The sequence below is a fragment of the Astatotilapia calliptera genome, chromosome 20, assembly GCF_964374335.1.
Source record: "Astatotilapia calliptera chromosome 20, fAstCal68.1, whole genome shotgun sequence".
Lineage (NCBI taxonomy): Eukaryota > Metazoa > Chordata > Actinopteri > Cichliformes > Cichlidae > Astatotilapia > Astatotilapia calliptera.
Window position 1 is genome coordinate 22,398,590 of NC_137441.1, and position 72,089 is coordinate 22,470,678.

The 72,089-nt window shown below is 41.0% G+C and overlaps 1 protein-coding gene and 1 long non-coding RNA gene across 3 annotated transcripts; one reads left to right on the top strand and one right to left on the bottom strand.

The window, feature by feature from the left end:
* Positions 1 to 21,299: 21,299 nt before the first annotated feature.
* Positions 21,300 to 38,816, bottom strand: LOC113013973 (uncharacterized). Of its 2 annotated transcripts, none has more exons than XR_003270900.2 (3): positions 38,633 to 38,816; positions 22,179 to 22,350; positions 21,300 to 21,687 (listed from the first exon to the last, which is right to left on the bottom strand). It is a non-coding gene; the product is annotated as an uncharacterized LOC113013973 (long non-coding RNA). The 2 variants fall into 2 exon arrangements; XR_013904168.1 differs by lacking the exon at positions 38,633 to 38,816 and adding an exon at positions 34,552 to 34,852.
* A 20,271-nt stretch (positions 38,817 to 59,087) lies between these two features.
* On the top strand, positions 59,088 to 63,099 carry pim1 (Pim-1 proto-oncogene, serine/threonine kinase). The gene is made up of 6 exons (XM_026154576.2): positions 59,088 to 59,527; positions 59,778 to 59,884; positions 60,006 to 60,056; positions 60,192 to 60,558; positions 61,099 to 61,275; positions 61,386 to 63,099. Exons 1-6 carry the CDS (start codon positions 59,446 to 59,448, stop codon positions 61,598 to 61,600), a joined length of 999 nt encoding a protein of 332 aa, XP_026010361.1. The 5' UTR covers positions 59,088 to 59,445; the 3' UTR covers positions 61,601 to 63,099.
* The last annotated feature ends 8,990 nt before the right edge of the window (positions 63,100 to 72,089 follow it).

The following is a 72,089-nucleotide window of genomic DNA, read 5'->3' on the forward strand; positions in this document are numbered from 1 at the left end:
CGCCGGCAACATCCAGCATCACCCTTTGATTTCTAGCTTGAAACTAATGATCCTATCTGGCATTCTTCAGCGCCGCACTATTCACATATTCACATTCTTCTGGATTACCGCTGCTGCACTTCGCTTCCTTTCTACACCGCTGCATAACAGCCTCTGGCCTTGCTTCCCTTCCACCTGGTCTCCTGCACAGGCAATATATCTATGCTCCTTCTCCCTATACATCAGGTTCACTAGTCATAGTCCAAAGATTTAAAATCCCCACTCTCATCGCCAAAGTCGCTGTCTTCAAACATGCATACGCCTAGTTCTTCTTCCTGCATTGCTGTCCATAGTTATGGTCATATACTATTATAATGATCATGTTATAGTGTGTTTGTGTGTGTGATTTAACATCTACTTTATACTATGACTGAACAATGGCAGTATATATTTTAACTTGCTCATCATAGCCCATTTCTTGTGCAGTTTTGTTTTAAACTCTTGCCCTTTGGCAGAATGCTGGTCGGTTGCACAGATATAAAAATCAAAATGTTTAAAAATGTATAAAAAACAAACAATACTGTAAAGTACAAACAGGGTTCTTCTGGGAGAAACTGTGTGTATTATTTGAGCTATTCAGTGGGCTATAAAAACTTCCCTTGCTTAACTCAATTAAAATACACAAATGTGCAGCAGTTTTATGAAAGGTGTCTACTTTTGTCATTATTTGCATATGCAGCATGATATGAGGAAGAATTGTTCATGAAAATAAATATATGCTGAGATATTAATGGTCATAACATCTTTATTTCAACATACTTTATGAACATTTCTCTACATATCGTGCTGCATATGCAAATAATGATAAAAGTAGACACCTTTCATCAAACTGCAGCACATTTGCATATTTTTTTTCCCTTTTACACAATAAGAACGGACAAAAGCTTTTCCGATAACTCTTGCTGTAAGCACGTGTTTTAATCTTCAGGCGTCTTCTGTCGCATCCTCCACTGACTTCAGCTGAAACCCAGGACCCCAGTAATAGCTGGTCAGTTGTACATCAAGCAAAAGCTGTGAAGTGGAAAACTTTCCTGTGCATGTGCACCAAGTCAGTTAGGCAGTAGCAGTAGTTGTTATACAGAAACAATTTCAATTTACCTTGTAACATCTACATGTAATGTTTTAGCAAAATTTCCATAAATTTCTGTAGCTGTGACCCACACCCCCTTTATTATATCTGAGAGTAAAGGTAGTAATCTTAATGATAGATATCTCAAAATCAGACAGATCAACACTATTTAGATTTTATCTACTACTAAAAATTCCCCAACGCAGCACTCAGAGTGAAACAAAGGACAGGGAGGCGAATCGGGCTTTAGATTTGCACCAGTCTCGAGAAGTCAGCTATCTGGTTCGATCGTCTCCCGCTGCGACCGTCTAACCCTCCGGTCAGCAGAGCAAAAAGCAATTTGTCACTCTCACTGATCTGATGGAAGATGGATGATGGTGGCAAGAGAGCAGTAATGCGAGTGTGTCTGTAAGTAAGAGTGTGTGACTTCGAGTCTCTCACACTGTCTCTCTCGGTCATCTTCACGCACATTGTCTCCAATTTATGCGTGTCAAACGTCTGTCTCTCTGCACGTGTGTACGTACAGCAGGTGTGCTACCAGCAGTATCATAAAACCAATCAATCTTATATCATATCTAGTTGGCTAAAACAAAATACATGCTCTTTCCATATATATTCATGAAAGGCCATTTTTTTCGCTGCAGACACAGTCATTTGCTTTGTTAGCTTCATGATTTATCGTCCCACCGCAGCTGAAGGTTGGGGATGGGAGAGAGTGCGGTACAAACCGCTGAGTAGGTGTATCCTCTCGAAGCAGCGATGAGCCTCTCGGCGCTTCGCAAACACAAACGCACGCCATCAGAGCAGCTTCCCCCCATCAATTCAGTGTTATTATAATCTCCCTCATTCTTACAGCTAATTCAGCCTTAATATAATGTCTTCTGACTGATCACACGTACCGAAAGTGGTTGTGTTTGCCTGTGTGTTTATTGCAGTGTTGGAAGTCCCAGCGATCACTGTCACAGGTGTTAAGGTGTGGATCAGGTGGCGAGTTTTAAGTTAATGCTTATGCTCAGTCAATGCAAATCGACCTGATCCAGATACAGTGCCCATGTTTTATCCCCCTGCACAAGATGTCATGTGGCGCTTAAAGGTCTCAATTACACTGACTCTTATCACACACGTGGCCACAAATCACATGCCTAAGCAGGAAACGCACATGCAGTGATTTCATGCAAGCTGGAATCCACAAACCCTGCATCATTCAATGGAAAAATATAATGTAGGCTTCTTTCATCTTGTTAAAATTACACTTATTAACACAATAATAATAATTTTTATTATATTGCGTACCATAATAAAATGCCAGAAATAAAAGTGTTTCATCAAAGCTCAAAAATTCAAGTGTCTCATTGTAAAAACATGGCATGAAGGGTCTTAAAAAAACATTTCTAAAAAGTAAAAAAGAAAAAATGAGATTTGTGCATTGATGTCAAAGTAACCCAGACTTGGAGATTAACTGATGGGAAAAACAGTGGGAGGTTGAGAACATGGTGAAACCCAAGAGTCTTCAGTTATTTTATTCGAATAACTAACATCACACCCTGTTCCCAACAAATGTCACAGTTAATCTCATGGCGAATCTGTGAAAGTGTATCATTCAGTAAAAAACTTTTTACATTTTAAGACAGTGGCAGAGAACTTTGAGTAGGGGATTTTGAAAAGAACAGCCCAGGTGTTCTTTGGTTTTATTATTTGAAAATAATTTTTACCGCAGTATTCTCTCAAGAGAAATTCTTAGAGGGATTCTCAGAAATATTTTCTAATGTAAAAGAAAAGAAAAGTTACAGTTATTCTTTCAGAGAACAAAATGCCTTCAGGAACCAGGAAACTCTGATTCTCAAACGAAGGCTTTGAAGCAGAACTGGAAGCAAACCTTGCCCCCTTATATAAAACCAAATGCAGCCTCCAAATGTTGGATGATCAGTGGTCTCGCTTCATATAGTAATTGGATTAATGTATGTAAAGTATGCAAGGTTTGACCTTCTTTCTGAAAAAAAGAAGCTCTCTTTTTGTCTCATTTGTAACAATCCAAAGAAAATCCAGTGAATTTCCTGTAGCCTACTACAGCTGGTCTGTGTTGATCTCTTGTGAAAACTCTATCCGGGACTCAGACACAGGCAGCTTTGGACACTAGTTGAGTTCCTGTTATACTTCATTGAAGTTCGCTTGAAGTCTGCTGCCTGGGGCACACATGTAGTTAATGTGTTGCAATGTTCATTGCAAATGGTCCATGCAATAGCAACAACCTGACTGTAAGCTGACGTTTGGAAGGACTAAATTTTCTGTCATTCTGAACCAAGCAGAATGAAGTAGATCCTTGCGGATTCATGGACATAAAAACTACAACACCCATCTAACATGACGAGTCCCCTGCTTTAAAAGTTTACCTTAGCCAGCCACTAGATAGGCAACTAAAATACACTTCAACAACATCATCTGGTTAGTGTGGTCTCCATTATGAAGCATGTGTTTTTACCATTATCATGTTGATGTTTTCAACATAGACAACTGTTTGCCATTGGAGACATTTATTGTTGGTTTGACTGAATCATTATCCTATGACTGGATGACTCATCAAGTAGAATGTTCAGAAGATCGATGTTTCCACGTGCCGTCTCTAACTCATCATTGCTGGTCTGTCATTTTCTGCCACCTGCCCATTAGCAGTTTAATCAGCCTCTGGCTTTGTCATAAACACAGGCTCCTCTGGTTTGCTGTGAATTCCATCTGTTAGCAGCGTTTTGTGATAAAAAAAAATTTTTACACTGAAAAAATTGTTATTTTATTTAGAAAACCTGATACTACCCCCCAGTCCATGTCTGTTGGGTTCTTTCCGCATCACGGGACAAAAGAGAAGCACTGGTGACATCTCCATCTTCAGTGTCCTGTTTAGAGAACAGCTAGCCATGAATTGCCTTCATCTTCTGTTCATTATCATCGATAACGCTTCCCTGCCCATTTGACTCACACGCACCCACTTTCACTGATCATCTCTGCCACCCCATTGCACATAGCCCTTCCCCCATAAAAGACATACATGCACTCACATATTCACACAATCACACTGTTTACTCCCCCCGATCCACCCCGCCACATTTTTTCAACCAGATACTTTTTCCAACTGCTTCTTTTCCCCCGCCCGCCTTCCATCATTCATCACCACACTCTCATTTTCGCTTCCTTTTTAACTCATGTACTCACCTCTTCTTCATAGCAGCTCACCCCTGCACCCCACATACCATCCCCACCCCCCTCATCAACACCCAGCACCAGCACTTTTATCAAAGTCAATCTGACTACACCAGCAAGATTTGCACTGCTCGGGTTTCCTTGGAAGCAATCCCACAGAAATCAAAAGCTGTCCTCTCTGAAATCCATCCAAAAGCACTGCTGTGATTGCTGGTTGTCAGCTTATGCAGATTTCATATCCAATCAAATCAAAGCACAGGTCATATTCTCTCAAGATGTCCTGTAGTGCCCACACAGCATCTGAAGGTCATCGTTCATTATTGCATAGCTGAGGTTATAGCTGACACTCTCCAAGTCTCTAATGTATAAGTGACTATGGCTCTGCTGCATTAAAAAGATTGCATTTTAGGGGAATGGAAACTGTTGAAAAATTGCATTCTGTGAGGTTTCTGCAGAATGAAGTATGGTGTCCTGAAAAATGGGCCACTGTCAGCAAACAGACTAGATAGTTGTGTTGTCATAAGACATGATGGATGAGCGCCCTGAAACATTTTATCTTGACAAAATTGCTGTACTACCACCAGTATTATAACATATCTAAAAGCATGAATCAAGACTAGAGTTAAGTCCTTGCCTGAAGTGCACAATGATCGATATCACGCAGTATTTACTGGAAGCATTAACATCGCCTTACAGGGTGGAATATTAAATGAATTCATCAGAGCTCCAGCGCGCCTTCCATTTGATCATATATATATACTATAACTCCCCACTGAAGGCCGATCATTTCAATATACTGAAATGGGTACACTTATCCATGCATATTTCTCTGCACCCAAGACAGCAAAACAACACATACACAAACACACGTCTAGCATAAGCGTGACAACTGCTAGTTAACGAGGAGTTAGCAGGTGGTAATCCCCCTGTGGAGCTGATGCACAGAAAAAAGTACATCACTCAGGCTTTACACACATACACCCTCATGCACCAGCGCTTGCTTATTGAGACTCCTGGATGCCCACTGGGGGACAGAGCATGCAAGCCCCCGTTAAAGTCAAGCTGTCACTACCCCCACTGCCCTCCCCCCGATCACTGCCCATTTTTGCCAGCTCTTCAGTTTATCAGTGCGCTCTTCCGCTCTTTCCTTCCACCTCTTGCCCACGCACTCTCCAATATACTCCGAAAAAACAGTCTCTCACTCATGCATGCAAACAGATTTCGGAAAACGCGTGCCCACACACTTGGCATAGCTTCCGTGCAGGCCTTGTAGGCTCCAGCATGCACAGTCTTTGAGCTATATTAGCCTCCCCGTATGTTTTCCCTGTAGTACATAGAAGCATCTTTAATCTATACAGAATAAGAACACAAGGTACCAGCATGGAGCGGACAAGGGTTTCTCTTGGGCCTCGTCTTTGGTCTTCTATTTGCTTCTGTTGGATTTTCAGATTTTCTGTGAACATTCTCTTTGGTTTATTTTTCCCCATCTACAGCTTTGTGTTTCAAGGTTGTATTTATGCACAGCAGCTTCAGCATTTTCCCCTTGGTAATTTGTACAGGACATTTAGCACAGGAACAATTAGTGCTGAAGTTAAGCAGAGTAGATGAATGCCTCAAATGATAGCACAGGGCTAAAACGACATATCTGCTGGCTCAATCTGAACTCTATTTTAGCTCTATGATCACATTACACCAGCATTTACTTACTCCAAAATTGAGCTTTTCTGAATACAAAATCTGAAGAATTTTGTATTTGGGTAACAAAATATTGTTGTTGAAACATTCATAGTGACGTTTTTCCATAACAAAGTCTACAATAAAGATGGCATTCTGAAATTAAGCTAGCATAACCTGTATTAATAGTACACTAAAAGTGCTGTAAATCTAACAACAACTGTGCAGTAGTGACTGCGGGGTTACAAATATAGGGGACTTTCTTTCACTGTCACTCTGCTGAGCAACTTCAACAAACTTCTTTTAAGCCTCAGTCACACATGCCTAGAGAGCAGTTATCAACCATCTGGAAAGTGGTCCTAAAGAAAACATGTGCATTCCCAGACCGGTTGCAAGTGGTTTCTGTTGGTTGCTGGGAATTACTAGCATGAAATTGGCATAAGATAAGATGACCGTTATTAGTCCCACAGGTGGGAAATTTGTTTTGTTACAGCAAAAGTGCAAAGTTATGTAGCAGAAATTAGAAAACACTGGAATGCAATAAAATACAATAGAATAAAATAAAATACTATATACAATAGAATAAAATAGAATAGAATAATATATACAATAGAATAAAATATAAATACAAATACTATATACAACTGAGTAGGAAAATACAAAAATACAACTTTGTCAGAAGAAGAATTGCACAAGAATTGCACATATAGCAGTCTTATTGCACATGTGTGGGTTTGTGTGTTTGATCAGCTGCAAAAGTCTTTGTTGTAGAGTCTGACAGCAGTGGGGAGGAAAGACCTGTGAAATCTCTCCGTCCCACACCGTGGGTGCCGCAGTCTCCCACTGAAGGAGCTGCTCAGTGCTGTCACAGTCTGCTGCATGGGGTGGGAGATGTTGTCCAACAGGGATGACAGCTTAGCCGCCGTTCTCCTGTCACTCACCACCTCCACTGGGTCCAGAGGGCATCCCAGAACAGAGCTGGCCCTTCGGATCAGTCTGTTCAGTCTCTTCCTGTCCCCAGCAGAGATGCTGCCGCCCCAGCAGACCACACCATAGAAGATGGCCGAGGCCACCACAGAGTCATAGAAGGTCTTCAGGAGTGGGCCCTCCACTCCAAACGACCTGAGTCTCCACAGCAGGTACAGCCTGCTCTGCCCTTTCCTGTAGAGGGCGTCTGAGTTATGAGTCCAGTCCAGTTTGTTGTTCAGATGAACACCGAGGTACCTGTAGCTGTCCACAGCCTCGATGTCCATACCTTGGATGTTCAGTGGTTGCAGTGGAGGATGCTTGTGCCTGCGGAAGTCTACCACCAGCTCCTTGGTTTTACTGGCGTTGATCTGGAGGTAGTTTAGCTGGCACCATTCCCCAAAGTCTTGAGTCAGTCCTCTGTACTCCTTGTCGTCCCCATCAGTGATGAGGCCGACTATTGCAGAGTCACCAGAGAACTTCTGCAGGAAGCACTGGGTGGAGTTGTGGGAGAAGTCTGCAGTGTAGATGGTGAAGAGGAACGGAGCCAGAACCGTTCCCTGTGGGGCCCCCGTACTGCAGACGACCCTGTCCGACACACAGCCTTGAGTCCTCACATACTGTGGTCGGTCGGTGAGGTAGTCCAAAATCCAGGTAGTGAGGTGATGGTCCACTCCAGAGTTCTCCAGCTTGTCCTTCAGAACTGAGGGAAGAATAGTGTTGAAGGCACTGGAGAAATCAAAGAACATGATTCTCACAGTGCTCCCAGCAGTCTACAGGTGCGCGAGGGAACGATGTAGGAGGTGAATGACGGCATCATCCGCTCCAATGCCAGGCTGGTAGGCAAACTGAAGTGGGTCCAGTGATGAGCTCACAAGGCGCCGAAGCTGAGCCAGGACCAACCGCTCCATGGTCTTCATCAGGTGGGATGTCAGAGCCACCGGCCTGTAGCTGTTGAGGTCCTTGGGGCGTGATGTCTTTGGCACTGGTACAACACAGGAGGTTTTCCAGAGCTGTGGGACTCTACCCAGCCTCAGGCTCAGGTTGAAGAGGTGCTCCATCACCGCACACAGTTGGTCCGCGCAGGACCTGATGACCCTTGAGCTGATGCCGTCTGGGCCCGCTGCCTTCTTGCCATTAATCCTCCTCAGTTCCCTCCTAACCTGGGTGGTTGAGAGAGACAGGCTGGAGCCTTGTGTTGATTGTGTATTGGATGCTGTTTTTGGGGGTGGGGAGGAGTGAGCAGGGTGAATAGAGGAGGTGTGAAGTGTCTGAGGTGTCAGAGGTGGGACAGCAACAGTGGGGGTGGGTAAGTATGCAGTCGATGTTGGAGACTGCCTCATTGCTGAATCAAATCTGTTGAAGAAATGATTCAGTTCATTTGCCCACCTCACATCCCTCCCAGGCAGAGAGTTCTGATGTTTGTGGCCTGAGATGGTTCTGAGGCCTCTCCAGACTTCACCAATGTTATTTTGCTGAAGCTGGTTCTCCATCTTCTGCCTGTAGCTCTCCTTCCCATTCCTTATCAGTTCCCTCAGCTCTCTCTGCACCCTTTTCAACTCCTTTTTGTCTTTGGATTTGAAGGCCCTCCTCTTCTGCTTGAGGACAGCTTTAATTTCTGGGGTAATCCAAGGTTTGTTGTTGGAGAAACACCGTACAGTCCTGGTAGGTACGGTGTTATCCACACAGAAATTAATATAGTCAGTAATGCATGTAGTAAGGCTGTTGATGTCCTCTCCGTGGTCATCACAAATCACCTCCCACACAGTCGACTCAAAACAATCCTTAAGAGCCTCCTCGCTCTCCTCCGACCATCTCTGTACTGTGCCGGTGGCTGGTGGCTCCCTGTGCACTAAGGGCTCATACACAGGGACAAGGTGCACCAGGTTGTGATCAGATCTGCCCAGAGGAGGGAGAGGTGATGAACTGTATACCTCTATGTAGCTACACCAAAAAACTCCTTGTAATTGCTGTAGACAGCAATTGCAAACCCGAAAAAGAGATCCACAAACGGAAAACAGACACCGTTCTCATTTTAAATTTTATTTGAAAATAGCGTGCCTTGGAGTTGTTTGATGACTTAGCCTATCTGTATCCCTCCCCAAGAGCAGCTCAAATAGAAGCAGTTTGGAATCCAGGAAGTGCTCTAGTATCTACTTAATTATTTATTCCTTCAAGAAAGTACTTTGTTAGAATAACAATTGCATCACTTTTGCATCACTGCGCAACACTGCTTGAGGTGCACAGTTGCATGATTACCGTTTGACAATGAAAATAATAATTTACAGTCCGACAGGCAAATCTCTATCCTAATGAGGAGGCTACACAGAAGAGCTTTCTTTTACTATTTAAATATTAACGCAAAGGTCAAAACACAAGCCCAAAGAACACTTTACAGTAGAAATAGATACTGGTATTTTTTTTTTTTAAAAGAGGAAAAAAAGGAGAGGGTGATGGTGAAAATGGATAATACACTACCAAAAGTCTGACTGTTCATCACTGTGTTGGTTGATTTCATCTATTTTTCTCTGCCTTTCATTCTGCAGCATTCAGGAGATTGCGTTTCTAACCAAGCATATTTTAGAAAGCATCTACTATCTTTTCTCAGGGAGTGTAAACAAGGATGGTTTATGGTCTATAACACAGTCAACAACTATGTCATCTATCATTTTATGCAGCCTATAAGTGGATGGAAAATGGTTCTGTAGGCTGCAGCATTTCAATTTAATATCACATATGTTGCTGTTCCAAATTATGTAGCAATGATGAGTCATGATCAGTTTTTTGTTCTATGCTTTTTTCAGCCAAATGACCATGGGGGAGTCCTTTATTTGGCTCTAAATAGGTAATGCAGGGAACAGAACCATGACTCAGTGTGCTGAGATTCAGCAGGGTTACCTGGGCTGTAAAAGCACTTGCTTGGATTAGTGTGTGTGTCATCTATGGTAAGAGGTAATGCTAATGTAAACGCTTTGAGATTTTATTCAGTAGATAAAACCTTTAGCCCTACTTGAAATATCCATGTAGGTTTTAAGATTTTGTCTTAAGCCTTTTTTTCTATTGCTTGCCGTTATTGAGAGTCATTGAGGTACAAAATTGAGTTTACTGCCCAACCATCATAAAAAATGAATGTAATTAACACAAATTCATTTTATGGAGAGAGACCAGTGCCTGTAATCTTTAAATTGGCCTCAGGTGAAAACGTTCCACTGGATTGTGGATACGTGTGTTCCCAGACATATATATATTTTATGTATGTACTCCAGGACGAATTTGTGTGGAGAGGGAGATATTAAGGAAAGATCAAGTGCCAGCATTTCATCTTTCTGTTATTCTGCAGGAGATGTTCATGTCTATAGCTCAAGGCAATTAACCCTGCAGTGTGTAAATGGATTTACATAGGTGTCGTGAGATTTCTTTCCTCCAGGCAGGCGTGAAGAAATTCTTTTTTCCCAGCCTATTTCTCATTATTATTCCAGTTGCTTCTGCCTGTTATCTGGGGCTCTGCTGGTCTCAGAGGGAGTTTCTAAAGAGCAGTGATGACTGGGGGGAAAGGATTTTCCCACTTATGGATGAGCCCTAACTATGTAAATTAGTACATATAGTGTAATTGTTGCTTAATGAGCCTCAGTTCAGCAGATAATAGCAACAATAGCTGATTAGCATAAAAATACATTTCTTTCTCTTCATCACTGTTTTAACTGATAATTAGAAGCCCTCTGCAATAGTTGGTTTTCACAATAGTTTTCACATCAAGTTGATGATGGACCTCGAAGCTCCCAGTTTATGGCCTAAACGAAACTTTGAACCAGTCAGTTGAAACCATTGATTGTTCTACTTGGACACAAGCAAAAAGGACTGCAGCAATTCAGTTTTCATATTTTTCTATATACATTTTCTAGGTTTTCTGTAGTAACAATAGCGAAAACAGTGGTTGGAGAACAAAAAAATAGGAATTGGAGAGTGGTCCATAGGGACACTCTAGGTCATAGGATCAGGATCGATTCTGTAATTGTATCAACTAATCTGCGGTCTTTCCCAGGTGAAGAGAGGAACAAAGATGAGTTGGATCGGGTGATGGGAGAAAATGGTGGACAGGCCTGGCACATCCACATGGATAGTGAAGGTGCACTGGGAATGTAAGGCAGGGGCCCCCTGTGCTCAAAGTCTTTAGTTCTGTCAGAGCCCCAACAGGACTCCAAGGGAGTTTGGGGACATTGAATTTGAATGGACCATGTTGCCTAACTCCACTGTTATGTGAAGCTGTGGCCACAAGGTGGTTGGTGTTTGTCATTTCAGTAATCCCGAACCAGATGTCGCATATCAGAGGTACATTCTCCAGCTAGCCGAATATCCACTAAATGATGTTTTCATGTGTTAAATCTGTCCTGTGATGGGAATCCAACCACTTTCACACATTCATTCAATCCATCGAGGAATCTTACATCTCATTCATGAGTGGTAACACTCATGTCATTCATGTCTCATGACATTACAAACTACAAAGGCATACAAGCAGGAAATAGTTTCTTCACGAAGGACTGCAAACTGAGACAGAAATCTAAACATAATCTGTAATAGCCTTGTCCTTGTACATCTTTGCCTTATCATACCACCCATCATATTGACTAATAACATCCAGAAACAAACTATTGCTATTAAAAGGTTTCACTTCTAAACATCTGAAATGTGCATATTGATGAAGACTTAACTCAGAGGAAGTAACTTGTTGTTACAAATGGCTCTTTTTTTGAATGAATCTCTCCAAGAAGCAGGAACTTCAAGGCCAGTGATATTTCGAAAATAAAGTGTAGGCAGTCTAGATTTCTTCTTTCATAAACACTTCTGGTAAAAGGATGAATTTATTCCTTTTTTGTATCATCAGAATACCTCGCTTTTATAAATGTAGCAAAGGTTAAGCACACTGGACATATTCTGATCCAAAGCAACTCGTGCAATTATGTTGGCAATGTGAGGAGCCTTGATTCTGGGAAAAGATACAAAAGATTTATTTAGAAAGCAGCAGCATAGCATCAAATCCCTCAAGGTTAATTCAGCTAAAAGTTGATTCACAATTTTCCCTATTCATTTCATTTTATGCTCTTCTTTTCAGTGAAAGCTGAATGAAATAAAGCTATTTAAAGTTCATGATCTACATTTTGGTAAAAGGCCACCGTACATCTGTCTGGCAGATAATTGTTGTCACTTTGGTAAACTTGAAACTCACATACACCATTATGTTTAACCAATCAAACAGACAGGAGTAAGAGAGGTAGTTTTGGTACATTTTTGTAACTTTGACATAGTTTGTGTTGTATTAGCAAAATGAACCAAATCCCAACACCATGGCTTGGTGAACAACAGCAGAGAGAGCGGTCAGTTTTCAAATAGTTGTTTGGTTGAACTGTGTTGCATTTATGAAGCCAGGGTAGTAACTGTGATGATAAGCTTGCAATGGCACATGCATGCTGATGTTTAGCATAGTCAGTATGTAAAAGACTGCTGCAGTCATGTCAAACATCAGTTTTGGACTCCACATTTTGCAGCCTAAGAGTTAGTTAGCATTACGGTCATTTCCAGGTTGTTTGTTTGTTTGGTAGGATTTTAGGGGGAAATATTTCAAACTGAGTTACTGTTTATTGCTGACAGGGTTGGTTGTGTGCTTGGTTCAGTGCAACACACAGATACATACTCCTGCTAATTACTAGTATATGAGACTAATAGGTTCCAGTGCTCCAGTCATTAAAACTGGAACATAGAGTTCTTGGACAAATGAATCCACGCCATAATATTCACCAGACTGTTTCATTAAAAGTGCTCTAAAAGGCACCAACAGCACAGACACAGTTAATAGGTTTAGTGGCCTGTGAGTGTCACAAATGTTTTCACTAAATTTCATTAATGAACCCTTTCAGTAATTTTGAAAAATATGCTCCTAAAATCCTGTCAAAACTGTGAAAATGTTGTTTTGACACTAAATTTGGCACCAGCCCATTTGGTAAGCTGTAGACATCTGCCTTTGACTTCTGAGCATACTTACTGCACTGTAACCTTTCACTTTTGGATTAAACATAAATGTAAAGGTACATCTTGTTTACAGCTGGCTAACCATTCTTAGCTGAGGAAAACATCCATGAAAATCTGCTTCTTGGTGCATTACTACCATCGCTGAATACCCTGAGTAAAATTTTAGCTGACATAAAGATGCCACTTTTTGTCTTGTTCATTGTTAAGTGGAGATGAGTTGCATTTCCAGATGGGGACTTTTATTTTTTATGGTTCACAAATAATGTTCAGAGTAAGGATTCAGCAGTATTTCTTCAGTCTGCCTAGTATCTCACTTATCACACAAGAATGTAGACTCATTACATCTCAATGCATCACAAAGCAACACTGGATCTTTGAACCTTGGCTTCCTATTTCAAAATATTTTGAATGCTGGATCCAGGATGTTCCCTGTACTTAAGATATATTGTCCTCAACTCATTTGTGATTATGTGCGTGGGTGTTTATTTTTATATATATGTAAGTATATCCTTGTGTCTGTGTCGCTGAATGACCCAACGTGGCATCTGCACAAATCTGATTAAACATATTCTACAATAGAAAAAAGAACCAATGAGATCTTTGGCATTATCAGGAGAGAGTGTCAACACTGAGATTCAGAACAAAAGAGGCTGTGCAGTGACTGACGGTTTTGTTAAACCCCCCAACCCGAACATGTTATCCTGGAATAAAGGTCACACTGGAACATTTTCTTTACTCTCGTCTTTTATTATACATTCTGAGACCTTATTTACACAGTTCTTATGGCGCAACATGACTTATTCCTTTTTATTATTATTTATGCTTCTGTCCTCCACACTTTGAATAGTTTTAAACAGCATAATACTCCAAGTTTGTCAGAGTTTGCAGCTTTTTTCTTTTCCCATATACACCAACTATGAAATGAGAAAGACTCCTGTGAATGTGATTTGTACTGTAAACAGAGATTTTTCATCAAGTCTGTTTATGCTTTTGTGTTTTCTATCTTTTAAAGACCACAGAAAAACTGCCCAAACAATATATGACTTATTCTTTAAAGGTAATGTTTTTCTACTGTCCTTAAAGCTTGATGGTAAATAATTTACAGTACAATTTATATTCTTACAATCTTGCTATTAAATAGTCAAACACAGTTTGAAGATCACAATCTGCAAAATGACAAAAAAGCCAAAAAGATGATGTTCGAAAGACAGAAAGCATGACCTCCAATAACACCACGAAGTGGGATTTATTTAATGTATATTTATTTATTTATTATGTCTCGACTGCCTTTCAATGTCAATAAACCAGGAAAGAAGCTGGGTATGTAAACGACGTTTATACTTTTTCTCACTGTAAAATGATATTTTTATAGATTCATTACAATCCGCTGAAACTATTAATTTTATATTTGGAAAATTCTGTTGTGTAAATAGATTTGTCAAAAATCCATCCAATGCATACAGTATCAGCATTTTTGCAATATAGATTCCCCCCTTCGTGCATTTTTTTAAATCAAATGTTGCATTTCTATGAATGGACTTCTTTGTGACAGTCCAAAAAAACAGTATTATTCGGTTTTATATTGGTTAAAAGATTTTGGTCACTCTGTCCTCAGTCTTTGGTCCCCACCCCCCTCTTTACCATTCCCTCCCTTCACCCGTCGATACACTGTCTCTCCTATCAAAACGTCAAAGGAGGATTACCCTCAGCAGCTTAAACCCTGGACCTGACATGAACCCTGATATTATGGTGAGGCACACCATGGCAATATTTCCCAGGGCGGGTCTAGTGGAGTTGACATTAATTTACTCTGTGTGTGTGTGTGTGTGTGTGTGTGTGTGTGTGTGTGTGTGTGTGTGTGTGTGTGTGTGTGTGTGTGCAAGACAAGGGAGAGAGAGCAAGAGCATGAGAAGTGGAGTTCAGAGGTTAAATATCTAACATGGCTTCTGGTATTGATTTTTCTGCAAGTGGTGCTGATATTTAAGTTTCTGATTCTTAACTGAATAGTCCCTCAATGATGAATGTACAAAGCAGTAATTCTTTTCTTTTCTTTTTACAGTGAAAACGGGTTGAGCTCCAAGCATCTGTGTGGGCACCCCACAGCTCTCTATAGCCCACAAATATACAGTAAAGACTCCACAATAACAGGGTCCCAGTAAAGAACACTGTTTTGGTGTTCATAGATAAATTTGCTCTTTATAATGATTATATAGTAGAGATTATTTTTATAACTAACTAATTTAAATACATCAAAGACTTCAAATGGCCACTTGGTCACTTTGCCTGACAACTGGGAGCTAATCCGAGTCACCTGCGTGAGTGAAATTCTACCAATTTAATAGTCTGTTTTAATTTGCATGAGCATTAAATGCCACGAAATAGCATCTCTGACCTAACAAGAACCATATCCCAGCTTTAAAAAACCAGGACTTCTTGATCCAACACAAGTTTCAAAGAAGTGCTTTCACAACCAAAAACGGACCGTTTTTGTCGACATACGAGAACAAACAGATCACATTCTGTGACTATTTCAAGAATTGTCATGAGACCAAGCAGTCATGGGATGTCATACAGTTTATTGAGAAACATCAACCGTGAATATTTTCCTGGTTGACAGAACAGATTATCCAATTAGGAGATTATTATGTGACATATTGACATGTTTTTATAAATAAAATAGCAGTTACAGGGCAGCACAATTAAGAAATAAGAATAGTATGTATGAATGGATTGCCAGTATGGAGGGTGTTGTATTGCTGGTGGCTCCACCTATGCCTGCATAAGACATCCTAAATACCAGCCCCTGATGTTACTACTGAGATTTTCATATTCGCAATGTACTCCCCTCATAAAAGAGAAGCAACTATGAGGAAGCAAGTCAGCTTTTAATGTTTTAAAATGCACATTGAACATTCTTTATGTTCTTGGTAGCCCCTCCTGGGGGAGGTGTACCTACTGCACTCAGTCATTAAACTTTGGCTCCACAGCATGCATCTGTATTATTGCTCTATACATACTAGATGTAAGTGTGCATGTAGCACTTCATGCACATACGATGTGCCTATGTGCAGCAACTGCTAAAACTTTAAATGTACCAAAGCCGTCCTATTCACTCAGAATGTCTCATTATCTGTGTATTTTAAATGAGCAGGCTGGTGAATTCTTTATGTATTTTAATAAGGAGTGCATGCATACAGCACAGCTACCTGCGAGTAGATGGATTGGAGGCCTCTCAAGTCTTTTGCAAAGGTGAAAATTACACCAGAGCGCACCTTACAGCTGACATAAACCACACTGTGAAATTTTGATCAAAGTCAGTTCGTTTTCAGTTACGAAGAGAGAAACAATGAATATGGATGCTTCTGAAATGGAAACACGTGATTTTTAAAAATGAATATTTACTGTGGAGTCGGTTTAAAATACTCTACAGTTTGAATACACACTTATTTGTAGGAACGTATAAACCTACACACTGCAATAAGGTAAAAGTTAATAACAGGGCCATCATATAATTTACAGTGTCCCAGATGTAAGATAAAAACAGTCTATATGAAAGATAACAACTCTAACTCTGCATTTACCTTCCCAGAGAAAAATTAATCTCAAGAAGGCTGTCAGAGACGTGATTAAAGAAAATAATTATTCTACTGAGTCGCTTTTTTAATTCCCAGTTTTTGCCCAGATGCAGGCTGGTAACCATGTACCCGGACCTTAAGATTTGCATTTGAAAATCCAGAATTACATCACCATGACTGCCACTGAAAAAAACCCAGCAAATCTAATCTAAGTCAAGAACTGGAGCACTTTTCAAATCCAAGGAATTTCACAATTGGAGCATCTGAACCCGTCAGTAAAAATGGATGTTTTCTCAACCCACTCTGTCAGACACTGCTCTGAACAAAAGCCAGAGGTGTCACAGCAAGATGCACGTTGTTTTTTGGCAGCTAAGTCCGCAGAAGTAGAAAGAAGCAGTGCTATAGTGGGATGTATCCTATGTTTGTCCAAGACAAGTTTCAAGACAAATCTTGCACTTTTATTTATTTTCATCAAGAATGTGTTGTTCAGGTACTAAAATTACATTGTTTAAGGAAAGACGTTGGTTTGGGAGAAATACACCTGTTAAGAACTGTCACTCTGCAGACTGACAAATTACACTTTTAAATTTGATGTCAAGGGGTCCAGGACAAATACACATACAGTACATGATCCATTAGGAGTGACGCCCAGCTCACAGCTGATGCGTCACAGCAATGATGCCAAAGAATGCTAGCTGAGAGGTCCTTTGCACTGCCATGTGTCACTATAGCTACTAAGTGAAATAAAACATTTATAAAAGAACTGTAACTTTGTTAGTTCAATTTATGCTAGTTTGTGATTAAGATAACAGACTTCCTATTTTAATTAATTGCTCGTTATTGGACATGCTAACATGCTAGCAGAAGAAAACCTTGTTCATGTATTTGTTTATTTATTTTTTGGACCATATGTCATGGTCTGCGGTGGGTGGCTGGAATTTCCATAAGGCTCCTGAACTGACCTGGGATCCGCCCCTGGGCAGGGCCAACTCCAGCTCCTGCACACCTGGAGCCTATTGCAGGCAATCAAGCCAGAGGGATTTAAACCACACGTTGATGTTCATTCACTGCCAGTTCGTCATCAACACATGTTGGTAACAGGCCTTATACTTCAAGTTCTTGCTGTGATCTATCTTGTTAACAAGACTCTCTTGTGCTGCAGTTGCTATATTCACCTTGGCTCACGCTCCACCTCCAGACTCAGGATACCAAACAATCATTTTGAAAATCTCTCTATGCCTCACCTGCCTGCCCTCCTGCCATCAAACTCACCACACACGTGAGGAGCCATCAGTTAATGGTTAGCAACGTAGGTTCGCAACGTTCATCTGTAATCTGCTGTAATATTTTTAAATGAGTGGATTTAATGATATACAATAGATTGGTAGCTCTAAGTTGTGTAAACAAGACACTAAATTCCAGTTTAATGACGCCAGTGGCAGGGTGATATAAGAGAGCCGTGGACTCTGAAGCAGTGAGAGGAGACAAAGCAAAGGATGATTTGTCCTAGTTGATGGGATAATAACAAATGATCATACATACAGTATTTATGTTTGTATGTACATTTGGAAATTACAGTACTTTGTGCAACTTCCTAGAACACAGCACTGACACAGCATTTGACTCACAGGAACACATCTGAAAGATAGTACAGTAGTTTTTTCCTTCAGCCTTCCTGGCACTTATAGCCATCTGGCTCCAACATTAATGATAATATGATCACAAAGGATTTCATACTGTTATTGGATTATCTAAATGTCACCGTGTCACATTCATGTCTCGCTCATGATGTAACACATTTCAAATATCCACCACTGATTGGCATAAGAGGCTTGTGTTTACATTCTCTCATTGTGAAATACACATGTGCATTCACACATAGAAAACATAAACAACTAAGCAGCAAAGCGAGTTGTTTTGGTGCCACACAAACCTTTTTGTTTTAGTATCCAATTGTGTATTTATGGGGTTAAAATCAGTGATTTGTCTAACAACCACATGCATGTACTCTCGTTTCAGCAGCAGAATGAAGGTCAGGGCTGGACACCAACAGGATTACTTGGGATTTGCACAGAGTATCACTAGCCAGCTAATATGGGCCAGAGGTTTCCCCTGTTCACTCAGTGCCAGAGTATAAATAGCACTTAGACCTGCCTCCCTAATCCATATTACATACAAATCCACTTTTCATTCATTCAAACTTTGATGCTCGTCAACGTGTTTGAGTCTCCTCATCAGAGGCAATAAGAAGGTTCATACAACTTGCCAAGTATTTTTGTGTCCATCTTGCCAAGACTTTGGTTTTAGTATCGTTCATATCTGTCTGTTTGTTGGTTTGTTTTTGTGCACAAACAGCTCCTACGCGAGGAGTGGAGCAACCAAAATTGCAACACAGGTGCATCAAAGGACTTGAGGGTTGTTATCTCTATCGGCAGTTATTGACATCTTTGTTTCCTAGCAACCACTTACTAAAATATTGCAGTTTTGTGATTTTTACAACAATAATGTAATTTAAATGTTGATGTCTCTAAATTGTGATGTTTACAGTGTGAATATTACATTACATAATTTGGCACACCTATGAAGTCAAATATACTTATACTTTACTCCTTGTGTGTAATCTTTCTATCGTTAATGGGCTTCTGCAGTGACTGGTTGATGAGTGCTGCCGGTTAGTATTTTTTTGTACTTTTCTCATTTTAATTCAGTATTTTGATTTCCTAACAACACAAACAAAACAAACAGTAATAGGGTTGTATATCAGCATATTTATAGAATAATGTTGCAATGTAGTGTTGTAATAAAATTTCAAGACCTTCATAAAAACAAAGATTTTATTCGCTAGTGTACAGTTACTGCATACATACATGTATCCATTCACAGCAGCATTTTGGCTTCCTGTGAACAGTGAGTGTTGTCAGCCAGCAACAAAATATGGAAGCAGCCTTCACATGGGAATCACGTGAGGTCCAAGCAAACACTGATGACCCTAATCCCAACCCTGTGTTATCAGAATATGCTTTAAAAGTAATCATTTGACCCAATTAACAACTATTAAAATTTTTGGCCTTTCTAGGTGATGAGTTTGTGAAGAAGAAAGTTGCATGTTTAAAGTTGCAGCAAAAAGCAGCAACTCGATTCTGAGAAACATTTGTTTTGTCTTTGTTTGGTTTTCATCTCACTTTATATCACTTTATACATAAAATCTTAATGGTTTAAGTCCTGCCAGAGTGCAGTTTAGTAAATGGTTTCACCACTGCAGCATTGTGAGAAACTTCCATGCCGTGCAGACAACAAAAACAGAAATTTAAACCATGCAGTGCAACCACTGGCCTGTTCTTCCCTCTAAACTAAAAGAGGATCAAAACAACTCAAGAATTGCTGTCTGGGCTTTCTTCATCTCACGGAACGTCACCAAACACACTCTGCTGTCCTGCACTTTGTGAATGAATGCAAACAGAAAGCAAGAGCAGTACAGGAAACAATCCTAGACAGCCGCTGATTTCACATTGCAGTCCAAACATGCTGCAATAAATATCTGAATTTCCATCTGTTGTGTATTGCTGATTCATTTCACTGGTTTCTCCTCTTCCTGCTCTTTTAACAGCACCAAAGGTCCATTATTACGCGTTGTTTTCTTTCATTTGATAAACTGAAGATTAAGGCCAAAGTGTTCTAAGAATAAGCCCTGTGGTTCAACAAAGCTAGGAGTCATCACTGCGCTCTTTGAAAGAGTTTTTGTCCTTAAAGTGTGTCTGACTCTGTCCCAAACAGAAAAAAAACAAGTTTCACAGCTGTTTGCAGCCCCGCCCGCCTGACATATTTCTAAGCCGGAGTCACTGATGTCTCGTTTGTGCCAAGGCTTTGTAGGCAGAATTTTTGTGGTTTTGAGACCAAGTAGCAACACATCATTTCCATCACTGCTAGTGGTTTTTTAAGTCTGTCTGAAAAAAACCACGTCTGGCCCCTTGTGCCACATCATCCCGACCTACTGCCCCCCCACCTCCCGCCCCTGCACTCCCCTCGACGGTCCTCCTTTCTGTGACTGTTTTCATGTGGGGGGGGATGAGTTCATTCTCTGACCACGAGACAATACCTCATCCTTCCACTTTGGCTCTCTAGCTGAATCACAGGCTTAGGGGAGGTGGAAAACATCTCCCTTCTCCTCTACTTCTGTCCAAGACAAACAGCTGTGGCTCAGTTATGAGTGTGTGCCTGCTGTGTTCTGACAGGTTTCCAGAAACCTGCTGTCAGGTAGCCCATGCAGGGAAACACAGAGGCGGAGTGTTACAACACCGTTAGGGTCTGTGTGAACTTGTGGCCTGATCGGATGAATTCTTAGCTAACTAGCTAGGCAGAAAAAAGTACACTTAGCACTTAGCACAGCTAAACAAAGACCTGGTAGACTGAATGACTATTTCTACATGGAACATGTTAGCAGAGGCTTACTCACAGGTCACTCCTCGACATGTGGGAGTTTGCTTTACTTTCACACTGGAGGATTGGGCTTTAAGCGGGGGTCTAGTTTTCCTCTCCTAAGAAATGCTGAGCATCTTATGGTGCACTTGCTGCATCGTACACATGCTGATCTTCCACAAACTCATCCAGTTGCCATGGGCTTTGTCTATGCCTGTGGTTTTTCTTTATAACTCTTAGTCCATCACTTCCTATGTGTTTTTAATGTTGCTTCTTGCTTCCTGTTTTTTTTCTTTTTCTTCTTTGTTCTTTTGTCTGTGGTTCACTGTTGCTAGTGTAGGTTTGCTAATCCTGTTCCCTCTTTTGTTTCCTGCTTTATTTTGAAGATTTGTTCCTTATATGGCTTCAGGATTTTTGGCTTTCATTTCACTTCCCAAATATTATTGCTTTTCAACCATGCACTTAAACTTCATTGAAAAAAAAGACAAGCATTAATAAACCTGAAGTGAGTTTTTGATCCTCTCTTTGATCCTTCCTTATTTTCTGTCACATGTATACATACTGTTAGCCCAAGATTACAAAGACTACACCCTTGCCACATTCTTGCTCCAGCACAGCCAATGGAGCTAAACATGCTGGATGGCGTTACAGAAGCATCCCAGAATTGTCCCAGACGTGGCTCTCCCTGTGGTTCAAAACGGCTCTATTTTACAATGAAGTAACGTCATCCTGGTCAGAACAGATAAGGAGGACAGGAAGTCAAATGCAAGAATGCCCTAAACAATTGGGTAAAATTGTAAATTTTCAAAATAAGAGACATTTTGCAGGCTTATCAGGTGAAACAAAAACGCTTCACAGGCAGGCACCTGATGTACAGTATTCCTGAGATTATAATGGTGGATGCTCATAGTAAACATTTCAGTTAATGAGGTCAGTGCATGAACAAGTAATCTCCACGAGTCAGAAGCTCGGTCTTCAGAGTAATCTGAAGCTCAGTTTCTTTCTGTTTTTGCTTCGCAGAAGAAAATTCACCAGTAAAAGAAAACCAATCATTTGGCTTAAAGGGAATGGGTTTCCTTTAGTGGAAAATAGCTAAAACTGCTTATTACTAGGAAGGAGGGTGGGAGGCAGGGGAAAGGAATACATTGTGTAACTGACAACAGATACACAATGCTCATGCTGGCATGTGGTCTACTAACTTCCTCCTCCGTGTTGCTTACCTGCTTGCTGAATGGCTGATTGCATGGCTTGATGAGTCAGTGGCATGCTGGGCTGCTCGAGTGTGTCTGTAGTGATAGAGTAACTGATTTGCTGACTGACTGGCTGTCTGAAAAACTCAGATAAAGCCATCCCTCGTCAGAGCCAGAAGAAGGCCTCCACACCCACCAAGGACTATGAGATACAGGAGAGGGAAAAAAGAAAGGGGCGGGGTTGGGGGATGGGGAGAATAAGAAGCAGAAGACATACGAGGTGACTGAGAATAAGAGAGAGAGAAGAGTACTGTGAATCCAATACTGTTCTATTAGGAGTGATTAGATTTTGAAGCTCTGAGCTGAAGCATAGATCTCGTGGGAATATGGCTAGAGTTACAGCTTTGATGTTGACCTTGCATGAACTGGTCTCACTCTGTAACCCACTTTTATTGAAATTTTTCAGCCCCCAGATCCACTCTGAGTCAGTGCATTCCTCAGAGTTTATCATTGTTTATCACGCCACTAGTCGCTTGGATGGTTTATCCTGTGTTTTGGGGAAAATTCTGCAGTGTTGATAGTTACCACCAAATTCCATCCAACTTTTGGCTTTGACATTTTCATGATATCGATTGTATTTACTACTGCATCTCAAAGAAGAGCTGAGGATGGGCAGGGTGCGATCAGACTGCACCCTATACTGCACATATATTGTTATCAAATTTTGTTTGCATATTTATTTGTTTTTAAAGGCTTCCTGTGTTGATTAACATGTCATTAGAAAAATGACATGGCACTTTTTGGGAGATAACTAATATAGATTATACATAAAAGATAGTTACCAGCCACTGTCAGATAAGCCACTGATTATGGAAGTCCTGTGGTGAAGCTTCAAGCTGAGCATTTTTGCCGTCTAGTCATGAAAATAAGTTATACTGCACACTCATTACTTAACCATAATTTACAAACCCAGCGTCAGTGTGACTTGAAAAGTGGTCATGACCATAAACTCATTAGAAAAGGGTTTATCGAGGTCATAGATAGCTTTAGCGTTATTTTCCTGTAGACTTCTATCTAACTGGACTTTTTGTCCAACCAGGCGACTCACCCATGGTGGCCATTAGAACAAGGCAGGTTTGGTGCACTTATTGACTGGCTTCTCATCATTTCTTCATATGCAATCTTTACTAATTGCCCACTGTTGAGGTCCCTGAATGTCTTCATATGGCTTTTTTTCTTGTTTGCACTCATTTAATCAGTCAGAATGTTAATGCAGTATAATAGGCAGTTGGTAATTGGTATTACAACAACTGAGCTACCCCAGTTTTTGAACACCTAAGGTTGAACAACTAGTTCAGTCAAGTTTGGGGGATTTCCTTACCTGGTTGATCAAGACAAACAACTGCCACAAGCTCAAAAAGTTGGAAGATCCCAGTTCTTTATAATCTCAACAACATCAAGATGGAAAGATGTGTGGTTGAAAGCATCAATTTTGTGCTCCTTGGACTTGTATAATGCACATTATACAACAAGTGACAATTTCCTTCAAGTATTGCTAAGCATGCAAAGAACCTTAGACCTCCTCTGTGCCAGAAGTAGTAGAAGGACTATTTGCTGGTGTGTAGGCCTGACTATATCAGTTAAGATGCGGTTTGATAATTGTGCTGTTCTACTTGTAACTTTATTTCAGCTTCATCTACACTGCTTTGCAGTGCGTGGATGCTTCACATAGCTGAGAATAACAAACCTCTTGTATTTGCTCCAAGATTTAGGGTTAATCAAACCTACACTTGATGGTTGCTTCACTTTTCTGTGTTTTGATTAATTTTTAGAGCTATGTGTTCAAATTCTTCATACAATGCCTCTGGTAATATTTAAAGTTTTGTTCTTTTCTTTTTTTAATATGGCAGCTGCTGGTGCTGCACCACACAGTCGGAAGTTTCCTTTTGAGTTGAAGAGGATCTGTCCTGAAGTAGGAACTTTAATGGCTCAAAATACAAAAACAATGGACGTCCATCAAGAGCGACACTTATGAAAAGGTTCGTGACAGCAAAGGAGCTTCTGGCATTCAAAGCGGGTTACATTGTGTCATGGGGAAAAGACTTTGTACATACATTTCATGTTTTCATATCACATATATTAATTTAGCAACTTGCACTATCATGACAGATTTTTCCTTTTCCTTCCCACTGTCGCCAAAGTGCTTGCTCATAGGGGGTCATATGATTGTTGGGTTTTTCTCTGTATCTGTTATTGTAGGATCTACTGTGCAATATAAAGCGCCTTGAGGCGACTTGTTGTGATTTGGCGCTTTATAAATAAAATTGAATTGAATTGAATAGATTTAAATTGTTTAAACTTTGTTATGACTCAAGCAGTTATTACTTGGAAATGAATTTAAACTTTGATGACCAATAAAGCATTAACATGAACCAGTACAAACCACACGCCACAGACTCTAAAACAGGCTGTGAAACACCTCTGTACTAAAACACTAAAATGTAGTTTCTAGAAAACATTCCCACAGCAGGGGAAACATAAAACCAGTAACGCAACACTGACTACACCTTCAGTTAGAAGTTCCAAAGCCAGAAGGACGGTAAGTCTGTGGCTGTGACATTTGACACCACTCTGCTGCCCCACTTCCTAAAAGTCAAGGTTGGTTTCTTTTAACTACAACTAACCTCAGCTTAATGTTTTCATTTGGCGCTACACCTAACCAAACCTAAACTGTAGTACTGACACACCAGAAAGTACAATTGATGCACAACGCTGTCCTCTTGATATGAGTGCAAGATGAGAAAACAACTTTTGGGCAACCTTTTCTGTCATTTAGATTGGAGAACTTGTCTGCTGTGTGATCATGTTGCTAAACAATTTGCCCTTTTAGGAGGGAAGTTGGGTTGATAATTTGACTGCGGTCAGTTTGCTATGAGAAGCAGCCTGATCCGAGTTTGCATTTGTATGAACTTTGCAACAAACAAGATAAAAATTAGTCGTATAAAACGGTCACTTTAAATACATGTGATGCTTCTTATCAGACAGCTGAAAGATGTGCATCCCTTCAATGTCATTGCAATTGTCAGATGTCATGTTTGCTGTTATTAGCTTTGTATGAGCAGGTATTAGGAAGCTAAAATGAAAAACTTTCCCAGGCTCCTCTAACAGAGTGGCTTTCACCCCAAACCAGAAATCAAAGGTATTTGCAACTAATACTTAAAACCGAGCCAAACTTACTCTTAGAAAGCCTCTGAGCGGAGAGCTAAATCTGTTCAGGGAATCTGTTGCCTTGGTTCCTGATGCTGTACCATTGCCATGCTGGCTCTGGGCCCACTACTATACTCTCCTCTTTCAGCAACCAGTGAGGGAACATTTGGCACCATGGCAATGCCGCTACATCACATCAGGAGTCATTTTGAGTGTTTAAATGAGGTTTAATTTAAAGTGTCCCTCAGCTGTTCAGACTTACGTGAATGCAATTTGTAATTTTTATGTGGCTTTCTATAAGAAGTTGTTGTGTAAAACATCAGACACAGCCTTATATAATCCCAAGGCCCCAAAGCCCAGAACTCATTTGCTAATCAGAAGACATCCTGCAACCTGCTGCAGCCCCATGGCTACCCTCTGTAGTGCAAACTGGGTGTACCTGAGACAAAATATTCATCCCAAAGCATTCATCTGTGGGAATCCTCTAAAAATGAACCAGCTGTTTTCTAAGTATTTGGTTTCACAGGAAGGTTATGTATGAACAGACTTGTGTTTGTGCTCAATAGTGTTCAAAAAATAGGTTCCTGTGTGGTTTTGCAGGCGCGGGGGTTAATTTGGGTGATTCTCAGAAGAGGAGGCAAATATCTTGCACTCATCAGTTATGCAGGTTTTGTAATGCAGTACATCTATAAAATATCTCCAGTTGTATGCATTAGCGACCTCAATCCATCTCCAAGTCCTGGGCCTTCTCTCCCATAAATATTAAGCACACAGGCTTGCAGACATCTGAAAATCATTCTAAAAGTGACAGGTATACATAAAAGTCGATTCTGCAGAGAAGCGCATTAATACCATGTGATGAAATGGAGCAAACAGGATGAACACTCAGGCAAGAAATGCTTCAAATACCAAAAGGACCAAGCAAGCAGATGGGGATGGCAAAAGAAGAGAGAGAGGAAGAGGTGAGTAAACACCACTAGACATGGTAACAGATGGAGACATAAGAGAGGAAGACAGAGTCATTTAGGGACGGAGCACAGGAGCAGACGGAGATGAGGAGAGGCAGAGAGCAAGTGAACAGATGAGTGTATTAGAAAACCACTCGGTCGCTTTAGACAGCTTGTGGAAACAGACCACAGAAAAGGTTCGTGTCAGGTAACGGCTGCTGCATTCATCCATACAGCTGATAATAAGACAACTGAGCTGTGAAAAAGTAGAGCAGTGAGAGGTTAGCCAACTCTGTGGAGGATCATTATCTCCAAAATCACACTCTCAAAAGAGGACTGAGCTGTCTCATATATTTCACTTTTCAGTATTAGTCACTCACGGGGTTTTTTCCCTCATGGTGGGTAGCTCATTTGACATTGTCAAACAGTTTGGGAAAAGCTTCTGTCTACTTAGATTTGAAGCACCAGCAGCCAGTCAGCTTAGATCAGCATGCACTTTGGAGAAGAGCTAACCAGACTTCTACAATGTAAAAGAAAACTTCTGCACTTACTGGTCACCTTGTTGGGTATACCTGTTCAGCTCATTAATACAAATATGTAAACAGCCAATCACATGGCAGCACCTCAGTGCATTTAGGCATGTAGACATGGTCAACATGAACCTGCTGAAGTTCAAAGACAAAAATACAAAAATAGTTGTTTTAGCCTGTCCACAATTGATGCACACCTGCAGGCCAATTTGCACATCCACCACTTGGAAAATGGGGAACAAAGTAAGTAATCCTTCTAACTGATACATGTGAAAAACTATTCATGCTTTTTTAACAAAAAGGTCAGTTTTGGCCTCCTCCAAAATATAGGGTTAATGTAGGTTAGCACCTATAATGACTTAGGCCAGACCTCCATCCATTTTCTTCCGCTTATCCGGGGCTGGGTCGCCAGGGCAGCAGCCTAAGCAGAGAAGCCCAGAACTCCCTCTCTCTAGTCACCTCCTCCAGCTTATCCAGGGGAACACCAAGGCGTTTCCATGCCAGCTGAGAGATATAATCTGTCCAGCGTGTCCTGGGTCTGCCCTGGGGCCTCCTCCCGGTGGGACATGCCTGGAACACCTCAGCCAGGACGCATCCTTATCAGATGCCCGAGCCACCACAACTGGCTCCTTTCAATGTGGAGGAGCATGCCTGAACTCCTCAGGGAGGGGCTTAGGCCAGGCCTCTGAGGGTTTATTGATGTCATCTATTGTCATCTGTTCTGTACTGTGCTAAATTACTGCAGAATGGAAAAAGAATATAATACATTTAGTCATGAGAAATGGTGTAAATAAAACAAAACAAAGTTAAAAAAATTTAGTGTGGCAACCTTACTACTGTTTCCCTGCATCCAGGATTCTTGCAAAGTTCAAGTGAAGGAGGATGGGCTATTTCAGCTAATTCCAGCTGCGTATCACAAATGAGATTGATATTGTCCTATTTTTAACTGTAATTTCTTAAGATGACTGAGAAGTAGAGCAGAGGGAAATGCAATAAATCACAATGCACCACAACTCCTACATCCAACAGCAAGAAAATGTCCAGCTGCTCTATACATTATTAACATCTGCCAGAAAATGCTGAGGATTTTCTATGAGTCTGTGGTGGCCAGTGCGATCCTCTATGCTGTTGCATGCTGGGGGAGCAGGCTGAGGGTCGCAGATGCCAACAGACTTAATAAACTGATCCGTAAGGCCAGCAATGTTGTGGGGATGGAGCTGGACTCCCTCAAGGTGGTGTCGGAGAGGCGGATGCTGTCCAAGATAAAGACAATGTTGGATAACACCTCCCACCCACTCCATGACATGTTGGTCAGTCACAGGAGCTCGTTCAGTGAGAGACTGAGATTACCGAAAAGCACCACTGAACGACACAGGAAATCATTCCTGCCTGTGGCCATCTCCCTGTACAACACATCCACTTAACACACTGTTTGCTGCTACAACTACACATGTTTCTTTTCCAAATATTTATTTATAAGTGACTTATGTATGTATGTATGTATGTATATATATGTATATATTGTACTATTCTTAGTTAGCGTATTGTCTGTCTTGTCTTAATGTTGGTTTAAAATGGAGCACTGTAACAAAAAATAATTTCCCCCAGGGATCAATAAAGTATTCTGATTCTGATTCTGATTCTGATTCTGATTAAACACAGCAGCATCCTGTTTGTTCTGCTCTAGCAACGCATTTACTATCATGAGGAACAGCAGCTGGCTGATGATTTGCTATATATGGACAATTATTATGTCATATAACAACTAAGGAGCAAACTCAAGGACATCACAGAATATTTTCCCTGCTTGCTGTTTGACTGTTTCTCTATCAGCCGAAGGATTACTCTGGAAAAAGAACCAGCAGCAGTGATGAAGCGCAGATGCCACGCAGTGTGACAAGACGCATTTGCAATGAGCTTTCCAGGAACTCATTTGTTGTTTCATAGTTGTCTGGGAGACTCAGCTGCTGACAAGCTTTTTGTTTGGGAAAGGGTAGATGTACAGGAGCTCAGTCAGGCTGAAAGTCATATCTGAATCACTCCAGTACACTAGCTTCAGTCTCACTATGATAGTGAGCAAAAAACAAGCAGAGACCCTTTGACAGGAAGTTCAGTCATTCAGTTTAAGCTTTCGTTCTTAATAATGCAGCTGGGTTGTGTGCTTAAGAAGAAGCCAATATAATCAGCACTGACAGTAAGTTAAGATAACAGAATTTCTATTGAATCATAATTGTTCAGCTGTAATTCACAGGAATTCTGGTCAGGCTTGAGTCTGGACTGAGATCAGCGCCACAGCTGTTTTCATCACCTCACTAAACTCTGGGAAGGGGCCACAGAATCAGCTGCCAGGGGTCAGTGAGTGTGCCTGCGTGTCCATGTGAGAGAGAATATCAACTGTAAAGTAAAAAAGGAGGTCACTGAGTTGGTGGAAGATTGCCCAAGTGTTGTTACATGTGTGTGTCTCGCTCTGTGTTTGTGTTTGAGTCAGCTGGATATGGAGTCGCTGAGGCCTAAGTGAGGGTGAGGTAGAGCAGATCAGCAACATTAACCAGACATGGCAATGAAACAGCCTCACGGCCTTGGAGATGCTACACTTTCCTGGAAAGAATGTGACCTGTAGCAGCATACCTCTAACTGTCCATGCTTTTCCAACAAAGAACATGTGGACAGCCAGGAACCTGTGTTTAACTTTGCCCCTAGTCACAAGGCTGGTTAGACTCTGATACAATTCTGACGATCTAAAATGAAGCCTTGAGCCTCACAACATTCAACTTCACATTGTGTGAAGTTAACCCAAAGCATGTTAAGTTGGACTGTAGGGATTTCATGCTACAAAGTTCCTTTTAAGCTCACTGGTGCTGCCTGGAGAATGTTCCTGAAGCCCGAGGAATGCACTGACATCACTTTTAGCATTTTGCCAGAGCTGAAAGGTTGGGAGTAGCTAGATGGACCGAATCTCCTCACATGTTTTTCTACCACTGTGTGTCTATATAGTGTGTGTGTGTGTGTGTGTGTATGTATGTGTGTGTGTGTGTGTGTGTGTGTGTGTGTGTGTGTGTGTGTGTGTGTGTGTGTGTGTGTATGTGTGTGTGTGTTCCCATCTTTGAAGCAACCATTTCAAAGGCCATGAGATTGCACACAGTCACAATAATTTCGATCATGCTGCAGACTGTAGCATAAAGCAGCTTAAATGACAGCCAGCCCAGTCTGTGGGCTGGCCGAGATAATGATCTACCAGGTTTGTTTCAGCTTTTTGCTATCAGAAGTAACATTACTCATTTTCTGATGTATGACTTCGGCATCTTTTAATGTATTGTAGCCCCACCAGCATTGCATGAGACAGGGTGCCCTCTCTTTATCATGTGTGAACAAAGTTGTGACACTCACAGAATTACAGCTGCATTCTCATTTGGCATGTCATCACAAGAAAGCATTCCTCTAAGACGAGTTTGCTGTAATTTTACATGCTGGTTGGTAGGTACCCAGACACTTTGCAGAACTGAGATATCATCAGTGAAACTTTTATCACATGTCTGTTTGTTGTGAAGAGTCAAAATGTCTACACTGAATTATTATAATGCGGGCCTTACCCTGGGCCAACAACGTCTACAACACCAGAACCTGGAAACTGAAGATATGAAATGGAACTGAGCTGTCACATCTTCACAGGCAAGAGTACACAATACTTAAAATATGAAAAAGTGCTTTAGCTTCCTAATCCCGCCCAAACCATTTAGTCTTTTATATTATATCACATAGAAATCTCGAAGTTTGGGTTAATGCTATGAAGCTTGGAAAACAAGGAGCAGCTCATGGATGCATGTATAATATGTACACAAAAAACTCAAACTAGCCTGTTATTAGTTGTTGTTATTTGTTTTTCTGCGTAGACAAAAAATTGTAAAATCCTATAAAAGAAAGAAAGAAAGACAGAAAAATAATACCAGGTGTACTGACTTTTTGCTGTTGAGCTGATATTCTTATAAAAACAATCATTTACAACCTTGGAAATACAGTTTCTTCTATTCCATATAGAAATCAGTTTCCCCTGCTTCCTGTAAGGTCTACATACAATGCATGTTCATGTTTACATAATAAGAAAAGCCGCTATGGAAGGCACAAGTCATAAGACAAAATAACCTTGTTATTTGCGAAAGCAGAGGAAAAAGCCTTCGGCCTGAATAGTAATATACAGCATCTAAATGGATTTTTTCACACTTACGCATCACATATGTAGCCTACTATTGCTTAATCAAAAAAAAAATGACACCAGGGGTCTCAAAAGTATCCATCACTTTCATTTTAACAAAAACAATACCAGCGTGAACATGGGGGTACCACAGGGGCTGCATGGCTCTTCTAGGAAAACTGCTCTGACCACAGGCCACCGCAATGTATGCTGTGTTATTATAAACAAACACACGAGGATGTGCAATATTAATCACACAAACCTCCCGCCTGCTTTCCTGTGTAGCCACACACACACACACAAATATACTTGTGTGCAGAGGAACAAACGCACATGTTACAAACATGAGGCAGGGGTGCGGATTCTCTGGAAGTGTGAGGTTTAGATAAGAACAGTTCTACGGAACAAGTAAGACGCAGCCACATGACAGTTGAGAGTGAGAAAGCACAGGGGCAGCACGGGGGGGGGGGGGGGGGGGGGGGGGGTGGAGTTGAATAAAAGCAAACCCATCCAGGACCTTTTGTAGCGAACGAGTGGCTGCACTCCTTTGTTTCTCTGGAAACATTCTACACGGTTTGTTGAGGGAATAAAAATGAGTCACATTGATAAGGCCAAAATAGCTCCCAGCATGCTCACTGAAGCTGTTTTATGGCTTAACTCCCTCTCTTTCTGCATTATTTCCCATAGTGGGTTTGGATGATTCATAATATCTACAGTGACGCTGCTGAACTAACAACTAAATATAGACCTACGATGGATTTAGGCTCATTTCCAAATAAGATGATTTGCATTTGTTAATACCAAACACTAGTGTGTTCTCACTAACTGACAGTCACCACCGATATAACTACGAATCAACAATGGATGGAACATTTTGCTCTAAAGTAAGGAGGCATCAAGAACTTCTCTCCATACTTGGAGAATTTAAAAGACATTTGGGTTTCTCTATATGCTGAACTTCAAACACTTTTTAAATATGCAAAGGTAGAAGTATTAAAAAGTATTCACTGGTACCCACTGACATTTTTGGTAGTAAAGCATTACAAAGTAACGCACTACTGTAATCACATTACATTTTTTAGTAACATGGCAATGTTACAGTAATGTGTGGCTCTTCAGTTATCTGCATGGAGGGTGCATAGAAAGAACAAAAAATATCAAGCAGACAGGGGAGACCTTCACCAGACCTTCACCAGGTGCTCGGGTATTTTATACCCTGAAACCAGAATAGATTTGCTGCTGCTTTTGAGCACTGGATGCCCTCTGAGCACCTTCTGTTTTCAGTTTTCCAGGCACATCAAACTGGTAGGAAATCCCAACCCAGAATTTGATGAGGTGGGCGACATTGATTACTGGTTATGTGACCTGATGAATTTTTGTGAAACTGTCAACAACTACACCAAAAATTATTTCTAAACATTCTGGAGAAGTGCCTTTCATTGCTAAAGAATTGTTCTCCATATTTAGCTTTGCAAACTGTGGTTATCGTGGCTTATATAGCTAAGATGACAAGTTCAAGAGTGCAGATGTGCTGAACAGATGGTGCAAACTATAAAATAATGGCCCAGGTTATAAAGTTCTAAAAATATCTTCTAAAGATACCTTAAATTAGAAAAGTCCAGTCAGGTGTCGCCTTGTCCGTCTGGCTGATGACAAATAAACATAGAGTCTTTTATTTTATATTAGGCTTTACTTGTAATTTTATCATTTAAAAGCAATTTGAAAGGACATTAATAAAGCTGCTAATATTGATGTAAGAAATTGCCCTTCATAAATGTCTTGAATTACCCGTTGTCTTTTAATGACCTTTAATAGTGCGTGTTGTTTTAATTTAATATTAAAGTATTTAATCTTCTGTTATTTCCAGCTCAAGATTTCAGTTTTGTGCACAGATGAATGTGTATTTTACTTGTGCACCCAAAGGGCTAATAACTCACATCTTGGTGCATCAAAGTATGCTCATCTAACAAATGTACCCTGTGGTAAAGTCAGCGTGCCAGATGTGTGACAGACAAAACTCAATGTTCTGCCAATTCTGTACCTGGAGTCACACCCATAACACTTGCTGCTGCCAGATACTGGTGTGGTATTACACTGATAGCTTATTAAGCAGCCTTTTGTGTAGGTTATTGGCCGCATACAATATGAATAGGCTTCTATTAAAAGGTTAGCAGTAATTAACCCAGGAACTCTAATTGAAATGCAGAAAACTAATTTAAAGACTTCTGAAAAATTTGCTAAATTCATTAAAGGTGTGGTTTAGGCCACAGCAAACAGCACATAATGTTTTGCAATCTCTCATCTGAGTTGGACAATTTAGCTTTTATATTATCTTGGCTGCATGCATGTTTACCTTAGGAAGCACTGTTGTAAATCAACTCCCAATGTGGTTCATCCAACAAGTACAAGGACTTCTTGGTCTTCTTGCACAAGTTCAGGAGTGCCTTTTGAGGGGAGGATGCTATAGCATACTTTGGCTTGTTACTTAACTGAGGCCCCTCCAGCATTGCATTGAACTATTTTAGGAGCAAGAGAATGCATCTTATGAGGGTTGAACTATTTGGAAGCCAGGTGCAGTGACTTCCTGAAATGTTATCATTATCATTCTTCTAGCAGGAACTTAACAGTGCATGGTCAGAAAAATTGCCTCTTTTCTCGGTACTTGGGGTTTTCATATGGCTTAAACAGAAATACAAAAAGTAATAGAAAGAATTTGTGGCTTTGTGGCAGTCATCATTCTTATGATTAGGTCACTGGCATTATTATCATATCTAGTCAACAGACATCAGAGTGGTGTTCAATGGACCCTTGGTTGTTAGGGACAAATCTGTCTTTGGTAGAATCTGGTAGAGTCCAAGAATAAGATTATGGTGCAAGAAAATAGCATAACAGATTGATGATCTGAGCGCATGAAAGTGAAATTTATCCTGCTACTAGTTTTCCATGCTTTCACAAAGAAGTATGAAGGAGCATGCTTATTTTTGTGTGACTGTAAAATCGAGATCTAAATCTGGGGCCAACAAAAAGTCACCGTAACATAAATCATTAAATCTGAAATAATGATTATCCATCCATTCTTTTCCGCTTATTCTTTTTCAGGGTCGCGGGGGGGCTGGAGCCAATCCCAACTGTCTTGGCGAGAGGCAAGGTACAACCTAGACAGGTCACCAGTCTGTCACAGGGTTAACACATAGACAGTCATTCACACCTATTGGCAATTTAGAGAGACCAATTAACCTAACCCAACTCACTGTATGTCTTTGGACTGTGGGAGGAAACCGGAGTACTGGGAGAGAACCCACACAAACACGGGAAAACATGCAAACTCCACACAGAAAGACCCCGGTCTGATGGTAGAACTGAACTCAGGACCACCATGCTGCCCCATAATGATTGTTGTAAAAAAAAGAAGTTGCTGAAAAACATTTAGGTTGAGAATGAGGTTTGGGAAGCAGGAGTTATTGTTACATTAGCATAAAATGTATGTGTGAGTGTGAACTATTATTAAATGTTGAGTACACAACACTGACCTGAAGAAAAAAAAAGCAGCATCCACTTGCATCCAAGTTGGAAAAAAGAAAGTGCCACACCTTTTTGCTCCTATTTCTCCACTTCTCACACCCCACCCAAGCCACACACGAAACCAAACACACCCCGGCTAAATATCTGTTCACGTGACCCTTTGTTTTGCCGCCTCCACCACGTGTTAGATGCTCTGCCTTGTTGTTAACCTGCGCTTTACTTTCACACTTGCACTGTGACTCATAAACAGAAAGAATTGTGCGTGCGTGTGTGTGTGTGTGTGTGTGTGTGTGTACACGCATGCATAACCATCTTTGTTTTCATGTTCGTGGCTGTGTGACTCACATCCTCTTAGTTTTATTAAGTGGACAATCAAGTGCTGTAAACAGTAGCTGTGTGAGTAAAAGGGCGATCCACTTCTCTTTTCTTTATTTCTCATACTCTATTTTCAAGCTTTCTGTTTCCATATCTCTGTCTGTCTGTCTGCCTCCTACACACGTGTTTACTATACAGATGTAGGAATTTTACAACAAAAAAACATAACTCTCAGTCCCATTTTCCCCAGAACACTATTCTCATACTGCAGGTGCTTCAGGTTTCTGATTTTAAAACAGCTGTGCATTTTAAGAGGCCTGTTTTGTAGCTTGTGGCCTCACCCATTTTTATTGTCATACATGAAAGCATGTTCTCTCCTTACCACATATTTAGACAACAGTTACTGTACAGGAGTTCTCACAGTGACAAGTTTGTATTATTTATCCACAGTCTTTCTGGTTGCACCCAATAGCTGCGATTAATAAAATTAACAATGAAAAGCCGTCCTGTCCTCCTGGCGTTGCATAACACCTGCGCATATCAGTTCTCTCTCTCATGCAGATTCAGCTGCAGCATTAGTGTCTCTATCACACCTGACCATGATAATAATGCCAACTTCCTTACAACAGAATAGCTCACTTCATTGTTGAACAAATGGAAACTAGGTCGGAAGAAATCCCCATTGACAACTGCTTTCCAGTTCCCTTCCAGAAGATATAGTGTCACTTCCTCATTCTCGGCTTTTTTGGGCAGCCAGTGACCTGCTAGTGATGGTGATACTGTTGACTGGAAGGCAGCTGTTCCGCATTGTTACTCAGTGGCTACATAACTTCTTCCCTAATGTGACGCACAACGAACCAAAACTTCATGTTTCTGCCTTATCCTGTCTCCAACTGATTGACCGCTGCTAGCAAGTCAATTCATCTGGATCAGTCTAACTTAAGCAGCAAAGAACAGCTCTGAGCTTTAAAGCACTTCAGACTTCGATTTGTGATGAACCCCGGCTCAAAAGCTACTCTTTCTATTCACTGCAACCAAAAAAAAGTGTCGTCCGAACTGAATAAATTTCTCTAGACATCACAAACTTTACAAAACTGCTCTTTATCATGGAAATTTGGTCCATGCTGTTAAATAGCATTTGTCTTATATAGAAAAACATCATTGATTAATTTTGTGTTCAAGAACCCAACAGGAAGTCTAAAATGTGCAGTGTGTCTCTCACACTTGTGAATGGGTAGCCATCTTTAAACATTCTACCCGGCTGTCCCTAACACACCCACAGTCTGGCTGTTGAATCCAAAGAGCGTGAATCTGGCTGAGACATGCTGACCACTAAACTGAGGAATTGAAAGAACATTACCGGGATTAGAAACTGTAACTAACTGCTGAATTTAAAATGAGAGGAAGCACATATGTAATGTTTCATTGATTTTGCACATTAGGGTGATAAAGCGTTGCTTCCATAATTACTGTATATGTTCGTGTGTGTGTGTGTGTGTGTGTTATAATTTTTTGTGCCAAGTTAATTTTTTCTGCCTTTTTAATAAAGTAAGCTACAAAGCTCCCACCGTGGATCCACATACTCAACTCTCCTGGCGTTCTTGCGGCAGCGCCGTTGCTATGTGATTGCCATTAAAGCAATTCTTGGAAAAGCATCGTTAATTGATGAGTAACACAAGCGACCTGATTCCCAACCAGTTAAATGCACTCAGCAGGGCGTCCAAGCAGCCAGCAGCACTGATGTTTCGGCACAGATCAGCATGGAGGTATTGTGGTGCTAACTGTCCCTGGACCTCTATTGTTGCTCGATGGACCCTTGCAACAATAGGTCGCATTCCAGTCCTGCTGGGCCTGCAGCCGCGGTCAGCTACTGTGGCTGCACAGGCCGATGAGAGGTATCATTGTCGTTGCATGTGTGTGAAATGTGCACGCCAACTTTGTGCGTTTGCTCATTTCATGTTCATTTCATGCACCGCCACCTCCTGCAGAGTGCATGGTTGTCTGTGTGTGGCCTGTCTGCCCACTGGAGGAGTTTGTCAAAGTGAACTTGCCCTTGATGACACCATTGTGGCTCCACACAGATTTTGCCCCTTCATGTGCTGCCACAACGATTCTCATAGAGGGGAAAATGGAGAGAAAGAAGAAAAACAAATGAATCTCCGGAAAAAAGCAGTAAGTGCTGAAGAGGAGTCTGTAAATCACAAGCCTGTTCTGCAATAGGAGGATTTTTAATAGGCCAATATTCCTCCTTTTGGTATCTGACTCAGAACATTTTTGGAGCATCATGCGAAGCAAATGAAAGACATCAATGAGTGTGTGTTTTGTTTTTTGTTTTTAATGAAAACAGACACTTTCTGTGCCTGGGGCTAAGTACCAAATGGGGATGTCCCCTGGAAACTACTAACTTTTCTGTTTTCATTATTCTGCTGCAGGCTGAATGCTGAAGTGATATCATAACCAGATAGCAGCTGGTAATACAACATCACTTTTTGTGATGGGCTTTCATTTTCTTGTTATGCTGTTTTTCATTTTTTTTCTCTACTTTGTCCCGTGGTGTGTGGATGCTTAGTTCTAACACAAAGGAACTGGTAGTGAAGTTTTTGATGTTTTGCTCTGACTAATTAAAACTGATTTAGATTTCCTCCATGGCATACGTGATTTTAAGCTCTACTGACAATAATCACATTATACTATATTTAGTGTGTTGGTCATTTCAAAGTTTCACTAACTTTGAAATTAGCTGCTTCAAACACTACAAATGTTTATTGATTCTGGTTACCAGCAGATTCATGCATTTGTCAATCAACACATGCTCACATCTACAGAGTTCCTTTTATGGAGGGAAGGCATGGTAGTCATTGATAAAAAAAAAAAAAAAAAGAGTTCTATGAACTACAGACCCAAGTTGTTATAGGGCAGACAGTTATAAGAGCTGAAAAATTCCTGTAGCATCTATTCGTATATTTATCACATTCAAGTGTCTCACTGGCCATAATTTAGGGAGGAAAATTCAGAGGACTCAGATGCTACGTGTCAATCAAAGTACATCAAATAAATTAAGACAAAGACAAATTTAAATTTCATTTAAAAATTTTCATCCATCCGTTTTTCTTAATCCCAGTCAAGGTTACAGAGGGCTGAAGTTTATACCAGCAGTCAAAGCGTATAAAATAAGCCAACCCAAAAAGGGTCACCAGGCTATCACAGGGCTAACACAGAGAGACAGATGATCATTCATACCAATGGTCGATTTAAAATCACTAGAATAAATTAACTTAGCAATACTTTTCCTGCAGGCCAAAGAAAAAATCAAACAAATTACAGGAAAAATGCATCATCATCTTTGAAAGTGAGGGAGGAAGATAGTACCTGGAAAAAAGCCACTCAGTCTCAGGGAGGGCATGCAAACAAATGGTGAGAGCCAGTTAGTGAATTCAAACTCAGGACTTTTTAGCTGATAACAATTCTAACCACTGCACAACTGTGGTGCTAAGGTGCAGTCACGTACATTTAGAGACCGGATGGTGACCATTTGACAACCGCAAGTCACGAGGGAGAAAACTCATTTCCAGTCAGCTGATGAGAGGATGTTACCAGTTGCTGTTAAATTGATTGTTAAAGCTCCATTCACACAGGCCTAGAGACCAGTCAGCTTCCCCCTGGCAACTGCTGGTCACTAGCAAAAAGTATTCCCCAACAGGTTGCTGAGTGGTTGCGTGAAATTGGTCATAAAGAGGTATAACATGCTGTACTAAAAAATCTCCTTGCACTCACTTGACTCATTAGCAGGTTGACGTGGTTGCCAGTAGACTACATGGAATACGTCGAGTTTCCTAACATGAAAACCTTGTGCCTTTTAAAATGTGTTGGCTGCATTGGTAAAGGACAACTCTGTGTTTCATGCAAGCTGCAGGTGATTGCTGCAATCTGCTAGCAATCAAAGCAAGCACGAGGAGGAACTAACTTATCCCAGTGTTAGCCTGAAAAGAATAAAAGATTTTCCCTTGTAGCTGGTGGTTGCCAGATGAATAAGTCCAGGTCTCTAGGTCCATGTCATTAGTGCTCGTTTTGCTATTAGACAAAAATATCTGCTCACGGGTGCTGTTGCTACCACAAAAATTCCAGAGTTTCACATACAACCACAGCAGTCATTACAGGTCACACATTGCCTAATGCCCCGTTAAACTCTTGCTTATCAAAAATCTAAAATGTAGTCTCTTTCCCAGGGATTTATTCTCATTAAAACATATTATCATGAGGGGATCCATCACTAATAGGCCCACAACCTATTTAGAATCCTGACCCACAGGAAGCAATTCAAAAGGAATTTCCCCAGAGAAATGCTTCATTTCTCCCACCCTCTCTCATCCACTTTTTTTTCATAATCTATTGATCCAAAAGAAGAGTTGCTCTTTTCACATCCCTCCTTCACAAGGAGGTCAGGGGTCAGGCTGAGCTATAGAGCACCGTTGGAGATAGACGAGATTCAGTATCTAGTGAAGGACACTTGCTGCCTCAGGGGCCTTGATCAGGTGGAGCAAAGGCTCCCTATGAGCACAACAGCAGTTCAACTCTGTGTTTTCCACGCTAAGCAAACATTGCCCTTTGTTGCTGTAATTAAGCTCAGTTTCACTGCAAACAGCAAAAGCTATTTCCCGATTGAGCTACTCCAGAGAAGATATGTAACTGGCATAATGCAGATTTATTGGATCAGCACAATCTCTCACTCTGTCTGCTCGATAATGTGCCCACTGTCAACCTAGTTCTGAACTATAAATTGTTTCCACACAGCAGAATTTCCTGTATCTGTCAGTAATAAACGGGGACTTCTTGTGTTCTACGATCTTCCCCCTTAAAACAAAAACCAGCCAGCAGTAAAAAGTTATATCAGACTACTCAAAGAGATTATGGATGAGTCATGAGAGATCCCAAAGGTGTTCTCACCAGCACCTCACAGGTCAAACAATTTATGTTATGCAACACAACAAGACAGTCCTGAGATACCGGATCTTTGAGAACCTTTGAGAAACCACACTCAAACTGCTTTTCCTTAAATGCATTCATTCAGAATGAGAGGTCAGCAATTATTGTGCAGTTACTGTTTGTAGTTAAGTGCAAACAGATTTGAATTTTGATTTGGTTTTTCCCTTCATAAATGTGTTTTCTAGAGCATTTTCTCCTCTCACTTTCTTAGGAGCCTTTTGCTCTTAAAGTTTATCTGAGCATTGTCCATACTGTCAGACAAGATGGCAGAAGATCCCAGTTCATTTTTTAAAAAATGAACATATGAATCACTTTGCAACTTTTTCCCCCATCTGTGATCTGAACCACTCGGATCACTGTTTACCATTTATTGATAATGGAACAGATGAAAGCCTGAGCAGGAAAAATTCAGACACATACAGACACAGTTTGTCTGTCTTTCTACAAAGTCATTCCTCCAATCTTGTTAGCTTCTCAAACAAAGCTTTCATAAGGGGCGAAGCCTGCCTTAAATTGCATTAAATGACCGTTCAGCCCTACATTCGTCAGCTAGCACTTGATTAGACCTACTTTTAGGAGCCCAAAGTGGGCCAAGAAAGTATCTCGCATATACTACTATGGCTGTGAGCGCAGAAGCCCCACTCACCTTCTGTCCGAATCTTCTGTTTACCTGCAGCATCCAGTCAGATTAAAAGCAGTGGATGAGCTGATGAGCTGCAAGCTCAGTATAAAATAAATAAGGATTATTTTGAAATGTGAATCTGTAGGAAAGTATGACAAGAATGACAATATGTAGATAAACACAATAGGTTCCTTTTAAGGTATTCTCCTAAAAATACTCTACAATTAATAATCCAGGAAAGACAGTAAGGGATAGTGTTTATTGAAGTGTCACATATATATCAAATATTAGCTAAGAGTGGCCAGATCACCAAACACAGTAGGAAACATGAATAATTTACCCTCACATCCTTAATGGGTGTCTCTGTGTGCAGTTCTGCTTCTGTGAGTATTACATAAAATCTGACATTTGACTTTTACGCAACTGAATTTCAAAATACATGCATTTGTCTCCTTATGTGCACAATGTTGACCTTGCAAAGCCTGTACTATATAGGGCTCACCCTCTCAGCTGATGTTTATACCCACGTTTGTAAGAATTTAACCGTAGCTCTGTAGTAGCATACTCAGCTTCTCCTTTCATTCCCGCTCGCCACTCAGAAACAGTGCTAAATGTTTTACCCAGGCCAGCCATGTTTCACATCAGCTCATTTTTGGCTCATTAAGTAATCTTATCCATTAAATGCAACACTCCTAAAATGCATGTGCAGAGTGCTCTGCTTGCCGATATGGATCATGTTCTTCCACCTTCCAGCCTGTCTTACCAACAGATGTCTGTTTCATTGCTCTAACACTGGGAAATGGACACACTGTTCCACAAAATGTGAGCTTTCTATGAAGACTTTGTGCTTTATGGAGAACATCTAGTTCTCTCTGTTTAAGAAGAAATACACTTTTGTTTTAGTGGTTAACATTTTTCCATTTCTGACTTTACTTACAGATGATGAGTCATTACGTATCTTATATAGTCTCCTAAGTTGACTGTTTATAGATTCAGCTCAGGGTTTAGTACAAAAATATAAAAATTACACCAGCAGGTGCGATGAGTGCATGTGGCAGTGCAAGAAGTAAGATTGTAACTAATCACTTTTTCTGCATTACTTTTTCAGTAAGGAACATTTTTTTGTGAGTGGCTCTCGCTCCCGACGCATAATAACCCGCCAATTTCGTCCCGAGGACGATTTGTCACGTCCCGAGCCGTTCCATGGGAATGCGTTCCTAGGCTAGACACTGGATTTTGGATGAAATCGAATAAAATGAAGCTCCCACGGCAACACACATTCCACCTGTTTATTCCAGCCTAACCCAAACCTTATCCCTAACATTAACCACCACCTTAATTGTGTTAGTGTTTTCCTAAGCGATTTAAGTAAAATAAACGTACTGTACATGTGTAGATTCATTCCAATCGGTTTTTACATTTCCTCATTTTTCCGAACTCATAATATAGGGACGTGTTGGGTGGCTGAAAGCATAATATACCGACAATTTGTCACCGAGCGTAAAATGTTACGCTTTAGGAGTGAGAACGTGTTGCAGCAATAGGCCAATCTTTTTTCCTTAAACTTTTATTCAACTAAATTTCTTCTACCTTCGCATAAAGTGGAGAGTGTAGCAAGTTTTCTTTGTGCTGTGAAGAATTATTGATGATGATTCCTTGGGTGTCCCAAGTGTCCTTTGGCAAAACATTGAATCCAGAGTTGCTCCTGATTTGTTCATATGTGTGTGACTGTAAGACAAAAAGCACTTACACGTAGAAAAATGTGCTTATATGAACGTGTGTGAATGGCTGGATGAGGCTTGTTGTATAAAATGTATTGAGCGCTCATGTTTAGTAGAAAGTTGGCAAATCTCATATAGGGCATACTTTTTAAGCTGGTTCAGCCTGACCACACTTGCTACATCTTGGCAAGATGATTCGTAACCCACCATTGCCCCAGCTCCTAACTTTAGACCAACAAGGTCTCGATCATAATTGGTACGGGCCCCAACACTGATTTCAACAGAAAAGATCAGAGGACAAAGAAAATAATCACTCTGACACACATCTTGTTTTTTAAGTACTTACAGGTTTAGTGTTTGGAACTAGGGTCACTAATGATGACTTAGACTTCGGGGGCTTAATTAATGTTATATCTGTTACTGATCACTCTTTTCCATGCTGTGCTGTCACTACCTATGCTTCCTAAACATGCATATCCCAAAACATGGACTCGCTACCAAATATAAATGAGCACAGATGGAAATAGCAATCCCTTTTCAACAATAGTGGTCTCAGCTGAAATATTCCTGACAATGCACCACAAGCTTCATTGCTTCATTTGTATCATAAAACTGTCTTGATCCTATGTGTATTGCTGGTGCAGCAGCTGTCAAATCGTGGTCATCTGCTTCACCCCACTAGAGTTACAAAAGCCGACAGGCGATCACCCTCGAGGCCCGAAACTGTAAGAGCAGGTCCAACCAGGAGATTACTGGTGTTACAAAAGTTCAAGTCAGAACTGCTTTCCTCACCTGCGTGAACAGGATTCCTTTGGAAAGTATTACCATGACAATTCATGACTAATAGCACAAAGTGAAATGTATGAATTTCGATTGCTTGCAGAGAGAAGCGGAGCACTTGGGCGCGGCCTGTGTGCATTCATTCCTTGACAGCTCACCTGCTGTAAAAGTTAAACCAGCATATTACTGAAAGGCATGTAGCTGTCAGCATATATTGCGTAAGAGAAATCCACTGTCATGAGAACCGAGAACAGGAGCTGCCTTTCCACAGTTGCCCCCAGGGCAATACCTCAGAGTCAAATCATAAATGTCACATTTGTTATGAATACTGATGGAGCTGCTGCTGCAGGGCTGCAGGATAGGTGGAGCTAAAGTGGGAAAGTTGCAAGTGTCAACTGCTCCTCCCTGACTTGAATCTGAATGAATTAACCGAGAAAAAGGTGCGAAAGATGCGAGTGAAAGTCGAGAAATCAGTTTGCGTGCATCAGCGGAGATATACACAGGCGAGCGGTGAGCTCCAAGGGGAGGAAGGGGTTATTAACTGGGCTAAGCTCAGAGTTTCAAAATGGAAATCTCTTGTGCGATGCCTGACGTCTGCCCGTGGCTCAGGTTACCTGGAGTGACGACTCCTGCTGCGGCAGCCTGTATTTGCTTAACAAGGCCGTGCAGCTTTACCTTTGGCTTCAAACTCCTGTCTTTTTCCACACAGTGTTTTTGTTATCGGCTCATTCTACGCTTCTCCCTGCTTCTGTGTTTCCATCCTCCCCATCTCCTGTTTGCTAAAGATGTAGCAGAGTGCTACAGTAATTTTCCCAGGTAAGTAAACAGGACCCTCCCGTATGGCCACTGTTGATCCACCAAGCCCTGAGCTCGCCGCTGACGTCAGGGCTGGAGAATGTAAACAAAGGTTGGGACTCCAGGCAGTGCCTCTCCCACGTTTTCCTCACATTAATGGCTGCTGTTTATAGTAGGCTTCCCTGTAAACAAGCATCCACGATGGTGTGTGAGGAACATTAAAGGAAAGTTACACATCCGTGTGTGTTGTTAAAACCTGGGCTCAGAGGTTTTGCGTAGCTTTTGTTTGACCTGTCCACATTCTGAAGCACTGTGAGTATAGCAGGCGGTCATCTGTGGGAGAAGACCAAAGCAAACAGCTGCTCTGACGTAAAACAAAGTGCACGTTCCTCATAAAATATAGACTGTTTTACACTGTACATAACAACAGACTGCTGATATGGTCATGGAATTGAAATTATGTCTTAAATATAACAGGTTCATGATGGAACGCTACAGTCAATCATCTTGTTTTTATTACTTTAAATACAGAACATATGACGAGTTTGTAAAATATGAGAAACTGAAGTGGACCTGTTGCGCTTTTGCTTATATTCTCTCATACATTGGACATCTAACATTGCCAGAGTATTTATATAATGAGGTCATTGGATAAACTGAGGAACTGCTGGTAAGCTAAATTCTTAGGAAGCCCCAACTTCCTCTAAACACTCCATTACAGACCACTTTTGTCCAGGTCTTTGTAAACTGTATGTTCAATATTTCTCTTCCTTTCCACTGTCAAATATTGTATCTTGGATTTTGTTTTTAAATGTTATTGTTCATCTAACTTGGTCATTAAAATGCCTCTTTGTTTTCCTGCCAGTTCAACCAGGTTTTCTGTCTGTATTTCCTACTGTTGGGTCTTTGTGATGTCAAAGAGAGAGGATATCCCTAATATGGTCCTCACAGGCATACAGCTGCTGAAACCTGTTTGTATGCAAAGGGTAACAAATCTGAAGAAAAGCAGATTAAAAGGTGCTGCAAGAGACCTAAAACAGCGTTTCTAATGCTGTGGATGAACTAATAGACAGTACCAAAGACCGAGGTAAGATTTTAAAAAAGCATTAATTTGAACTGTGACGCTAACTCTAGAGCACAAAAATAAAACAGTGGAGCTGGAAATGAGTATAAAAGCTTCTTGAAATACTGAGACAACCATATACACACACTCACCAGCCACTTCATCGAGTGCATCTATTCAACTCATTGATAATACAAATATGAGTCACATGACAGCACCTCAAGGCATCGTGGCATGTCGACAATGGTCGAGTCAACCTGCTGAAGTTCAAAACTAACCATCAGAATAGGGAAAACGGTAAATTGGAAAAGGAAAATTAAGTGACTTTGAGTATCAAACTGCCGATTTACTGGAAATTTAGCACACTACCAACTCCAAGATTTACAAAATATGAGCCAAAAGGAGAAACTATCCAGTGAGCACTAGTTCTCCTCATTCAAATACCTCATTCATACTAGAGGTCAGAGGAAAGTTGTCCAACTGCTTCAAGCTGATAGAAAGGATAAGCTAACAACAGCAGCAAAAGAAAATACCTCTAAGAACAGGAAACCAAGGCTACAAGTTGGACTGGCTCACCAAAATTGGACACTAGAAAACTGTAAAAATGTTGCCTGGTCTGATAAGTCTCAATTTTTGCTGCAAATTTCAGAGAGTAATGTCAGAATTTGGTGTAAACACTATGAAAGCATGGATCCTTGCTGCCTTACGTCAATGCTTCAGATTGCTGGTGGTAGTGTGATGGTGTCGGAAACTTTTTCTTGGCACACTTCAGTTCCCTTAAGACCAACTGAACAATGCTTAAACACCACAGTCCATCTGTGTACTTTTAGTGACCATGTCCCTTTATGACACAGTGTAAATATCTCCTGATGGCTGCTTCCAGCAGCATAATGTCCCAGGTCACGGTGTATCTGATATCCCTGTGCTGTTGTTCCTACATCATCATGATAATGTTGGTGCAGGATCAATATTGCAACTGACCAATCACGTTGTCATGATGCCATGGCTTTGCATTGCGAGTAAAAAAGAAAAACATGTCCTTGTTTATATAAAACTCTTTTTTCTGGGACAAATCGTAAGCTTTATTCATTTATACAATATAATATGTAGTTAGGTTTGCTGTTAATGCGCAATAGTATTAGCCAAGTGAATTCTCAAACATCATTAGTAAGTTGTCAGTAATAATGTTGGTCCCAGACCAACACTGATATATGAGCACATAGCTCACCACCAGTTCCTCAGTTTAACCACTGACCTCAGTATATAAAAACTTTGTCAATGTTAGATATCCAATATATGAGAGAACACCAACAACATATCAGATCACAAAGCTCAGATGATCTCAGTGTAGTTTCTTGAGCATGACAGTATGTTCAATGTACTCAAATGGCCTGTGCAGTCACCAGATCTCAATCCAATAAAGCAACTTTGGAATGTGCTGGAACAAGTCACGTCATGAATGTGCCACTAATACATTGGCAGCAAATGTGAGATGCTATCATGTCAACGTGGATCAAATAGGTAGCTGATGAGGCTATTATGTGTGTGTATGTACTCTAATTACTCAAAGCAGCAGAACACAGGTAAAAATAATCAACAGGTGAAGACAGTTTGGGTGGGGTAGACTATCAAGGTGAAGAAGGGAAGAACAGAAAGTAAAACCAGAATGGGACACAACACAACACAAACACAGCTTTCAGAGCAAAACAAGACACCAAATACAAGACAGAGGAAGGATCAGGTGGGAAAACACTGCAGGAATAAACACTGTGTGACCAGACCTCAAATAACTGCAACACGAAATAATGCTCCAAAATGCCAGAATGACCATGAAAACCAAACAGGAATCAAAAGCTTCATATGAAAAAATAATCACAAACTAAGAGCACTGCAGCAGCAGTAAAACCAAACAGAAAACAAAACCTAATAACAACAAAGAGAAACCCTGGGAACGTGACAACAGATCACCTTTAAGCTTCTCACAGTGTAGCGAGAACTAAAACAGTTCCTAATAAAGCACCACTATAATTATCATACTACTTTTACAATGTTTTCATGGTGGCAGCACCTTTTACAAGATTACAGATTAAAAATGCCAGATGACATTTTTTTTCTACCAAGGCAAAAACTTTTTTTTTTAAAGTGACAGCAGCTGCTATCATTCATCCGGCCAGCCAGCTGCCATACACTCATTGAGCTGGACCAGCAATTTGCGTGTCACCATGTGCTTCCTCTGTCATTAACTTCCAGAGTGACCCTCAACCGCAGCCTTAAAGAGGGTGGTCAGTGGCTGAGAGCCGAGAGCAAAGGCCACGTGAGAGAAGACAAAGAAAAACACAAACGCAAAAAGCGCTGCCTCGTGTAATCACATCAGGCGCAAAATCGTCAGTCCCTGAACAGTGTGTATACAGAATATCAGATCTTTTGGTGCTTACGAGAGCAAAAAGAAAAAGACAGGACATGTTCTTCATACCCCGGAACTAATTAGCACTGAATGTTTATTTACAATTTTATGAAGTGGGTGGTGTTTTCATTACAGTTTATCCCTGGGAAACGATATCAGATCTGAAAAAGGCAGAGTATGTGTCATCCTGTGATGGCACAGAGACAAGATGTAATCACTGGAGATAGAGGGGAAGAGAAGAAGGTTGGGAGCAAAGATATGTTTTTTCTCTGCATTCCCTCCCTTCCCTCTGGGGACCGCATGGCCAGATGACTCCTCATGCTTCCTCCTTCAACGCTACCATCCACCCACACCCCGCACACACATACATATATAGAGATATTTGCATGTGTGTGCAGGATGTGCAAGTGGGGAGGACCAGAAGGGAAAGTAGGCCAGAGCCAGCAGAATTATGCTTTGTGTCCCGCAGCCATTTAAAGGTAAATCAGTTCATTAGGGGGTAAAATAGGAAGCACTAGTGACACAAACCTTACTGTTTCAATGTGAATGTGACCACAGAGTCATGATTTACTTTGTTAAATGCATTACATTTACAAACATGGGTTGCAGCTCGGCGAGAGGGCTGCTGAATATTAAATAAGCAGTCACATGTCACACAGAAAACTGAGATTTACTCATATGATAAATATATTTTCAGAAGTATATTTATGTGGTATGGCATGTCAAACCACATGGTGCTGCTCATCAAGATCAATAAAGTATTTGGTAAATATTTATTCCAATTTCCACTTCCTTAGTTGTGGTAGTGACCAATGTTCCCTCTAAGCTGCGCAATTGCGCACTGCTGGCACGGTCTCTGCGCACAAAAAATCTGCGTTGCGCACACACAAAAATCTAACCTGAATTGAAATTAAAATTAAAACTTTAACAATTCTGTTTTGCAATGTTAGTCAGTAAGTCACTGGCTGCTCCCGTATGGGATTAGAACGATGCCACCTTATCCCATAGTCCAGCCAATAATGCGATTCACATTCGTATATACGCAGCTAATCAACGTCGTTGACAGGCTATGACAGCGTCCTCATGTGCCGACACCGGTGTTTTAGCTAACAAAGTGGCGTGGCTGATGTGGAGTGAAGCCACGTTAACGACAACGTGTACAACCATTGGAGATGTGAGCAGGACAGAGGGAAAACACGTGGACTTTATACCAGTTTTTAAATTGTGTTGATAGGTACGTAAAACCGGAGTTATGATAAAATTATATGCAATGTTTGGTTTTCTTCCTGAATACTATCATAGTTTATATCTTATATAAAAACTGTGTTTTATAAGGAAAACGCTAAAAAGCACTCTCCGCCTGTGAGAAAAGCCAAAACCAAAAAAAAACCCAGCCTTTCCTATTGGTCGAAAAATGTACCATGTCGACCAATCAAAAAATGATATGGCAACATGGCATTTAGTTTTGTTTAGGAAGGGGGAAGTTTTAGAAGTGACGGCGGTGTTTTGAGATGTGAGAGATTTGCGACATTCAGCGCAAATCTTGTGTCGTTAGTGTGTAGTGTAGTCAATAGTTTTGTTGTGTGTGTCAGAACAATGAGGCGACTTCTGAATGTTACAGGTGTTACAACAGTGATACATCTCCTGTTGTCAAGCCTGCAGGTATCAGGCTGTTGTTCTCCTTTATCTCATAGTGGACAGGAATTATTCTTTGGAGTGGCACAAATGATTTGTGTGGCATAAAATTTGATACAGAACAGCTGATTGTTGTGTAAATATTGTGAAATGTTTGTTTAGAAAACACCTTGGCTGCATTTTAGGTAAACAGCTGCAAAAACCTTTGTTCGCAAAACTCAGCAACTTTTTTGAAGAAGTAACTATAAAATTAATTGCCCAGCATTGGTCATTATATACTGTATTTTGCAGACAGAGAGTTACAGGACTCTCTCCCAGACCACAGACTCATAGTACAAGTCAGAGCTTTATAATATGTAAAAGAAAGTTGTGTTTTCAAAATTGGAGTCCAAGTTATTTTTACTTCCAATAGTGCTAACATTTTTACACAGGTCATGAACAAGACTTTTTCAAATTTTGATTGTAAGTGGGCTAAAGCACTTAATTAAAAGTAGTCTAACATAAATGTAAATTCTGTAATTTGATTATTTTAATTAACCATGTAACTTATGAATGGATTCGATGCTGGCGTGACCACAGTGCACACGTCTGCTGTTGCTCACAGTGGTCCAAGGGACCGCTCAGAGAGTTTGTGCGTTCGCTCAGACACATGAAAAATTAGAGGGAACATTGGTAGTGACGGAGATGTTGCTGCCACAGGCACTATCAACTTCTGCAATTATGGTATTATAGCACCATAACAACTACCCTAACAAGTGACATTCCCTGCATTAGGAAGAATATGCAATAATGTGAGATACACAAAAGCAGCTGACAATGACACAGCAGGGGTTAGAAAAGTGAAGCCATACAGTTAGGCCTTGTAGATGTCACCGCTAATAGTAGCAAGCTAGGCTAGTTAGCATTTTCCCCCTGAAAATAATAAATGAAAAGAAAGATGATGCTTTGGGGATTTGTTTGGTAATGTTTCTGTTGCTAATAGGTGTTAGCAACAAAAACCATGTTATTAAAATGACAACAGCACAGCGGGTTTCCAGGGTTAGAAGAGTTACTATTCATGGGTGGCAAAGGCCTACAAAGTTCTCCAGTTGCAACAGTAAACCACAGTAGTTAACAGTTGCAGCAACTGCCATGGAAAACACTGACTCACAGGTGGCTCCCCAACTGTCCATAACAGTACTGTGAGAAACTTACACTTGACAGTCTATAACTCCATATAAAGCAATGGATAACAAAGAAATTGATAACATTGCTGATGCATAAATGGAGGAGAATAATATTCTGCCTAAGAAACGAAATATTTTATTGATTCTTGTCAGAGAGAAATAGAACTTTTGACCTTTTAAAACACAGGCCCTCTTCTGTGCACCAAAGTCTCCAGCTCTTCTATGAATGGTGCTGCTTTGTTATCTCAAACATCACCTGCTCCAGAACAAATTGTTGATGTATAAAACAGACAACAGTAAAAACAAAATAATTTTCGTGACAGTGGAAACTATAGTGAAACTGGGCTAACCCCGAAGTTACCCTGTAGTACAAAGCCCAAACTCTAGCTTTGTACAAAGACAGCCTGCAGAAATGTGTTATACTAGAATCTGGATTATGTAAAAACTATATCTCTTTACCATCAGTAAACAAGTCTCCTCCAATAAACATGCTCTTCCTAGTTCAAAAACACCAATCAGACCTGCTGAATGCACCCTTTTGTTTTGGGTTTCATAGTCCCCTCTTGTTCTCCTGTTGTTAGGTTGAATCAGCTGTTGGATATTTTTACTTGATGACTCATCGACAGCTGTATTTCATGGCTGCTTGTGGCCTAAGCCTGTATGCATGAATGCACAAAACAGCAACACAAATAATAAATCACAAATACTGGCAAGAGCTGTCTTTTTTAGAGCCGTGTTATATCCTTATTTTATTGCTTTAATGCAAATTTGGGGGGGGGACAGGCAGATGAGTAGCCAAGCCGCTTTGGCATTTGAGTTCAGTGGGTTCACAGTGGCCTCTTCAGCCAGCAGCGGATGGGAACCTAATCAGAAACCTCACAGTCTCTTCCAAGCTGCTCTGCTATAACAATCAAAGAGCGAGGGGGAAAAAAATCGTCTGGACTTCCTGATATGGGGTTTCCCAGGGAAGCAGGACTTTGAGCAGTTTCTGGGCCATGACATCACGGGCAGCAACACAGAGGTGTTTTGATTCAGTTGGAGGAGAGGGAAAAGCTGGTGGGAAAACCCCTCTACCATCACAACAACAATAACTGCTAACCCCACTCTCTGAGCGACAATGCAAATCAACTGTAGACACTCTAGGGGATGGGGGAGTGAAAAAGAAATGGAGAAAGTTCGACAGGGCACCGAAACAAGATACAGAAACCAAACAGATCAGTGAAAATAAATGCTAAAAAAAGATAAGGCAGCATTAGCTGTAACTCTTGTGGGGACTTTTTCAGCGTTCCATAACTTCGTCAGGGAATCTTAGTTGTTTGGGACAGGGCTATTTATAGGTGGCATCAGTGTAACCTGTCTCTAATTTCTCGAAATGAAAACAGACCACCTGATTGCCAAACATAAAGAAAGGGCAAAGGAGAAACTCCTTGTTCCATCCCTGTGGGAATTTTTTTGAAAGAACCCTGCCGCCAAAATTCTTTGGCCGTGACTGGTTGCAGTGTCACTGAGCTGTTTGTGTGATAGCAGTCTAATATGTCACTACTGTGTGTTTCCCACGTGGATGAATGCGTACTGCCCCCGCTAAACAACAGCTCTTCTCTCCTTCAAGTCCCTACCCCCTTGATCCCCCTAACCTCTGTGGGAAGGTGACACTAGCAGACTTCTTCCTGGTTCAGCACATTCCTTGCAGAAGCACACAGCTTCACAGCTCCCCTCAGTTCACCATTTCCTCACTGTGACCCTCAAAGCCATTACAGAACCAGTGGAAGGCCATTGCTGAGAGTGGTGTTTTCAGCACACCTTCACCCAGGCATCTTGGGGGAAGGCTGGTTATTGCTATTTTAGCATAGCAGTGCAATTTCAAGAAGTCCTTAATGTCAAACAGAAACAACCAACAGGGCCCCAACAGAGAAAGCAAATTTCCCCCATATTATCTTCTCTTCATTGTCTCCCTGTTAAATACAATATCAAATTTGTAATCCTTCTCCTCTCATAGATAGCCTCAAATAATCAGATCCCATCTTATCTTTAAGACCTTATAGTACTATATCACCCCAATAGAGCATTTTGCTCCCATACTACTTACCTGTGGTACCAAAGATAAAAGTAAAATGGGAGGCAGAGCCTTCAGCTTACAGGATACTCTTCTGTGTATCTCCCAGTATCTCCCAGTTTGGATTGAGGAACTGGACAGTCACTCTACTATTAAGATAAGCCTTAATTTCCTTTTCATGAAGCCTAGTAATAAGTAGTAAAGCTTACCTTGAACCCTCCCTTAGTTCAGCTGCAATAGGGTTGGACTGCTGGGGGCTTCTCGTGATGTACTAGGTTTTTTTTCATCACTCATCTGTTTTCACTCTCTGTGTTTATACACTACTTTGCATGTAATCAATAGTTATTATTATTATCTATGTTTGACATTTGTTCTGCTGTCGATTTCTTCCTGTTAAAAAGGGTTTTTTTCTCCCCACTGTTGTTAAGTGCTTTCTTATAGGGATTTGTCTAATTGTTGGGGTTTTTACTCTATTATTGTAGGGTCTTTACCATAAAGCGCCTGGAACTCAACAGGAAAGTGTTTACAGAGGTTACGTCAGAAAGCCCAATTCCCATGGACTTCTATACGACTGGAACTTTTTCTTCAACAACAGCTATCAGGTCTTCAGATAGAATTCCAGTTTAAAGCACTTCCTTTTTTAAAGCCAGAAGCTACGTCCATGTTTTCTATACAGCTGGAGCAGATGTGTGGCTTAGCAGATCAGCTACAGCTCCTGTGACACCTCTAAATTATAGTGGCCACATGCCAAACTCCAATATTCAGAGTGCATCAGGCTGTAAACATGCTTTTGATGTTTTAAAGATGGGCCCTTTAACATAGGGCCTGACTGGCCACTGCAGTTCCATATTAGGTTCATTTTTCTGCTCATAGTAAAGTTTTCAACTGTACACAATTACTTCTGGTTTAGAGCAGGTTCTGGTTAGTACTGGTTTGGCCTCATAGCAAAGAATAACATAACTTACCATGACCTATAACCCCAAAGCAGTTTAAAAAAAAGTAATGCTACTGCAGGTTATAGCCAAACATTCTAGTTTGCACCTTACATAAAAGCTACCAAAAACCAGTTTAACCATTTCCTTACACTATCACAACTCCACGTGTCTGCATTTTTATTTCTAATTACTGAACATTTTTTCAGGACTTTAGTAAGGCCATGTCATATGATATCATATAATCCTTTCTATCAGTAATGTCATTATCAGCAGTAATTGCTGGGATGAAGTTGCATGTGTTATTTCCTATGATCTGAAAGCCCACAGTAACAAGGCTAAACCTCACAATAGTTCTATTATTGTAACCGCTCGCAATGTGAAAAGCAGCCTGCCTGTTTTACACACTGATTATACCAACTCCTCTTTAACCAACACAACAAAGATCATAAACAACCCTTCAGTAGCAGAACCCCTAATTGGGACAAGTGGGGATAATTTCCTTAAAGAACAGTCTGAGTGGCCCAGGACAGGTATGCTAATAACCTCTGACCTGAAATCAGGCCTGTGCTGACATGAAAGTTGACCTGTGGTGACCTATGGGACTCTGTAGTGCTTTCCCACATAGGCCTTCTTTTGATGTGTATTGGAACCTTTTCCCATGAGCCCCACTAGCCAAGGCCTCTTATAACCTGAGGAGAGCAGTGGATAAGAGGCTACCTGAGGAGAGGTCAGGCCACACCGGAGGCTACCCAGCCCACAGCGAGTCTTTCTGCCTTTAAGTCATCTCTAAATATAACTTGCCCTCCCCATCTCATTCCTTAAACACACACAATCATTCACACATGCCCATGCTTTCCTTATTTAGGGGGGAACCTAAAAAGACTTTGCTGGTAATTTGGAAGCATGGCAGATAATGTTTCAGCGGTTGTATTTATTTGTGTGTGTTTAAGTGTGCACCACCTTTGGTGGTTGGGTTAGCAACTTCCAGGTCCTGTGTCGTAGCACAGGGCAATGGCCAGGCATTGTAACTTTCACCCCAGACATTATGAAGCACTGAAATCAGTGACTGCTCAAATGGGAAAGCAAGGGGAACCAAACTTTCAGCACTAAGCATTCATTCCTGACTATCCCATATAAATAACAGAACACAAGGACCCTGCAGGCTTCATTGTCATTCGGCTTCATTGTCAACATAAATGACACAGGCAGGCTTTGTTTGTCTGAGAGCAGCAAAGCTCCTGCTGAGCTGCAAGACAGTATTACGATCCTCCTCTAATTACGTGGTCATCTTTGTCAATCACTGTCACAGAGCACACACCTACCCATGATAATCGGCTATCAGTGATGAGCATACAGATGCCTTTTTGAGGTCCTTTGGGGGGATTTTAGCTGATGATCATGAGCTAATTGTTGCATTTGTTACACACTTTTTCATGCACATGGAATCTTCATTATGACAAATTATTTTTTTCTGCTCAGAAAATGACAGCAAAGCATGTCTATATGTAAAAGATATTAGGAGAGCTATATTTTTCTCCATTAGCATCATTACAGCTGAGAGGTTATTTGAGTTCACTATAGACTCACACAGCTTAAAGCAATTAGAATATATAAACAGCAATTATCCCTGCATTGGGGGGCTCTGCATTTATTGTGAGCTCTGAAGGTGCTGTCATGAATGATAAGGCTGTGAGTGAAGTATCAAACCCATTATGGGGGAAAATTACAGAGAATGTCCATTAACACAGTCATCACTATGCGTATCATAAGGAAAAGCCTGCATGTTTTTACTTAAACCAGCTATTTACAATAATTACCCGTCTCGATTCCACACAGACAGCAAAGGCATAAAATACAAATCAGTATATCTTATAATTATACATGCTTGTGTCGCAGGATTTTATGTGACTATAACAACATTGGAGAGTTCAATCTAGTGTTTAACTCATTGGAACCACTAGTGGACCTTTATCTCGTGACCTTCTGTAATCATTTTCCTGCTACTTACAGCAGGTGGGAACTGTGGTTCAGCTAAAGAAGGCGGCCCGGCCAGCAGTTAATGTTTGATGGATAGACACGTGTCTTAAGTGGTGTTTCACTTTTTACCCCAATCCAGAAAGACTGAGAGGAGTGAAAAAGAGGTCACACATGTGGGTGAGAGAGAAAGTGAATCATCTCCTTGAAAGGCAATGTGTTCTTAATAAATATGTCATGTCGGACATTTCATAACTTTTACAGGAAGCGCGAAGGTGGAGTAGCAAGTCAGGAGTTTGCCAAAAGGTAACAGAGATAATAATTTTCTTTATGGCAAGCTCCCTCCCAAAGAAGCCAGCTCACAGTATCAAGATTTTCACTGGATATGATGTCTTGTTTTGTTTTCTTTTCAGGTTTTTTTGTTTGTTTGTTTTTTGTTTTGCTACGTTAAGCATTTAGCGATCTCATAAAACTCAGAATAAAAGAGCCTTTTATCCAAATATTTACAAAGGGTTATGCACATACTGATTATGACCAGTCATTCTACACAAACATTGGTGTTGTGAAACTTTCCAGTGGAAATGGTATTCATTTCTCTAGAAAGAGGAAGTAATTCATAGACATATTATGCAAGCCAACTTTAGCTATGTGGCTTTTTTATCCTGTGGCCTCTAAAGTTTCAATATGCAGAATAACACTGATGTAAATGAAAAACCTGCTACAAATTTGAGCCCACCAGCCCATTACACGGGTCACTGTGGCTCTGTTTGGCGACCATAAAGAGCGGGATGCCCTGCTTTACACTGAGAACCTGCCGCCCTCCCCTTAGGGGAAATACGTCAGGATATTGGAGTGAGCAGCTGGTCCCAAACTAATAACCTGTCCTTTTGACAGATGGGCTTAGATGGCTGTCATTTGAGCATTGCTGATCATGCAGGCAGGAATATCTGCAGCCTACAGAAAGATGATGCACTCACTTGTGGCATTTCACTGTGGCACTCATTGCTTTGGATCGTTTCATTTTCACACACTTCTCCTGTGCCCCTAACTGGGCATGAAGCGCACACTCCCATCAGAACCCATGCCACTGTAACACCACTTACCCTTACATTATTACAGCAGGAACATAAACGCATTAACAACAGTTTCATAGATTATCCACTTATTCACATATATTTCGACACTGAAGCTATGTTCAATTCGAATACAAGTGTGGCAAATGTGATTTAAGCTACAAAGCCTGGTCAGTGACATTAAAATCAAGGCCTTAAAAGGTCATAGTCTGATTAATGCAAACATATAAAGGAACTGAAAGGTGTGTAAATGAAATCTGAATGAATACGAGGTGGGCCTACCCACTTGGTGCATTGCATTGTGAAAAACTGTTCGAGCAAGTTGCTATCACCATCTCAGAAAAGGGTAACACAGAGATCAAGGGAGCCAAGGGCCATTTTCCAATAGACTTCTATACAACTGGATTTCTTTATTGCAGCAGAATGAGACTGTACACTGTACATGAGCATGCACAATGCTGGTTTAAATATTTGATAAAACAGTGCTACCAAAAGCAACATGAATGCTAATTGAAATGTTTTATATAAAAGGCAAGGGGAGGGAGGGAGTGTACGTGTTATGGAAAAGTGAAGCATAACCTAGATGCAAGAAATTGCATGAAATCTGAAAGAAGAAGAGGAAAGGTTTGAAGCTTACACGTTAGTGTTTTGGCCACCATCATGTTAATGACCTTTTACAGATGAAATGGTATTATCATGACGTTTTCTGAAACCAAGCTGGCAATGGTAAAGGCTAATAAAGGCTAATCTCAAGGTTTCAAGATGTGTTCTTGCTTTGTTTTTGTTTTTTTCTTAATTTGTGCTATGCAAATAAAGTTTATGTTTATGACTTTTTGGAGCCTGCCTCAAGTGGCACTAAATGGGATAGCAGTGTTTGCACTGGCTTCTGTTTTAGGAATTTAGGCATTTCAAAATCTCTTCAGTAAAGTGCAGAAGGTTTTGAACATGGGGAGCAATCTTGCTGAAGCATAGCCGCTATTAAAGTCTATTAAAGTCTGGGGGCGGGGTTGTTATAAATTAAGCAAATGAATTTATCATTAATGTTATCAGATGACAAGGTTATACTTCCCCAAACAAAAGACACAAACACAGCCTGATGTCACACAGAATTATAAACTCATTACAGTTTGACTCTGACGTCTGGAGCCAAGCAAACAAAACAGGACAGAGCAAATAATGCTTACATCTTTCGACTCAGTGGGGATAATGTTAATGTGGAAAGGGTTCAGAATAATCCTTTTAAAGCAATGCAGGCCTCACAGACACTCCATACATATATCCAGTAGATGTTGAGCTGGCGATGCATTTCTACTTTCAAATAATGCAGAAAAATGTGTGCAAACTGGCGCCTAAAATTTGCAAAAGAATGCAGGAAATGAAGTATCTGAAAGTCAACAGTTACTGGGGGCTACTTCATGTGTGTGTCCCCTTGCCTCCCTGTTGTCCTCAAATGGAATCTACACCCAGGAAGAATGGCTGGTGTAGATCCTAAAGAAAGAAGGAAGGTTACAGAGCCCTCATCCACACCAGTACTTGAAGGAAGCCTTTTAAATGAGATTGACATTTGGTTACATTGTTCTGCACCTGATTTGCATATTGTCTTCAAACATTTTAGGGCTGAAGGAATTTGCCCAGGGTGTCCCAAATGCATGTATCAACAACCCCGCTTTCTCTCATTGTCATTCCACTAAGCCAGACTGACCTGAAAATACCTTAAGAGAGTAGCCCACTGAGTCTTTTTTTCCTTACATGCACTCAATGACCTTCATGGTGCATTAAGCACACATTTTTGTGCATGCTAGCCCGTGCATTAAAAAAAACTACAAAAAACGAATCTCTGCCACTAAATGCAAACCAAAGCTGCAAAATAGTAAATCATCTGCACTTTATCTGTCACCTTTTTTTAAACTGTAGTGTATCTACAAAGCAGTGCTCCTCATGCACCAACACACCACTTACTGTTTTATTCTTTTGGGGTGCGTCATCTCACGACATACATGTGAAATGCATTAAATCAGCAGCATGACCGTTTAAGATCTGCTGTGAAATTTCAAAGGAAAACAGAATGCAACTTAAGCATGGGTGGGGGAAAGGGAGCATGCCATTCCGACAATAACATGCGCGGGAAAAAGAAGGCGGAGAGAGGAGGAGCAGAGAGGGCAAAAAGAGGAGGGGGCCTGGCAAGGGGGGTAAATGGAAGCCTATTTATCTCTAGTTTCCCACATCCTGTGAACGGCTGCAGACACGGCCACCCAATTTGAAAGAATGAGTGGAATGCAGCTATTCTCACTAGCGCCTCTTTGATGCAGCAGCCAGTTGAGAGGCATTGTCAACTGAAAGCGCAGTCCTGGGCTTCACTTCATCCCGTAAAGCTTTGTGTTGAATGTGAAATTAATCAGGTGATTGGCAGGGGGTGAGCATAACTGAAGTGCAAATTGATGAACTGCTCTCAGGTCATATCTATACTTTGAGTGCATACAAATGTGTGTGTTATAAGCACAAATATCTTTATGAAGCAATATGGATGCTTCAGTGCAGCAACAGGGTGTTTATTTTGTTAAATGCAGGCTTAGCAAGTGACGTGCAAACAGTGAAAAAAAAAAGGAAAAACGCTCTGCAGGTGATATCAAGCTATGCCAGAGAGTAGACAAAATGTTATATGCAGCTTCACCAGTGCCGCCCTTTTATCTTCAGTCTTATTCCTAATGGTCTAGTTATATCCCCCTCACCCCACCCGGTTTGGTTTCCCGAGAAGGGAGGAGACAAGCACTTGGCCTTGGATTTGCATTTCCCTCCAACATGAATTCATAATTATTACTTTAGTCTCTCCCTTTTTGGCGCGTTTTGATTCCCGCCACGTCTGTGTCTGGCAGGCCGGTTAGCTTTATTTTCAGTCTGTGATTGACATGTGGTATTTGCTTTTTATTGGTGTAGAGGAGCGGAAGAGGGCGGGACCAATGTAGACGTCAGCATTTGGTACCCGCCTCCTTACTATAGTCATATAAGGGTCCTCCCCCCCCCGATCAGATATTTTCAGGAGCCGGTGTCAGACTGAGGCACTAGGTTGAACCCTGCCTTATCTCCTTATATCGCGCATTTTTACTCAACTGTTTACAAAACATTGCAGGGGACTGCCGTAGCTCGCGTTAGGTTTTCATCCTTTTGCCGGGACTACGTTTTTGGCTATATTTTCCTGGACCACAGGGACTGTTTTTTTGTCTGCTATTCGGATGAAAGGATCCCTACCGCATTTTTGTTCCTGCAACGTGGACTCGGAGCTCAGCACGGGAAAGACGCACTGTCGGAATAAAACTACTCCTTTCAACAAAACAAAAACGAAGACGGAGGGCACACGTCGTTGACCTGCGGTGGATATTAAAGGAATGCTGCTGTCCAAGCTCAATTCTCTGGCCCACATCTCCACCGTAGACATGCCGGCGAAAATCCAGCTCCAGGTTCATCAAGGTTAGACGCCCTTTTTCTCCCCCCGCTGTGTTGTCATGGAGGACGGCGCTGCAGCAGTGGCTCAGTCTACACACGCTAGCAGCTAGTTTAACTTAATAACTGCCGAGGACGGTCATTTATTAACAGTAATGTTAGCCATGTTGCAATATTTTATATTCTTATATTAGCGCCGTTATATTGCGCTGTTTCCAGCGCGGATAAGCGGGTTTGCTCTCCGGTATTTACCGGCTATGTTTATACTGTGTTGCAGTGAAAGAGAGGGAGCCTTTCGAGAAGCTTTATCAGGTCGGCGCCGTGCTGGGCAGCGGCGGCTTCGGAACAGTCTACTCCGGAACGAAGATAGCCGACGGAGCTCCGGTTAGTACGCCATGTTTTAATATTAGAATACGTTTTTTATGTGCTCATTTATTTGTCATGGTTATTACATGTGCGGTTGTTGTACACGTTGTGTGACGCGGTCTCTCCTTTGCCATGGCAGGTCGCTGTCAAACATGTAGCCAAGGACAGAATCTCGGAGTGGGGAGAGCTGGTAAGAAGCAGTTTTATTATTAGCGCCTTTTTAATTAAGATGAAAAACATATTACTTATCAATACCCACACATGCGGGTTGGTTTAGGGCGTGTACGTGTGTATTGAGTGCTGTATTTGTCATTTGTCTCTAAAGCCTAACGGCTCTCGGGTCCCAATGGAGATCGTCCTGCTGAAAAAAGTCGGGACGGGCTTCCGCGGCGTTATCAAGATGCTGGACTGGTTCGAGCGGCCGGACAGCTTCATCATCGTAATGGAGAGACCCGAGAACGTCAAGGACTTGTTCGACTTCATCACCGAGAAAGGTGCCTTACCGGAGGACCTGGCGCGGAGCTTTTTCCGCCAGGTGCTGGAGGCCGTGCGGCACTGCCAGAACTGCGGCGTAGTGCACCGGGACATCAAAGACGAGAACATTCTCATCGACCTCCGCACCGGGGAGATGAAGCTCATCGATTTCGGCTCCGGAGCCCTGCTGAAGGACACCATTTACACGGACTTTGATGGTGAGTTCACTGCGCTCAGTATATAGTGCGCTGTATATTGTTTTTGTTTTTCACCTAACTTGTTTACATATACTTTTTATCGACATCATTAGGGTTATAAGGTTTTTGCCCGTTTAGACCACAGCAGAAATTCCCAGCTTGTGTAATCATACTCCACACAGCCGCCTTTTAGTACATGCTGGAAGGTTTTGCCTTAGTTTTGTTGCCCCCCACTGGAGGGAAGTGGTATTTTTACAACTCAAAGTTTGTAAACAAAGTCACATGTCTGCTCCCCCTCCCTCCAGTGCACTCTGTTACCGCACGCAAAAACTGCCTGTCACGCTGCCTGGCACCTGAGCCCAGATAACAGCCTGAGAAACAGGCTCAGCTGACAAATCCCCAGTCCTTGTTTATCATTCAACTCTCCCCAGAAATATTTTCATTTTCACTATTACTGTGTTATGATAAGTCACATGGTTTTCTGAGATTTTCAAATTTTCTTTTAGAAAGAGTACACCTTTTAAGCTAATTTGTTTCTTTTATTTTATTTTTGTCTCACAGGCACAAGAGTGTACAGTCCTCCAGAGTGGATCAAGTACCATCGCTACCACGGGCGCTCTGCCACAGTTTGGTCCCTGGGTATCCTGCTGTATGACATGGTGTGCGGGGACATCCCATTTGAACATGATGAGGAGATCATGAGGGGGCAGGTCTTCTTCCGGAGAAGAATCTCATCAGGTAAACCCACGTTGCAGCTCATATACCAGCCTTTCAGTCACACGTTGCACATCATCTACTTTACTCATGTGTTGACCAGGACTAATTGCATGTTGCTTCCTTTTCACCAGAATGCCAGCAGCTAATCAAATGGTGTCTGTCTCTGCGGCCAGCCGACCGCCCGTCCTTCGAGGACATCTTCAACCACTCGTGGATGCAGAGCATGTCCTCCTCTGTAGTACCGTCCTCGGTGCAGACAGAGAACCAGACCACAGAAATCAGACTGCACAGCATCGGCCACGAGCCCTCAGCCTTCACACCCACCCCCGTGGCCGTGGCTCGATGATACGGGCGCGGACTGTTACAATTGGGCTGTTCTGGTCCGAACTGGACTGCACTGATACAAAAGACTTGAAGCAGAGTGGAGAGGAACGTTGGCCACCCACACCCCAGAGCAAAGTGTATGCAACTGCACACATCTGGCAGTTTCGGCCTGGCGGGTCAGACCCTCTTCACTGTCACGACCCCAACTACTTGAGTTTCCCAGCCATTAGTGTCATGACATCATCCTCGCTGGACGCTGATCTAGGCACCGGACGTCCGTGAGTCTGCAGGAGGGCGTGCTCTGGACACACCTGCTTTGAGCAAACACACACCTGTGTGGCTGTTGTGCTGAATGGCAAGAGGACAGAGTTACATAAGCTCTCGTTGCACCGCTCTCTCCCTCGAGATCACAGCAAAGAGGGAAAAGCAAAGACGCTGGTGAAGAGAAGCTTGACTTTAGTTTTTTTTGTTTTCTCAAAGAAAAGTGCCTTCTGTGAGATTGTTGGGGGGGTAGGCGCCTGAAAATACTTGAATTTGTGAAGCAAAAAGGCTTTTCATCAATGGCCTTTTTGCTCCTTACGCTCTACAAGGCTTTATAGCGTTTATTGCTGTCACTGTTTTTCCTCTCGTGGGCCTAGATCAGTAAAGCCTATGCCATTTATAACCACTACTATCACTATTTCTACTACTCCAATGTCATTAGCAACCAGACAACCTCATAGCTCTGGCAGCAACCTGTGCAAACAAATCATAAAAAAACTGGACTTACCTCACTCTTTACTACAGCATCCACCTCTATTCTACAACCTTTTCTTCCTCCTCCTTCTTGTGTTGTATACAAACACAAGGCTTAGGCAACCGCTCATTCAAACCCACCTGAATGCACACCACAATGCAAAACCATACCGAGATATAACATCCTCTGCTCTTCAATTTTTTTTCTTATAAACAGTGCCTCACACAGGTCTTAAAAAAATCGCTGGGGACGAGAATTGTAAATAAGAACGATATTTATTATTGCTGTCTTCTTTTTCACACTCAATGAGGTTTTGTTTGTTTTTGGTCACAGATCTTATTTATTTATTTATGAGAGAATTTCGGCTGTTGATGTGTGCGCGTATGTGTGTATATATACAAATATATATATATTTCATTCCACCATCACTGAAGGGCCCACATTATTTAAAAATAATAGCAGAGATGTGACCATATTTATGGCTTGAAAAATTTGAAAAGAGCAGATGTGTATGTTTGTATGTGTTGTAAATAACATGTAAATAGTCCCAAAAGCACTTCCATCCTAATGTATGTAAACATCCAATGTCTACTGATGGTAACTGGTTTTCGTTGCGCTGTTTGAGTGAATGTTGTGAGTGTGAGTGCGAGACTCAGAAGACTTTTCTGGCTGCATGATCGCAGCTTGGATATTTGTTTTGTTTTTCCATCTTTTCAAATTAGAATTGTAAATTATTTTAGAAGCTATTTTTATACAATTTCAATAAATATGTTTCTTTAAAACTATGACAACTTGTGCTCCTTTGTATTGCTTCAAAGAGTTCATTTGTTTTCTGGGGTTAAAAATAAACTTAGAACTGCAACAGACTAAAAATGGATTGACAACACTGCTTTTTTTTTTTTTCTTAGGGTTGTTTTGGGGGGTGGGGTTTAAGCTAGAAACAACAATGGCCTATGCACTGTTTTTAACGCCTACAGAGAATTTACTAGGCCAGAAGGTTATACAACTTCCTGTTTAAGACTGTAGAAAAGCGTCAGAAACGGGAAACGGATGAAGAGATAAGAGGATGGTAGATGGCATCAACATAGGGCAGGGTGCCTATATCTATGTTAGCGAAGAGAAAACAAGCTCTGCGCTTGGCTTTCAAGTGCAGATAGATATACTCAAGCACTAGCTTCAGTATTAATAATTATTTAAAGAAACAAAAGAGGAAAATTAAAAAAAGATTTCTAAGCAAGAGAATATAATTGTTCATTATAATTGTTCATTCATATACAACAAAGACCTTTGAGAGGAGTTGGGGCTTCTTAAAGTGTTCAGTTTTTAATAACAGGGAAAAAGGGAAAACCCAGGCAATCATTCGCTTGCTTATGAGTAGCATCTGGGGAATGCGGGAAGGAAGAACTCTTTTTTTTTTTTTTCTTTTTTTTTTTACAGGAAAAGACTTCTCTGACAAAAGTCATGCAGAAGTGGAATGTTAGTGTCTAGGTGATCTTTCATGGATGAATAAAAGCATTTACCCCAGGAAATAAAAAGGCACGCTTATTCCCTGAATTCAGCGAAACAACATTAAGTATAACACGAACAACGATGGAGACCGTAGGAGAGTTTTGAAGTCTTGAGTGATGAAACCCTCCAGTAAAAATCAATATAATTCTACCCAAACAACATCAAGTAACGCTTTTGTTGACAATGGATCAAATATTTTATAATCAAAATTGCAATAAATTGTCAACAGTAAGTCTTAGTAAATATAATACAAAATAAATAAAGCACAACACTGCTGCATGCATTTTATTTCATTGTACTACAAGGAGTCCTCTTCACTTTTTCACCTCTTCACTGACTTTGTACCCTCTCTTAACAGTGATGAAGGGTTGCATTTCAATGATAAATAGCGGTATATAAAGGGCATAAAAAGGGTAAGGTAAAACTAGCTGCTCATCAATGAGGGAAAGTATATTTATATGAGGACCAACACTAAGTCAATTTTTAAGATGTGTGTATCTGTGGTTATTTTTGCTTTGTTCTTTTACTGAAATACATTTTAAAGGATTGTTTTGGGGGGTTTATTACATCTGGCCACTTCAGTTATTTTGTAGATAAAGATCTTACTGTAAAACTACAAAAGTCAAATAAAGCAAGATTTGAGTTGTAAAACTGAATTCTCCAACAACACAGCTTCATCGACTTGTTTAAGGGTCCTGAGCAGCTTTAAAAAATGAGAATTATTAGGGACTATTTTGGAGTATTTTTAGATGGATACATAAAAGTGAAGGATCTGAGAATTTTCGTCACCACCGCTCATTAAAGTATCAGTCATTAGGAATAAGGTTTGAACTAATTGCCCTCAGCCAATTCACAGCAGGATGGCCGCTTGTCTTCATGGGTTTAATCCCACTAATAGGCTGCAGATGCTCTTGTGGGTTAATCTAGACATTTGAGTGGTGATAGTAACCAGTGGGCAGCAGCCTATCGTGGATCTGTTCTCTTGGATAGATAAGAGCTGTAGGTTTAATCAGTTGTGATGCTCCCGGGGGGACTGCCGGCCTCGCCGCTAATCTTCCTTGAGACATCTCTGCCAGCACCCCACCTACAGCGAGACAAAGATTTACACAACATCAAATTACATGGAGGTTGGAAATGCTGGCGGGCCATCAGTCCCAGTTAGTGTCTGTCAGGTGAATATAATGTGTGTTTACAAGCCGAGATTTAAATGGACGGCTGAGAACTGAAATAAAGGACATGGGTGTGAAAGCGTTTATAGTTCCCCTAAGCTCAACAAAGCTTATTAGCATCTTTCAAATTATTGTTTTAGCCTCGCCGCTCTCAGGTTTACAGTTTTAGCTCGAGCTCACTGGTTACAGGAAGCAGTTTTTAATAGGAATGCTCTGAACACATTTAGCCCAGCCTTTCTCACATCAAACAACCGGCAGTTCCAGTTAGCAGCTAGCAGGTGACATTCCTCAGTGTCAGCTGAAAGGATGAAACGGTTTGTTTGTAGCTCCAAAGTTCATTAGGGATACCCAGAAGTGAAAAAAAGATATTACAAGTGTATTGATATTTTTTTTTAGCTAGGCTAAGGAATGGTTATATAAATGGCAATGTCAGCTTTGGTCTACCCTGAACACAACTACTCACAACTACTTTAATGGTCCCACAAATTACCTTGCATTAAGCTTGCTAATGTTAGCTCATATCTTAGCACTCTATTCTCTTTCATATATTGCAACTTCTAGCTCCAAAAGAACCAACACAGTGTACAGGGGTGGCTGTATCTCAGGAGATAGAGCATCCATCCGAATATGAATGTTGTTTAGGAAACGCTAAAAAGCTTAGAAGAAAGTGAATGTGTTGTATATGAGTACGTCAGGAGAGTAGAAAAGCGCTATGTAAGAATCAGTCTGTGTATTGTTGTGCAACAGGATAAAATGTAACAACTTTAGAATCCATTAACTTCTTAAAAATGTATTGTGCAACATTCCTGAGCCACCCTTTATTTCTTTCTATTTTGCTAGAAAATGGGAAATGAAATGGGTGTAGTTTTTTTAAAACATGCAAACATAGAGGGAAAAACAATGTATAAGCCAAAGGTTTAAAAGTCAACGCCTTTATTATTCAATGCAACCTGGACCCTCTCAGGCAAACTTTCTTATAATTTCTTTAAGTAGTCTTCAGGAATAATTCTCTAGGCTCCTCGAAAGACATTCAAAGTCTTCTATGAATGTTGGCCTGTTGCCTTTTATTCTGGTCTTTGCTAAGATGAAATCGCACTGCTCCATTCTCATCATTGTTGAAAAAAGCAGTTGGCAGTGAAACATTTTGCAGATTACATGATGGATCAAAATCTCACCGTACCTTCCTGAGTTCATAATTCCAAAAACATCCTCAAGACAACCATAATGTCCCCATGACAGAGCCTGCACCGTCTTTTACAGCCTGTAGACACTCACTGCTGACAATCGGGACAAAAAAAATATGTTTATATACAAATTTGGATTCATCATTCCATAAATACTGCTGCTATTGAATTTCAATCCAGTTTCTGTATAATTTAGCAAACCTCAGCCTTTTTCCCCCTCAGCCATTTCTGATGAGTAACAGTGTGGTCAAAGGCATCTTCCAGGTCCTGTGAATTAAAAAAAAAAAGTTTTCTAGTCCTGGCACTTCTACTTTTGTTTTCCATTTGATGTCTCTTAGCAAATAAAAATATTCTTCTAAAAATGATCAGGTACAAGGAGTGGACTAAAAAGGAGCAGAAAAGCAGCCAAGGTCCAATAAAAAGCCCAGAGAACTATTGCTCGCAACCACTTTATAAAAATACATGAAAGTTTGGTTTCTTGGAAGTAAAATATAAAGAAATGAGGGGTGACTCGAGGCGCTCGCACAGTACTGCAAGAGTACTTCCTAATTAGCTAAGATGATTAAATATTTGCAGTGAACATTTACACTCTGTGCATGTTAGTTCAAATTACTGCTGTGCCTAAGGACAGCCTCACAGAGTATTTAACCAGGCTTCCAGTGGCCAGAATTAGCTTTTAGGCTTTTAATTGCCTGTAATCTTTCCCACTCATTATAATTAAAAAAAAAGAAAAACATTCAGAGCTAATGTTTTAATGACTTGTCTTAATATGCTGCAGGATTTCTGACCTTATGTTGCAGTTTAGACAGGACCCCATAAATGACACATAATCACTGATTTGTGACATAAAGGGGTTTAATTCAGTCATCCTAATGCCTCACCCCTGCTGCACACACACTCATATAATCAAACTCTGGGGGTCACGCTCCTGGAGCACCATTTAATCCTCAGCCTATCTCTGCTATCTGTTCTTAGGTCAGCTTGTGCAGGCCCTTAAGCCCATCAGCTTGACACAGAGTTAAAAGCAGAAAATGGAAGTGGTTCAAGTCCCTACATGTATTTTTATAACAGATAATAATAGACAGGCGAGGGGTGTCTTTCAAAGGACAACACAACAAAATTAACTAAATATAAAATGTCATCTGCAGCATGAACTGAAAATGTCATGTCAGTGTTCGAGTTTCTTTGATCTGACGCTGGGTTTCTTCTTTTTCGGATTTTCACACACCGCTCTATTTCCCTGAAGAAGCTGCAGTGTATCGGAGACCACAAGTTTCTACGAATGACACCACGATTCATTTCCCCTTTCGTTCTGAGAACCACATAACACTTAAAAGGCCGCCTCTGTTCTGTTGCACACTTGGAGCACGTTGGCTTTTATTCAGTCGGAGACAAAAAGTGGAAAGCAGGCAACAAGGGGCAGAGAAAACGTCCAGCAGAGCCACAGTTGCATCAACCCACACAGCGAGCTGCTTCGTCCTATTGTTCATTCGAAGGACTAATCATGCAAATCGCCTTCAGAGTCAAATGCAGGCTCAGGTATTTGCATGGACTGTCGTGAGTCACTGACACGCATCCATCCCCCAACCCTTGTTCTGTGTTCATTTGACTGCTTTGCTTCAACCCTGAGTCATTACAAAAATAAGCCACAACGTGAAAGAGCAACAGCAAACACTATGATTAGCTTTCAGAGGCACACTGATAAGGCTGATGTTTCCCTGTGAAGAGACCCTGTGTGTGATTCTGACTCAGTCAATGTGTCATTTGTTTTGATCAAGCGTGTTGGGAATATGGTCTTCTCATCTGCAGCCGATATGAGCCAGAGGCTTCTCAACACCTTAGCAATCAGAGCTGATTGGTTCATCTAGGCCTTTTTCCCGTAAGCCGTGTGTCGTCACCTTTATCTTGTGAGAAAGAAACAAAAAGCCAACTTGTTGCCTAATCAACCTCCTCCCTGTTCCAACTGTTAGATGTAGAGCAGGGGCAGTTGGGCAATGTTCTGAGGAACTTCCTTCAGCCCCTACCCCGCCCCTATCGCTGTCACTCTCTCAGTCTGTAAGCGTTTGGCCCCCTTCTTATCTGCCTGCTTCCACTACACGACACACTACACACACACATCTACATTCTTGCACAAAGGACTTACTGAAAGATGAATGGGAAACCACGTGCTCCCTGGCCCAACCTGTAATTTACCTCCTTGAGAAATGTTGATGTTGAAGTACTATGAAATATGCAGTGTTGGGCTTTACATTAAAGAATGGGGATCAGAAACAGCACAAGTGGAACAGCAATAACTCAAGAGTTATTAATACATAAGTGATAAATGGATTGATTTTTACACAGCGCTTATACAATATGCCTCATTCACTCATTTACATCCATTCATACAAACACGTTTTTCTGCACCTAAGTGCTTTCTAATGGCCCTTTTCCACAAGTACCTCCTCGGTTTGGCTTGACTCAACTCAGTTTTTAAGGTTTTTCATTAGGTGGTAGTACCTGTTACCAGGTACTTTTTTAGCACCTACTTGGCCGTGGTTCTAAGCGATTTGAGTCAGTCCAAAAGTGTGACGTCAGCAGACTGCATGCCACCAATTGGCCAGTCAGTGGGGTCACTCGATGAGTCATGAGTGCATCTCCTTCTTAAAAATCAACAATGCCATTTTTGAAACCCCAGCAACGAAATTGCCTCATTGTCCTACATTGTTGTGCTGTAAAAACCCAAGCACATTAAGGTGGTACTCAACTGTAATAGAAAACGATCCAAACCAAGCAGTGGAAAAGAGGTATAACACACACATTCCAAGGAATGCATCAGAGAGCGACTTGGGGTGCAATATCTTGCCCAAGGTTACTTTGGCATGGAGACTCGAACAGTCAATGATTGTAGCACCAGCCTTCCAATTAGTAGATGCCCTGCTCTGCCTCCTGGGCTGCAGTCACTCCAAACTAAAGTGATAAAATACATAAAAATCCTGCTAGCTCATTAATGGAGTTAGAAATGTAAATTTATCTTGGCCTGATCTTTTGTTAACACTATCAGAGCAAGATAGCGATACAAGCGGCGTAAATTAGCTTTCCCCAAAGGCTGGCTGCTCTTTCTCTTAGCGCTAGGGTTTAGTCATTCAGGAGGGGTTCAGAGTAGGGCTGTTCCTCCACATCGAAATGAGCCAGCTAAGGCTGTCGCCTCCTGGGTAAGGTGTTCTGGTCTGGCATGTCCTACCAGTGAAAGGCCCCGGCATAGACCCAGGACACACTGGAGCGATTACATCTATCAGCTGGCCTGGGAAGGCTCATTGGTTCCTCGGATAAGCTGGATGAAGAAGGAGGTCTGGGCTTCCCTTCTTAGGCTGTTGCCCCACGACCCAACTTCAGATAAACGTAAGAAAATGGCTGGATGATTTATTATTTCGTTATCTTAGAATTTTAACTTTTATTAAAGTGATTGTCACAAATTTTCAAACTGCGCATCATTGATAATGCACGGCACAACGGGCCACACTTTTCCATCATAGTTTAAGGGTTTTTCGGATGTTAATTTGTCATATTTTAACAATACATGAACAACTTTTTGTAGTAACATATTAAACATTGGTTTATTGTAAGTGTTTTTTTTTCTTCATTGTCTGTCTGGAGTACAATACATTACACGTGGCATAATTCATTATTAAAGAATGTGATTAATATTAATTTTTCATATTTTTAATTTTTTTTTTTAATTTCAGATGCCTTTTTTTAATCAGTTTTTGACATTTTCAACTAAACATTCTCAAATTTAATTTAATATCTGAGTGTTTCTTAGTTTTAGACTAGTCAGTTAGTCTAATGTTTTTCACTCATTTAGCCCTAGCATAGTCCTATTAGTGAAATAGAAAGGTTGGCGTAGGACAATATGGGGCCGAATGCGTTAAAAATGGAAGGTGGCATAGGTGGGTTGTTCCGTGAAACATCAGTCAGTGTCTCAGACCTAACGCCTTCAGAATCAGCTGATAAAGAAGTACAAATGGGTGGGTCAAAATTTGTGCTTTTTAATTTTCAAAGATTTTGTTTTGCAGCATTTTCAAAACATTAATAAATAATTTCATAAGTACAGGTGATAGACATCGTAAAAAAACAGCAGACTGTTCCAACCTAAAGTTAACTCAAACTCAAATGAGTGAGAGGGGCTTGCCATCTTATATCAAAAAAAGGTGAGCAGGAAATGAAGAAACAAACTGTTTCCAGACACTTATAGCATTCTGGAAAAACCACAGGACATGTTAATAATGTCTTTTGTTTGTTTTATTTTTAATTTAACAAGCTATATAAAAATTTGACTACATTAGAAAATTATTTTTGATCAAGTGGGCGCATGGCAATGAGATGAGCTTGGTGTCAAAATGTAGATAACACGGAGCCCTTTCATTTGCTATAACTGTTTTGTAACCTGACGTTAACCACCTTTTAAGGTGTACCCAAATATGCTTATAGAACATTTCAACAGTCATCACCCTGAATGCTGTATCTGCCATCTGATAACAAATGCTTGTTTCTGTTATTCAGTATTATAATTATCAATAGACAACAAAAATATATGAGCATTTTTGCTGCTGACGCGATGCTATAACCCATGGTCCTAATGCTCAAAGTGTATAAAAAAAATCCATGGAACAAAAAGAGAATTTTGGATTTGGAAACTTTTTTTGAATGATTTTGTTACCTAATAAGTCAGTGTTCAGCTCTGAAGCAATGCTATTGCTGGCAAGTGTGGGGCCAGTTGACATTTAGGTGACAATACACAAGACACCTTTCAGTTCCTTAGAACACTATTTATAGTTTCCGAAGAAGTTAAAGCGGGTATGTAAAAATAAAAAAATACGTCAATTCGCTAGATGGTTTATCGTCCTATACGTGCATCTCTCATGAGGACTTTGCCTTTTGAGTCTTGAAATCCACATTGTTGGTAATACTTTTAGCAAAGTAAATATGTGAATGCACTGCTGTAAATGGCGCACACATAATCTTTTTTGAACCCTTTTTCTCCACACTGTATTTTCCTTATTCCATAGTTTTAAAGAGTTACTCTTGTAACTGTTCCTCATCATAGATTGATATCCAAAAAGCAAGCTCTGATCTTTTTGTGGAAATGGCACACATTTTTACAGGACACGCTGACACATGAAGCGAGGAGGAGGAAAATAGCTCCAGTTTCTTACATGGTTCCACCTTGATAAGGTCACTTCAACCTCATAATGGAACTCACACAAACAGTAAACGAGTAATAATGGTGGTCAGCCAGTGTCTGTGTCACTTGTTCCAGGGCATGATGCTCTGGTAAAGGTTGAGCTGAACTGCCTGCTCATACAGCAACACAGTGTTCTTGATGTCACCACTTGGCTCTGGCCTTCTTTTTTTCCTTTTTTTCACTGTCTATCTGACAGCTGATCCAGACTCTCTCCCTCTCTCTTTCAGTGTGTTGGCAGGGGTTCGGGCACCAGACTGCTGGGGCCTTCCTGGCTGCTATGCTCAATCAAATTTAGCCTATAAGGAGTAATTTGTCTGTCTGTTGCCAGATTGAAAGAAAAAAATACTTTCCAGAGATCAGATCATAGTTTCCATCCTCACACACTGGAGTGAATCACACATAGAAGGAAGGTGGGTAAAAGCATGGCCACCAGCTGCTGTTCATACAAATTATGAATTGTGTGAAGAAGAATATTTTGAATTGGTTGTGGGCCATTTGAAGTTATTTAAAGGCAGCTGACGGAGCTGTGCAGAGTAACTAAAGCTGAGTTTCATTTTCCAGAGAGTAACTGCTTAAAGCTTTTATGTAAGTCCAACACTAGCGTCTGCACAGGATAGCGTGAGCAGCATATTAGCACAGCAGCAGCTTCAGTGCTTCAGGGCACTAAGTGTAGGTCACCCACATTTTAG

Coding starts and splice junctions, on each gene's coding strand:
- pim1 (XM_026154576.2), top strand. CDS start 59,446: ATGCTGCTGTCCAAGCTCAATTCTCTGGCCCACATCTCCACCGTAGAC. Junction 59,885..60,005: donor AGATAGCCGACGGAGCTCCG/GTTAGTACGCCA, acceptor TTGCCATGGCAG/GTCGCTGTCAAACATGTAGC. Junction 60,559..61,098: donor CATTTACACGGACTTTGATG/GTGAGTTCACTG, acceptor TTTGTCTCACAG/GCACAAGAGTGTACAGTCCT.